Below are 72,089 nucleotides of genomic sequence, written 5' to 3'. Positions count from 1 at the left end.
GGAAATGCATATCCTCCTATTTCCATCTATTGTACTGTAAATTTTTTTCTTATATTGTTACCTGAATATATGACATTTCTGTGCCTTTATATGTTGTAATTGTTTTACTATTTTTATATATATATATATATATATATATATATATATATATATATATATATATATATATATATATGCATTTATGTCGATGTATAATTGATTTGTTGTGTAAAGATTATTTGTATTTATCCGCTGGGTCTGGCCTAGGGAAAACTATACTATCGAACGAATACATCGATAGGTCGTGTGGAGAACGAAAGTGTTTAGGATCTTTGGTAGTGTTAACTCTGTCGCGTGGAGCGCGGGCAAAGCAGGGGAGTCGGGCTGGAGTAGCGAGTGGAGCAGGTGTGTTGTGTGACGCTCCCGCGAGTTGCCGCGCTTTCGGGGTTTGGCAGCATGTAATTGCGCTCGACTTGCGATGATAGTTTCTGACATGGTGTCGCGGACGGGAAGCATTAGCTGGCGCACATCAAGAGCCCGTTTCGTCTGGTGACCGTGTCGAGAAGAAGGCGCGCCAGCATCCAGCTTCTGCAACAGCGACGGTCGACAATGAGTGACTGTCGCCACCTCCTCGATCCACGACTTCAAACCTTCAATCAACCAACAAGGAAGACTAAAAGCACGTAAAGTTTCAGAACTGTATGGCAGACCTCAGCTTTTCAAACTGTTCCATTTGCCTCGCAAAATTACAGCAACTTAGCATGAACCTTTGTTGCTCATTGTCCCAATTGCATTACCAAGCAGGGTCCCTTCCTTTTCCGAAATGAACCCGAGTGTCGTTGAAATTCAGACGCCAGCATTAAAGTACAATCATTCAATATCACTGCTTTCATTTCAAAGTTCAGTTTAAGTATTCATAGCTGGCTACAATATTTAGATTACACAAGCACAAATTAAGAGTGCGAGTTTTGTTACCGTATTTTAGCTTACCTGTGACTGCAGCTCAGCTTGGTACGTACTAAATTTTACTATTGTTAATTGTTCAGAATCATTTAATTCAAGTTCAAAGGTAAATCTCTTATTTCTAAATTGCGTAGATTCAAGTAGCTTTTGAAATGATTGTTGAGGTAGTCCAAGACTAACCGTATTTTACTGAATTTCGATGTGCTTCAGAAAGAAAGCTCACTATTAACTTCAGTCACTAAATTAACTTTCGATTTTCCGGTTTTATTAATTCTTTTGCTAAATTAAGTCAGAGCGTAGCGAAATTTATTACTTCTGACAAACTTTCAGTTTTCACACTACACTTGTCAACCTTCAGTTGCCACGCTTCTAGTGCTAATTATCTGTGTAATAATCTTTCTTTTTCAGTTACTATAGTAATTGTCCTTAGGACTGGCGACCGTAATTTCCCCCAAATCTCAAATATCTAATTACCGCTAGTTAATTGTTAACGTAACGGCCGCACATTTACTTTCTTTATTAACTTTACCACTTTTCAAAATTAATTTCCACCAGTTTCATTTGCATTTTTCCTTTCATTTAGATGTAACCCTTTCCTCCCTCTTTACCGACAGATTAACTTCGGTGACGATTGCTTTTCCCAAATTTCCATTAGGTACACACGATTTAATTTTTCACTGTTCAAAAAATGGTTCAAATGGCTCTGAACACTATGGGACTCAACATCTTAGGTCATAAGTCCCCTAGAACTTAGAACTACTTAAACCTAACTAACCTAAGGACATCACACACACCCATGCCCGAGGCAGGATTCGAACCTGCGACCGTAGCAGTCCCGCGGTTCCGGACTGCAGCGCCAGAACCGCTAGACCACCGCGGCCGGCAATTTTTCACTGTCATTAAGGTCGATAAGTGAGGGGGAGGTTACAAGACAAAGCCATTTGTCGCACACCTTGCTTGCAACAGCCGACCAGTCGTATGTACTAAGTACTTTTATGTGTTGAAATACTCTGAGGTGATAGAAGTCACGGGATACCTCCCAATATCGTGCCAGACCTCGTTCTGCCCAGCGTAGTGCAGCAGCACGGACCCAACAAGTCGTTGGAAGTCCCCTGCAGCAACATTGAGCCATGCTGCCTCTTTAGCCGTCCATAATTGCGCAGGTGTTGCTGGTGCGGGATTTTGTGCAGGAACTGACCTCTCGATTACTTCCAGTAGTTGTACTGTGGGATTCATCTCGGGCCATCTGGGTGGACAAATCATTCACTCGAATTCCACAGTAGTTCTTTAAACTACACTACTGGCCATTAAAATTGCTACACCAAGAAGAAATGCAGATGATAAACGGATGAACATTGGACAAATATACTAGAACTGACATGTGATTACATTTTCACGCAATTTGGCTGCATAGATCCTAAGAAATCAGTACCCAGAACAACTACCTCTGGCCGTAATAACGGCCTTGATACGCCTGGGAGGCGTGTACCGGTGCAGCTGCCCATGCAGCTTCAACACGATACCACAGTTCACAAGAGTAGTGACTGGCGTATTGTGATGAGCGAGTTGCTCGGCCACCATTCACCAGACGTTTTCAATTGGCGAGACATCTGGAGAATGTGCTGACCAGGGCAGCAGTCGAACATTTTCTGTATCCAGAAAGGCGCGTACAGGACCTCAACATGCGGTCGTGCATTATCCTGCTGAAATGTAGGGTTTCGCAGGGATCGAATGAAGGGTAGAGTCACGGGTCATGTTGTTGTTGTTGTGGTCTTCAGTCCTGAGACTGGTTTGATGCAGCTCTCCATGCTACTCTATCCTGTGCAAGCTTCTTCATCTCCCAGTACCTACTGCAGCCTACATCCTTCTGAATCTGCTTAGTGTATGCATCTCTTGGTCTCCCCCTACGATTTTTACCCTCCACGCTGCCCTCCAATACTAAATTGGTGATCCCTTGATGCCTCAGAACATGTCCTACCAACCGATCCCTTCTTCTGGTCAAGTTGTGCCACAAACTCCTCTTCTCCCCAATCCTATTCAGTACCTCCTCATTAGTTATGTGATCTACCCACCTAATCTTCAGCATTCTTCTGTAGCACCACATTTCGAAAGCTTCTATTCTCTTCTTGTCCAAACTATTTATCGTCCATGTTTCACTTCCATACATGGCTACACTCCATACAAATACTTTCAGAAAAGACTTCCTGACACTTAAATCTATACTCGATGTTAACAAATTTCTCTTCTTCAGAAACGCTTTCCTTGCCATTGCCAGTCTACATTTTATATCCTCTCTACTTCGACCATCATCGGTTATTTTACTCCCTAAATAGCAAAACTCCTTTACTACTTTAAGTGTCTCATTTCCTAATCTAATACCCTCAACATCACCCGACTTAATTCGACTACATTCCATTATCCTCGTTTTGCTTTTGTTGATGTTCATCTTATATCCTCCCTTCAAGACACCATCCATTCCATTCAACTGCTCTTCCAAGTCCTTTGCTGTCTCTGACAGAATTACAATGTCATCGGCGAATCTCAAAGTTTTTATTTCTTCTCCATGGATTTTAATACCTACTCCGAATTTTTCTTTTGTTTCCTTTACTGCTTGCTCAATATACAGATTGAATAACATCGGGGAGAGGCTACAACCCTGTCTTACTCCCTTCCCAACCACTGCTTCCCTTTCATGTCCCTCGACTCTTATAACTGCCCTCTGGTTTCTGTACAAATTGTAAATAGCCTTTCGCTCCCTGTATTTTACCCCTGCCACCTTTAGAATTTGAAAGAGAGTATTCCAGTGAACATTGTCAAAAGCTTTCTCTAAGTCTACAAATGCTAGAAACGTAGGTTTGCCTTTCCTTAATCTTTCTTCTAAGATAAGTCGTAAGGTCAGTATTGCCTCACGTGTCCCAGTATTTCTACGGAATCCAAACTGATCTTCCCCGAGGTCGGCTTCTACTAGTTTTTCCATTCGTCTGTAAAGAATTCGTGTTAGTATTTTGCAGCTGTGGCTTATTAAACTGATTGTTCGGTAATTTTCACATCTGTCAACACCTGCTTTCTTTGGGATTGGAATTATTATATTCTTCTTGAAGTCTGAGGGTATTTCGCCTGTTTCATACATCTTGCTCACCAGATGGTAGAGTTTTGTCAGGACTGGCTCTCCCAAGGCCGTCAGTAGTTCCAATGGAATGTTGTCTACTCCGGGGGCCTTGTTTCGACTCAGGTCTTTCAGTGCTCTGTCAAACTCTTCACGCAGTATCGTATCTCCCATTTCATCTTCATCTACATCCTCTTCCATTTCCATAATATTGTCCTCAAGTACATCGCCCTTGTATAGACCCTCTATATACTCCTTCCACCTTTCTGCTTTCCCTTCTTTGCTTAGAACTGGGTTTCCATCTGAGCTCTTTATGTTCATACAAGTGGTTCTCTTATCTCCAAAGGTCTCTTTAATTTTCCTGTAGGCAGTATCTATCTTACCCCTAGTAAGATAAGCCTCTACATCCTTACATTTGTCCTCTAGCCATCCCTGCTTAGCCATTTTGCACTTCCTGTCGATCTCATTTTTGAGACGTTTGTATTCCTTTTTGCCTGCTTCATTTACTGCATTTTTATATTTTCTCCTTTCATCAATTAAATTCAATATTTCTTCTGTTACCCAAGGATTTCTACTAGCCCTCGTCTTTTTACCTACTTGATCCTCTGCTGCCTTCACTACTTCATCCCTCAAAGCTACCCATTCTTCTTCTACTGTATTTCTTTCCCCCATTCCTGTCAATTGTTCCCTTATTCTCTCCCTGAAACTCTGTACAACCTCTGGTTCTTTCAGTTTATCCAGGTCCCATCTCCTTAAATTCCCACCTTTTTGCAGTTTCTTCAGTTTTAATCTACTCACGGGTCATAACACATCTGAAATGACACATCTGAAATGTAACGTCCACTGTTCAAAGTGCCGTCAATGCGAACAAGAGGTGACCGAGACGTGTAAGCAATGGCACCCCGTACAATCACGGCAGGTGATACGCTAGTATGGCGATGACGAATACACGCTTCCAATGTGCGTTGACCGCGATGTCGCCAAACACGGATGCGACCATCGTGATGCTGTAAACACAACATAGATTCATCTGAAAAAGTGACGTTTTGTCGTTCGTGCACCCAGATTCGTCGTTGAGTACACCATCGCAGGCGCTCCTGTCTGTGATGCAGCGTGAAGGGTTACTGCAGCCATGGCCTCCGAGCTGATAGCCATGCTGCTGCAAACGTCGTCGAACTGCTCGTGCAGATGGTAGTTGTCTTGCAAATGTCCCCATCTGTGGACTCAGGGATCGAGACGTGGCTGCACGATCCGTAACAGCCATGCGGATAAGATGCCTGTCATCTCGACTGCTTGTGATACGAGGCCGTTGGGATCCAACACGGCGTTCCGTATTACCCTCCAGAACCCACCGATTCCATATTCTGCTAACAGTCATTGGATCTCGACCAACGCGAGCAGGAATGTTGCGATACGATAAACCGCAATCGCGATAGCCTACAATCCGACCTTTATAAAAGTCGGAAACGTGATGGTACGCATTTCTCCTCCTTACACGAGGCATCACAACAACGTTTCACCAGGCAACGCCGGTCAACTGCTGCTTGTGTATGAGAAATTGGTTGGAAACTTTCCGCATGTCAGCACGTTGTAGGTGTCGCCGCTGGCGCCAACGTTGTGTGAATGCTCTGAAAAGCTAATCATTTGCATATCACAGCATCTTCTTCCCGTCGGTTAAATTTCGCGTCTGTAGCATGTCATCTTCGTGGTGTAGCAATTTTAATGGCCAGTAGTGTAATAGAGAACAGTTCTGGCCCGGTGACATGACATCGTTGTTTGGAAACATGAAGTCCATGAACGGCTGAAAAGAGTCCCCAAGTAGCCGAACATAACCATTTCCTGCCAGCGATCAGCTCAGTGGGGCCAGAGCACCTAGTCCATTCTATGTTAACACAGCCCACACCAGCCTGCATAGTTCTTTGTTGACAACTTGGGTCCACTGCTTCGTGGATGTCTGCGTTGCACTCGAACCCTGCCATCATCTCTTACCAACTGAAACTGGGACTTATCTGACGAGCCCACGGTTTTCCAGTCGTCTATGGTCCAACCGATATGGTCACGAGTGCAGGGAAGGCGCTAAAGACGATGTCGTGCTGTCAGCAAAGGCACCCGAGTCGGTCGTCTGCTGCCACAGCCTATTAACCCAGATTTCTTAGCACTGTCCTAAAGGATAAGATCGTCTTACATCGCACATTTATTTCTGCGATTATTTCACACAGTGTTGCTTGTCTGTTAGCTGTGACAATTCCACGCAAACAGCCCTGCTCTAAACTGAAAAATTATGGCAGATTAAACCTATGTGCCGGACCGAGGCTCGAACTCGGGAGAGCACTTTCCTGTGAAAGGCATCGGTCCGGCACACGATCTGTCATGAAGTTTCATATCAGCGCACACTCCACTGCAGAGTGAAAATCTCTGGAAACATCCCCCAGGCTGTGGCTAAGCCATGTCTCCGCAATATCCTTTCTTCCGGGAGTGCTAGTTTTGCAGGTTTGCAGTAGAGCTTCTGTGAAGTGTGGAAGGTAGGAAAGGAGGTACTGGCAGAATTGAAGCTGTGAGGACGGGTCGGGGGTCTTGCTTGGGTGGCTCAAGTGGTAGAGCACTTGCCCACGAAAGGCAAGATGCCGAGTTCGAGTCTCAGTCCGGCGCACAGTTTTAATCTGACAGGAAGTTTCATATCAGCGCACGCTCTGTTACAGAGTGAAAATCCCATTCTGGAGCCCTGCTCTAGGTCGTTAAGAGAAGGCTGGCGGGCGATGCCTTGTCCTTCGAGAGGGCTAAATTTGGTATTCACGGCACACTCTTGACGCTGTGAATCTCGGAATATCGGATTGTCTAACGATTTCGGAAGTGGAGTGTCCCATGCGTGTGGCTGCAACTGCCATTCCGCGATCAAAGTCTATTAATTGCCGTCGTGAGGCTATACCTTGTCACAGCCGGCCGCGGTGGCCGTGCGGTTCTAGACGCTCCAGTCCGGAGCCGCGCTGCTGCTACGGTCGCAGGTTCGAATCCTGCCTCGGGCATGGGTGTGTGTGTGATGTCCTTAGGTTAGTTAGGTTTAAGTAGTTCTAAGTTCCAGGGGACTGATGACCACAGCAGTTGAGTCCCATAGTGCTCAGAACCATTTGAACCATTTGAATCTTGTCACATGACTCATGTAAATACGAGTACAATTGACAGCTCCGCCAATGCAATGCCTTTTTGTGCCTTGAGTACGCGATACTACCGCCATATGTATATCTACATATCGCTATTCCATGACTTTTGTCAGCTGATTGTCTACAGAAATGGTTTTTTTTCCAATTTTCACGTAGCAGCTGCTTGCTGTGAGAGAGCGTGACATCTCTGAAGACGGGACCGTGATACAAAGCCCCTCAAAGAAGCGATCGCCTGTTGCCGAATTAACCTCTGAGTATCATCGCAGCACGAGAGTAGCTATTAATTTCTTGTCCTGGTTGGTATATTGGAAGGTTGCCTCATGTTTGTACAGAGTCTGTTTAACTACGGTGTGGAAAATTAGGCTGTTGCGTAACTTTTTCATGTTTTAGTTTTGAACGTTGGTATTCCTCTTGCTATAGGTTTATTTATCCATTGTCAAAATTTTTTTTAGTTCACTGTTCCTATTTGAGTTTAGATACTATTTTGTCATTTGGAGATAGTGTGTGGAGCTGTGGATGCTAGAAAATCAAGTGCCAAACTGATAAATCGGAACATTTCCGGCATATTCTTCTGTTTGACTTCATTAGATGGCTGATAGCGGGGGAGCCAGCCAGAAACATTTACACCTTATATTGGTCACAGGAGGGCAAAAAATGGTTTTCTCATCTTAAGGAGGATCATTTTCACATTAGTGATTCTCCACGTTAAGGAAGACTTTCGGGATTTGATGAAGATCGTTTAAATCTATTAATCAACAATGAACCACGTCATTGTACTCGAGAACTGGCTAATATGATGAACTGTGATTATTCCACCATGGCGCGACTTTTACACACAATGGGGAAGGTTTAAAAGTCGGGTGTGTGGGAAACGCATCCTTTAAGCGCGGCAAAATCACAAAAATCAGAGGGTGGCCATATGTCAATCTCTGCCTGCTCGTCATCAATCAAATGGCTCTGAGCACTATGGGACTTAACATCTGAGGTCATCAGTCCCCTAGATCTTAGAACTACTTAAACCTAACTAACCTAAGGACATCACACACGTCCATGCCCGAGGCAGGACTCGAACCTGCGACCGTAGCGGTCGCGTGGTTCCGGACTGAAGCGCCTAGAACCGCTCGGCCACAGCGGCTGGCATCATCAATCGACCCATGAATAACACTAACCATTCGTATCCTGTATCTTTACTGATGACGAGGAATTGTGTCTTTATGGTAACATAAGGAAAAGAAAAGAACGGTTCAGTCCAAAACAATGCAGCAAATCCCCGCACAAAAACCTGCGCGCATCCATGAAACATAATGTTACGCACCTGATGTAACAACGACAGTGTAGTGTACTACGAACTGCTTCTCCGACGTATAGCCTTCACCTCTGATATCTAATGTCAAGAACTGAGATATCTTACAGATGCAGTCCAAGAACAACGATCAGAAAGACTACGTGAAGTGATCCTACTCCCCGGCAACGCCCGCCCGCATTCTGCTAGTTTGACAAGAAACACTATACGGGAGTTAGTTTGCTAATTCACTCCTCGCCCACGTTATTCACCTGATCTAGCGCTCTTAGATTTTCACCTTTTCTGCTCTCTATTGAACAACCTTCAAGAAACTTCCCTTTCGGGTGAAAATGCACTCGGAACATTGCTCAAGGAGGTCTTTGCCTCAAAACCACGTCATGCCCACAGTCGCGGAATCGACAAGTTACGAGCGTTGGCAGACTATTATAAATAGTGAAGGAGTTTGTATTATTGATGACTTAAGCCTTTGTTATGTGTATCTGTTGTGAAACTTCGTGGCAGATTGAAACCGTGTGCCGGACCGAGACTCGAACTCGGGACATTTGTCTGTTCGACTCTCGATCCGCCACACAGTTTTAACCTGTCAAGAGGTTTCATATCAGTGCACACTCCGCTGCAGATTGAAAATTTCATTCTGCATCTGTTTGTTTATTAAACTTACGGAAAAGCGCTACGAACTGAGGCACCAAACTAATTTAGAGGGTGTCCCTTCTAAGAGTCGTAGCGGTGTTCTCTGGTGTTTCAACAGATAATTTCAATTTCGTTTTTCCAATGTGTAGCTGCTCATCACGTCTTTCATGCGACGCCCAGCAGTCGACGGAAAGTGTTTTAGCTTCTCGTTACAGAGAAAATAAATCGCTGGTGGGCTATTGGTTTTTCTTCGTCTTTTTCTATCCCTCTTAATACATATCGATAAAACGCATGTCGCTCTAGACTTATTTTGGACCGAAAAGGCACATGAAATTCTGGTTTAAGAATCATTTAGTTTGTAAGTGGAAACAAGTCGACTCTCTCAGTCGTCGCTGGGAGTCTCATGAAACAAGTGATGAGCACTCCTTGTTTAGGCAGACTCCAGCTACACACTGCAGCAACTAAATTGCAAATATCTGTCGAAACACCACAGGAAATGCGCCTGACAGCTCTTAGGAAGAACAGTCGGTTATATACGGCGCGTTAAAAAAAAAAAGTATTCCGTATTCTGAAAAGTGGCGGTATGGGCCAGAACAAGACATAAATGTCGAGTAAACATGGGATTCGAAGCGCATGCCTTAAGAGCTAGAAGCACTTGTTCATCTTCACTATTGTGAAACACATCTCATCTACTTCAGACCTCTCTGTACTCGTATCTTCTTTTTAATTTTATAACAAACCTCGCAAATTATTTCTTTGCATCTATTTGCGTGAAATGTTCTGCCATTTGCCGCTGAGAACGAATACGAGCAGAGGTTGAATTATTCATAAAAGAAAGATGGTGATTACAGTTAATTTAGTAAATTTCATTAACAACTATACGTGTATATCTGCTTGTAGGATATCCAGGTTTTCGTTGAAAACAAGTACGTTGAAATAAATTGTTGTAAACTCTTCATACTTCACAGCATTTTATCCTCTTCATTATGAGGCATTAAAGTTACAACGTTTCAGATGTGTCTGAATCTCAGCATACGGCAGCTACCTCTTGAAGACTTTCCAAGAAGAGTGAAGATCATATATGTATCACAGAAAGCGTCTCTGATTAGTAATCAGAACGTTCTCGGTCCCGGGTTCGAAACCAGCCACCGTTTACAATTTGATTAATAGCACTGATAAGAAGTGATACACACTTTGCCAACTGCCTTGTCAAACAGTGCTGAAGATCGGACAGAAGTTCAGAGCACTCTCTTGTCCTTCGTGTGGGAAACTGGCACTAAAGGCGGAAGAATCAGCAGTGATCAACGGCATGAGGATGCAGAAGGCAATGGACACCACTGCATTAAAGACACACAACTTGTATCCACAGGACATGTGGCCTGTAGCTGAAAAAGTGTCATCATGATCACTCCATTGGCAAAAGATTCCGGAGTAGTCTCCTATTCGGATCTCCGGGAGGGGACTGCCAAGGGGGAGCTGACCATGAGAAAAAGATTGAATAAGCAAAGAAAGGATACCGTTCTATGAGTCTGGGCATGGAATTTCAGAAGCTTGAATGTGGTTGGGAAACTAGAAAATATAGACTAGGACTTCTGGTGAGATGAGTGTAGGACAATATCAACCGCAGCAGAAAACGGTATAACGGGAGTAGGATTCGTTATGAATAGGAAGGTAGGGCAGAGAGTGTGTTACTGTGAACAGTTCAGTGATAGGACTGCTCTTATCAGAATCGACAGCAAACCAATACCAACAACGATAGCACAGGTATACATGCCGACGTCGCATGGTGAAGATGAAGAGACAGAGAATGTATATGAGGATAATACAGTACGTAAAGGGAGATGAAAATCCAATAGTCATGGCGGACTAGAATGCAGTTATAAGGGAAGAAATAGAAGAAACGTTTACAGGAGAATAAGGGCTTGGGACAAGGAAAGCGAGAGGAGAAGACTATTTGAGTTCTGCAATAAATTTCAGCTGGTAATAGCGAATACTCTGTTCAGGTGTTACAGGGGGAGGAGGAGTACTTGAAAACGGACGGGTGATACTGGAAGATTTCAATTAGAATACATCAGGGCGAGATAGAGATTTCGAAATCAGACACTCGATTGTAAAAATTGTGATGAAGAATAGGCTGAAGTTTAAGAGGTTAGTCAGGAAGAATCGATACGCAAAGAAGTGGATGGGAAAGCCCTCGAGAATGACGAGATACGCTTGAACTTCTCTGTGATAAAGCAGTGAGTAATAGTTCAGTAGACAGTATAATTGAAGAGGAATGAATATCTCTAAAAAGAACAATCACAGAATTTGGAAAGAAAAACATAGGCACAAAGAAGGTAACTGCGAAGAAACCATAGCTAACAGAAGAAATACTTCAGTTGAAGGATGAAAGAAGCAAGCACAAAAACATTAAGGGAAATTCAGGAATGCAGGAATACAATTCGCTGAGGAATGAAATAAATAGTACAGAGAAGTTAAGATGAAATGGCTGCATGAAAAATGTGAAGAAATCAAAAAAGAAATAGTTGTCGGAAGGACTGACTCCGCATATAGAAAAATCAAAACTATCTTCGATGAAATTAAAAGCAACTGTGATAACATTAAGAGTGCAACGGAAATTCCACCTTTAAATGCAGAGGAGAGAGCGGTAAGATGGAAAGGATACACTGAATGCCCCTGTGAAGGGGAAGATTTGTCTGATGTGATAGGAGAACAAAACCAGAAGTCGATTTAGAAGAGATAGGTGATCCAGTATTAGAATCAGAATTTTAAAGAGCATTGGAGGACTTAAGATCAAATAAGGCAGGAGGCGTAGATAACATTCCAGCAGAATTTCTAAAATCATTGTGGGAAGGGGCAACAAATCGCCTATTTACGTTGGTGTGTAGAATGAGTAAGTCTGTCGATGTACCTTCTGACTTTCGGAAAAATATCAACCACACAATTCCGAACACTGCAAGAGCTGACAAGTTCGAGAATTATCGCACAACCAGGTTAACAGCTCATGGGGCCAAGTTGCCGACAATAATAATGTACAGAAGCATGGAAAAGAAAATTGAGGGTGTGTTAGATGACGATCAGTTTGGTTTTAGGGAAGGTAAAGACATAAGAGAGGCAATTCTGATGTCGCGGTTAATAGTGGAAGCAAGACTATAGAAAAATCAAGACACGTTCACAGGATTTGTCTACCTGGAAAAAGCGTTCAACAATGTCAAATGGTGCAAGATGTTCAAAATTCTGAGAAAAATGGGGTAAGCTTTAGGGAGAGGTTTGTAATATACAATATGTGCAAGGGCCAAGAGGGAATAATGCGTGGACGACCAAGAAAGAAATGCTTGTATTGAAAAGGGTTTAAGACACTCTTACTGTTCATACTGTACATTGAAGAAGCGATGAAAGCAAGGTTCAGGAATGGAATTAAAATTCAAGCTGAAAGGATGTCAATGATATGATGTTGTCATTGCTATCCTGAATGAAAGGGAAGAAGAATTATATGATCTGCTGAATAGAATGAACAGACTAATGACTACAGAATATGGATTGAGAGTAAACTGAATACAGACGACAGTGGCGAGAAGTAGCAGAAATGAGAATAGCGAGGAACTTAAGATCAGGATTGATGCTCACGAAGTAGATGAAGTTAAGGAGTTCTGCTACCTAGGCAGTAAAATAACCAATGGAAGACGGAGCAAGGAGGACATCAAAAGAAGACTAACATTGGCATTCATGGCCAAGATAAATTCTACTAGTATCAAACACAGGCCTTAATTTAAGGAAGAAATTTCTGAGAATATACGATGGAGGCACAGCATTGTATGGTAGTGAAACATGGGATGTGGGAAAACCGGAACAGATGAGAATAGAAACATTTGAGATGTGGTTCTATAGACGAATGTTGAAAATTTGGTTGGCTGATACGGTAAGGGTTGAGGAGTTTATGCGCAGAATCGGAGAGGTAAGGAACATGTGGAAAACACTGACAACAATAAAGGTCAGGATGATAGAACATCTGTTAGGGCATCAGGCATTGACTTCCATGGTACTAGAGGGAGCTGTAGAGGGAAAAAACTATAGAGGAAGACAGAGACTGGAATACACCCAGCAAATAATTGAGGACGTAGGTTGCAAGTGCTACTCTGAGATGAAGAGGTTAGCACAGGAGAGGAGTTCGTGGCAAGCCGCAGCAACCCAGTCAGAAGACTAATCTTTCCCTTGTAATTAGTTTTTAGATGTTTATAATTAACAATTATAATGACGGTGAGTCCAAATGGAAATAAAATTAAAAAGCAAATTTTGAAATAAGTTCAATACTTGAAAAATAATTATATTTTTTTGAAAAATAGTAAAATTAATATTGTCTATGCTAGATCCATGTTTGAAAATTTTTCTGTATATGAGTGAAGAAAACTATCTTACGAATATCATTAAAATTATACGAAATGCGAAATTACAACTTTCAACTTGTCTGTATCGCATAGTGAAATTTTTGAGGTTATCGAATAATCCTTTTCTTTTGATGTATCGACAAGTGCTATACGTAGTGAAAGATGAGCTACTGTCCCATTCCATTACATATTGTAAGCTTTTTGCTATTATGTGCGATCTACGGAATGTAGTAAACAAATGAGGACACATCTCCCTGTTATTATCCATGAATACGGCATGCAGTGAATACCACTTAGTGCTGTTACTGTGAACAGTGTTCGCAGTTCTCAGTTAACTGCAGCGCATGCATTAGTTCTAATGGAACTAATTCATGTTTTGATAAGTTTGTGAAATGCTTTTACTTTGTAGTTTAATCTTTGCCCCTACCAGCGTTACGAAAGCCTATTATTCCACACGGGAAATGGCTGACATGATCTTCTGTTATGGCCTGGAAATGGAAGTAACTGTTGAGCCCTTGTTCTGAATATTGAAAAATATCCAGAACGCAGGGCGTCTGTTCCAGCGTCTAGCAGACTCTGGTTCAGAACCTCCAGTAACGTAGGATTGTGGCAGACACACTATTCCTAACCCTGTTGTGGAGGTGTGAGTATTGCGACGAGCGGAAGAAGACGCTGGGACTTGTGTACGTCACATTCTAGCGCCTGTATTATGTGTTCCACGATGGTGACAAGAGCGCGCTTGGATTTTGGCCTTTTATACAGGAACGCTTTACTCAGCTTCAGCTCAATCCGCTCTATCGACAATACTATGCCAACTTTTTGGGCAGCATTTTCTGGGACCGACCCGCCCACCTGTGGTGTGCTGGGCGTGAGTGTCAAATTCTGAGCACTGGAAGAGCGACAGGAACATACGGCATTTTTCTTCGAGACGAAGTTCCCCGTACCTCATCTGCAGAACAATGAGATCAACTTATGGATGTCTATCTTACTGAATGGACGAAGGACTTCAGCTGATGATACATATGAGAAAAAATACCACCACAGCTGTATCTTGAGAATGTCTGTATTCTATCACACGACTAGTTTCGGCGGCACATTACCGCCATCTTCAGGTCCCACCATTGCCAAAAGAGTATTTGATGTCCTTGACGCATTTACAGAGGGATCTCCTGATAACAGCTATCCCACGTGTGCTGTTAATAATGATCGCACAGTAAAGTGCACCAAGGAAATCAAATACTCTTTTGGCAATGGTGGGGTCTGAGGAAGGCGATAATGTGCCGCCGAAACTACTTGTGTGATAGAATACAGACGTTCTCAAGATACATCTGTGATGATACTTTTTCTCACAACGGGGTCAACTTTGAACCACTAGCATACGGCCGCGAATGTGCAGTCATAATGGGTATTCTGTCAGACAGCCTGTCTTTTTTTCTCTAGTTTTCATTATTCTACATTGTGTTGATATTGTTTTCTTCACAGAAGGAACTAACTGGGCGACAGAAAAATTGATGTGTTTCCATTTTTACCTGAAAAAAAAATAGTTGTGGGTGAGAGTCCTGTCACTCACATGTCAATCTTTTTTCAATCGTAACAGAAATTATTACCATCATCATTTTTGTTTCGTTAACTGTGGCTTTATCGGCTGATACCTCAGTCCATACAAAGAAAGGAAAACAGCGGTAAAGGCAGCCGCTTATGAGAAGTGGTAAATCCGGGTTCGGGTCCTGGTCTGGCATAAATTTTCAACTTCCACCATTGCACTAGCACAGTGCGCAGTACGGCTGAAAGTCACGAATTCCCACCCATCTCTTCCTTCTTCCCCATTTTGTGTTTCATAAAAGTGTATGCACTTGCCTCGTCATCATGTCCGACAGAACAGACACCAATTTAATATGTAGAAACATACTGTTCACAGACGAAGATGGTTTTACGCGGGATGCGGTTGTCAATTTTGATAATTATCCTCCGTGAGTCGATGCAAATCCATACACAGTTGAAGAAGCAAGGCAGTGGCGCCGGTTTTCAATTCATGTACGGACAGGAATTATTGAAGACAGACTCGTAGTATCTCACATACTACCCAACAGATTGATTGGAGCAAGGTATCGTCAGTTCCAATCAAACGAGTTGCCTGTTCTGCTACAGGAGGTGCCATGCTAGACGTGTGGTTCATGCATGATGGAGCACCAGCCCATTTTCTCCGGAATGTCCAAGAACACTTCACACGATATTTAATGGTAGATTGGACAAGGAAGGATCTTGTGCCAAAATAAGAAAAGAAAGTCCAGTAAACATGGGCTCTAAAGTGCATACCTCAAGACCTATGAGCATTTATTCATCTTCTCTAACGTGAAACACGTATCTTCCACTGCACGCTCTTTGCTATTCTGGATGGCCACAGAGTGCAGTAAACAAAAGAGAACACATTATTGCGTTTCTCTGAAACAGTGAAGGTTCTAATTTATAATTTAATTTGCTTACTGTTACAGACGACTTGCACTTGTCAGCCATCGCTTATGGCAGTGCTCAGTACAGTGCCACGCATAGTAAGGTATGCTTCTGTCCAAAGTCTTAGGAAATCACGCACTCTCAGAAAAACTTCAGATTTCTCACCGATGCGCTGGCAGGCATTGATGACGCGTTACTGTAGCTTTTTTACATCATTAATGGGGCTTGAACACACCAAAGATTTCAAGCGTCCTCACAACAAAGATTCCAAGGGCTTACGGACGGGGGGTGGGGGTGGGGGTGGGGGGGATGAGCTGGCGAAGGTACTGGACCTTCCTGACCAATTCATTGCAATTAATTCATTGCCCATTAAATATCTGTGTCAAGTGTTCTCGGACATTTCGGAGAAAATGGGTTGGTGCTCCATCATGCATGAAACACACCTCCAGCCGTTACTGGAATGGCACCTCCTGCAGCAGGACAGGCAACTTGTTTAACAGGAACTGACGTTACCTGGCTCCAATCAATCTGTTGGGTAGTATGTGAGGTACTACGAGTCTGTAGTTAATAATACTGTTAATTTAATAATTGGTTAGTACTACCACATATCAAAATGTGGAATATTTTTACCATTCTGTAGATTAACAAGGGACTGATACAATTGATACGCAAGGAAATGAAATACCTACAGCCATTCTCATGTTGGCATTTATTGAGTAACTACCAGTTTCGGCGCTTCAGTGTTCCAGCTTGAGACCTTAGCCAATTCAGTTGGCAGTTGATGGTTGGAGAAACGACATTACAGGTAAAGGTAGTCTGCGTAAACCAGTAGTTGGCCACTGATGCATTGTATACATGGTTTGTGATAACCCCTTCAGCATCAACTAAGGCCTGAAGAAGGTGCATCGAAGCGCTGAAACTGGTAGCTACACAATCAATGACAACATAAGGACGGCTGTAGGAGTTTCACTTTCTTACAATAGTGAACAGCCGTAGTCCTCCTGGCACAATGATGGACATACAAAAACTTGATACAGTTGATGGATGTCCTCCTGAAAGATACCGTGCCAAATTCTGTCCAATAGGCGCTTTTGATCGTCAAAAATCCGAGGTGATTGGCGGGCCCTGCCTGTAATACTCAAATTTTCTGAATTGGGGAGAGATCCGGCGACGTGATGCCCAAGGCAGTGTATGACAAGCACGAAGACATGTAGTAGAAACTCTCGCATTGTGTGGACGGACATTATCTTGTTGAGATATAAACCCTGGATGGTTTGTCACCAAGGGCGTTGAATATCGTCGTCTTACTACTGTGCTGTAAGGGTGGCGCGGAATACAACCAAAGGGGTCTTGCTATGAAATTAGATGAAATGGCACCGCATACTGTATCTCCTGATGGGCCGCATGGCAAGCGAGTCAGGTTGGTATCCCACTGCTGTCTGGGGCGGCCCCAGATACGTCTACAGTGGTCGTCGGGGCTCAATTCGAAGTGGGCTCATCACTGAACGAAGTTCTACTCCAGTCAGTGAGATTCCAGGCCGAAAGTGGCCGACACCATTGCAAACAGACTTCTTGGTATGCAGAGCTCAATGGCCCTACAACTAGGAGTCACGACCTAGGATGTCATCATTTAAAGTCTTCAGACGGATACTCCAGTTCTCTCCTGAAACGTAAGTATTCTTTTTAAACTGTCAGTGTTTCGACTGATTATATCCTGAACTCTGTTGACGAACCAAGATCACTAGAGTCCACAACAAACAAAACTCAGACATCGAAATAGTTATTTACGTCACTCATTCGCTTCTAAAATCTGCTTAAACAGTCTGTATAAACCGACCGGATAACCTATCTCTGTAGTCTTCATACACGTACGTCGATCACGGAATATACCCAATAGATATCGCTGTTAGGTACGATACTGCTACACACTGGGCAAGGAAAGGAAATACAGAAAATAAACAGAAGATACATGATGTTATTATTACCAGCAAACGACAGATAAAAACTGGAGGGCGTATGCGTGACAGAGTGAAAGGGGCAAACCTGATAAGGGCAGACGGGTTCACTCTCTCTTCCTCAACGTCAGAAACGGTTCAGAATTAATCATGTCATTTCAAGCAGGGTGACTGCGTCTGTTGATAGGTCACAGCCCTTATTCCACTCCTCTTGCCCGACCCAATCTCGGGCACGGAGGTCTCTATTAAAACGGAGACGAAGGAACTTAAAACGAAGCAGATTGAGTATCCAATGTCATGTGCTATGTGTCCCGTTCTCGCAAGATTTTCTAAATTTTTCGTAAACTATGATAATGACATTATGATAGTCTAGCGCACTGGACTGACGTTCTGGAGGACGACGCGACTGTTCAATCCCGCGTCCGGCCATCCTGATTTAGGTTTCCCGTGATTTCCCTAAATCGCTCCAGGCAAATGCCGGGATGGTTCCTTTGAAAGGGCACGGCCGACTTCCTTCCCCGTCCCTACCTAATCCGATGAGACCCAAGACAATATGATAGTGTACGTAGTACCCAGTAGGCGCATAATAATTTTAAGTTCATAAAGGAGCTTAGACCCATTGAATTCCATTGCTCATTACATACTGATTGTTAATATAGTTGCACTGATGTAATTTGTTAACTTAGAAACTTTGTTAATTGTGAAATATTGTTAACTGAAAAGGTTAGTACAGTACGACCTTACACATTTAGTGAGCGGTAGGAAACGTATTTCGGCATTTTAGCGTCTATCGTTTGAAAGCACATATATCCAACTTTTCCGTAAAGTATCTAAAATTATCTGAAATTAATTATCTTCCGAATTAATTAACATTCGGTCTTTAGACAATGCCAACTTCATTTACAAATTATGTCAAAATTACTCTTAGATTCTGAATTTCGGCGTTATAAGTCTGTTTCTATATTTTCTTTCGTTCCATTTGATGCGCAACATGTGTTAATTAACGCACAAATTAGATAGTTCAATATTTTAAGGTTCATAAAATATTTTATTTAAGATGGCTGCCGTCAATAATGAGTAGTTTAAAACATCCATAGGCAGAACTACATATAGACCTAGCACGTCTGAGGGCAGCCTGTCTGGGGCTGAGAGTCTCTTGTCGTGAGCAGTGTGCCATAGTACGGTACCTAATACTCTGTATCATTCCCATATATTGCGTACAGTTGGTTTTCTTCCCTCATAGGTTTAATTCATGTCTTCTGTGAGAGTAATTACTAATTAATTCCGAGTGAAAACTTATTAGAGGAACACAGTGATTATGGACTCCTATGAACAACGACTCGTTAGTGGGGCAGTGTTGACAGACTTACTGACTATTTAGGTGCATTGTTTTAATTGATGAGAGTTTCTTAAATGTGTATGAGGACAGTGATATGGTGGACTGATACGTTAAACTTTTGCCACATGTGAATCGTTTTGAACCACTGGAATGTGTTCTGTAATTACTAGACCAGGACGATTTAACAATCTACAAACTAGTGTAGTAGGTAGCGACCAGCTTTCCTTTAGTTCCAACTGATGTAAGACCCGAAACTGGACATATCAGTAACTACTTTACACCGAGAATTTAATGAAAGTGATTTAAATCTACCTCTATTGTCGACAACAATCTTGCTATAAACTGTTAGTACAACTAACATCTTTCAGCCCTTTTTGGAGCCAGTGCGGCTATCGAGAAGAACAGAAGAGGCTTACGCAGAAGGAAGCAGGTTTGTTCCAAACTCCAGAACACATTGTTTTCCATTGCGCATTACACTGACGGGACAAAAGTCATCGGATACCTCCTGATATCGTGTCGCACATCCTTTTGCCCGGCATAGCGCAGCATCTCGACAAGGCATGGAGTCAACCGGCCGCTGTGGCCGAGCAGTTCTACGCACTTCAGTTCGGAACCGCGCTGCTGCTACGGTCACAGGTTCGAACCCTGCCTGGGGCATGGATGTGTATGATGTCCTTAGGTTAGTTAGGTTTAAGTAGTTCTAAGTCTAGGGGACTGATGACCTCAGATGTTAAGTCCCATAATGCTTAGAGCCATTTGAACCAATTTTTTGCTTGGAGTCAGCAACTCGGTTAATGCCCCCTTATGAAATATTCAGCAGTGCTCTCACTATAGCCGTCCATAATTGCGAAAGTGCTGCCGGTGCAGGATTTTGTACGAGAACTGACCTCTGGATTATGTACCATAAATGTTCGATGGGATTCATGTCCGGCGGTCTGGGTGGACAAATCATTCGTTCGAGTTGACCAGCATGTTCTTCAAATCAATCGCGAATACTTGTTACCAGGTGATACGCGCATTGTCATCCATCGTTGTTTCAGAACATGAATACCATGAATAGCTGCAAATGGTTTCCAAGTAGCCGAACATAGCCATTTCGAGTCAATGGTCGGTCCAGTTGTATCAGAGGACCCAGTCCATTCCATGTAAGAGCGGTCAACACCATTATGGAGCCACCACCAGCTTGCACAGTGCCTTGTTGACAAGTTCTGTCCATGGCTTCGTCAGGGCTGCAACACACTCGAACCCTAGCATCAGCTCTTACCAACTGAAATCGGGACTCACCTGACCAGACCACCATCGTTTTCGAGTCGTATAGGATTCAGCTGACATGATGACGAGCCCTGGAGAGGCGCTGCAGGCGATGTCGTGCCGTTGGCAAGGGCTCTCGCGTCGGTCGTCTGCTGCCATAGTTCACTAACGCCAGAAATGGTTCAAATGGCTCTGAGCACTATGGGACTTAACACCTGAGGTCATCAGTCCCCTGTCCGCCCACGGTAGCTGAGTGGTCAGCGTGACGGAACGTCAATCCTAAGGGCCCAGGTTTGATTCCCGTCTGAGTCGGAGTTTTTCTCCGCTCATGGACTGGGTGTTCTGTTGTACTAATCATCATCATTTCATCCCCATCGACGCGCAAGTCGCCGAAGTGGCGTCAAATCGAAAGACTTGCACCAGGCGATCGGTCTACCCGACGGGATGCCCTCGTCACACGACATTCATTCATCAGTTCCCTAGAACTTAGAACTACTTAAACCTAACTAACCTAAGGACATCACACACATCCATGCACGAGGCAGGATTCGAACCTGCGACCGTAGCGGTCGCAGACTGAAGCTCCTAGAACCGCCGACTAGCGCCAGATTTCGCGGCACTGTCGTAACGGGTACGTTCGTCTTACGTCCCACATTGTTTTTCGTTGTTATTTCATGCAGTATTGGTTGTCTGCTGGCACTGACATCTCTACGCTGTCCGTGGCGAGGGGTAATGCCGGAAACTTGGTATTCTTCACACACCCTTGATACTGGGGATCTCGGAATATTGAATTCTCTAATGGTTTCCGAAATAGACTGTCCCATGCGTCTAGCTCCAGGAACAATTCCGCGTTCAGTGTCTGTTAATTCACATTTTGCGGCCTTAATCGCGATGACAGCTTTTTTGTAAGAATCACCTGAGTGCAAATGACAGCTCCACGAAAGCACTACCCTTTTATATCTCGTGTACGCGATACTACCGCCGTGTGTACACTGCACAGCCAGAACATTATGGTCACTGACCTAATATCGACACAAACCCATCCAGACGATAGCAGTGTCACCTGGCGACGAATGACTGCTACTCAGACATACGTACGGTACATACGAGGTGCGGCTGGAAAAAAACCGGACTGATGCTGGAAAAAACATTTATTTACAATTATTTACAATTTCATGTTATCTCCTTCAATGTACTCTCCTCCTCGGTCTCTACACCGCTCCATACGAATTTTCCACTGTTCATAGCAATGCTGCAGATCATTTTCGGTAAGTCCATACATTACTTCTGTCGCTTTTTCTTTTACTGCTTCAACAGTCTCAAATCTACAATCCTGGAAATTGAAATAAGAACACCGTGAATTCATTATCCCAGGAAGGGGAAACTTTATTGACACATTCCTGGGGTCAGATACATCACATGATCACACTGACAGAACCACAGGCACATAGACACAGGCAACAGAGCATGCACAATGTCGGCACTAGTACAGTGTATATCCACCTTTCGCAGCAATGCAGCCTGCTATTCTCCCATGGAGACGATCGTAGACATGCTGGATGTAGTCCTGTGGAACGGCTTGCCATGCCATTTCCACCTGGCGCCTCAGTTGGACCAGCGTTCGTGCTGGACGTGCAGACCGCGTGAGACGACGCTTCATCCAGTCCCAAACATGCTCAATGGGGGACAGATTCGGAGATCTTGCTGGCCAGGGTAGTTGACTTACACCTTCTAGAGCACGTTGGGTGGCACGGGATACATGCGGACGTGCATTGTCCTGTTGGAACAGCTAGTTCCCTTGCCGGTCTAGGAATGGTAGAACGATGGGTTCGATGACGGTTTGGATGTACCGTGCACTATTCAGTGTCCCCTCGACGATCACCAGTGGTGTACGGCCAGTGTAGGAGATCGCTCCCCACACCATGATGCCGGGTGTTGGCCCTGTGTGCCTCGGTCGTATGCAGTCCTGATTGTGGCGCTCACCTGCACGGCGCCAAACACGCATACGACCATCATTGGCACCAAGGCAGAAGCGACTCTCATCGCTGAAGACGACACGTCTCCATTCGTCCCTCCATTCACGCCTGTCGCGACACCACTGGAGGCGGGCTGCACGATGTTGGGGCGTGAGCGGAAGACGGCCTAACGGTGTGAGGGACCGTAGCCCAGCTTCATGGAGACGGTTGCGAATGGTCCTCGCCGATACCCCAGGAGCAACAGTGTCCCTAATTTGCTGGGAAGTGGCGGTGCGGTCCCCTACGGCACTGCGTAGGATCCTACGGTCTTGGCGTGCATCCGTGCGTCGCTGCGGTTCGGTCCCAGGTCGACGGGCAAGTGCACCTTCCGCCGACCACTGGCGACAACATCGATGTACTGTGGAGACCTCACGCCCCACGTGTTGAGCAATTCGGCGGTACGTCCACCCGGCCTCCCGCATGCCCACTATACGCCCTCGCTCAAAGTCCGTCAACTGCACATACGGTTCACGTCCACGCTGTCGCGGCATGCTACCAGTGTTAAAGACTGCGATGGAGCTCCGTATGCCACGGCAAACTGGCTGACAGTGACGGCGGCGGTGCACAAATGCTGCGCAGCTAGCGCCATTCGACGGCCAACACCGCGGTTCCTGGTGTGTCCGCTGTGCCGTGCGTGTGATCATTGCTTGTACAGCCCTCTCGCAGTGTCCGGAGCAAGTATGGTGGGTCTGACACACCGGTGTCAATGTGTTCTTTTTTCCATTTCCAGGAGTGTAGTTCCTTTCAAAGCTGACTTGACTTTAGGGAAAAGAAAAAAGTCACAGGGGGCCAAATCAGGTGAGTAGGGTGGATGATCTAAGATGGGAATGTTGTGTTATGCCAAAAACGTCTTCACTGAGAACGCACTGTGAGCTGGGGCATTGTCTTGGTGAAGGATCCATGACTTTTTTCTCCACAAATCGTTCCGTTTTCTCCGTACTCGCTCACGTAGGGTAGCCAGGACGCTAATGTAGTAATGCTGATTCACTGTTTGTCCCTCTGGTACCCAATCAATGTGCACAATCCCTTTGATGTCAAAAAAAACAATCATCATTGCCTTGAATTTCGATTTTGACATTCGTGCTTTTTTTTGTCGTGGAGAACCAGGAGTTTTCCAATGCATCGATTGGCGTTTAGTTTCGGGATCGTAAGTAAAAAACCACGATTCATCGCAAGTAATAACATTTTGTAAGAAGGTGGGATCACTTTCAATGTTTTCCAGGATGTCAGAACAAATCATTCTTCGGCGTTCCTTCTGTTCAATTGTGAGACACTTTGGAACCATTTTTGAACACACTTTGTTCATGTTGAAACTTTCATGAAGAATCTGCCTAACACTTTCCTTGTCAACTCCTGTTAACTCAGACACTGCTCTGATTGTTAAACGGCGATCTTGTCGAACAAGTTTACCGATTTTTTCAATGTTTGCATCAATTTTTGCTGACAATGGTCTGCCAGTGCGAGTGTCATCACTGGTGTCTTCGCGGCCATCTTTAAATCGTTTAAACCTCTCAAACACTTGTGTTCGCGATAAACAAACATCGCCGTACACTTGTTGTAACATTACAAACGTTTCACTTGCAGATTTTCCTAGTTTGAAACAAAATTTGATGTTAACACGCTGTTCTTTCTGTACACTCAACATTTTCCGACGCACAGACAAAGCGTCAACTACTTAAAACAGACGCCACGGGCAGACTGAGTGCAGGAGGCAGATGAAACTCGAGCAGTAGGCGGAGCGAGAGTCACGTGACAGGCCACGCGACTTTCAGCCTTATTGGATTCGTTTTATTGTTTCACCAGTACTAGTCCGGTTTTTTTCTAGCCACACCTCGTATAGTATCAGCGAGGGTGCTGTCCATATGTAGAATGGGAAAGGAGCGCGATCTATCTGAGTTTGACCGAGGGCGCATTGTGATGGCCTGGAGGTTCGGCACGAGCATTTTGGGAACTGCACTTTGGGTGTTCGAGGAGTGCTGTGGTTAGTGTCTCCAACACGAGGCGACACCAACCAGAAATCACATACAGAAGTCTTGGGGTTGGGCACCCACCCCTCATCAGAGATATGAAACGTCGTAGGCAGGGCAGTCTGGTAAAACACTGACAGATGGCGAGCTGCGACGCAGCTGACATCAGACTTTAGTGCTGGGGAGAGTACAGGTGTGTCTGAACACACAGTGCACCGAACACTCCTAAAGACGACCCTCCACAGCCGATGACCCATGTATGTGCCAATGCTAACATCGGCACTGGAAGAGGGCGCTGTGGCAGACCGTTCCATGGTCTGATGAATCCCGATACCTTCATCATCATGCCGATGGGAGGACACGAATCCGTCGTCTTCCAGGGGAACAGCTCCTTGACACATGTACTATAGGACGGAGACAAGCTGGCGGCGTCTCCATTATGCTCTGGGGAACATTCACGTGGCGTCTATTGCTCCAGTGGAGATCGTGCACGGCACCATGACGGCCAAGGAGTGTCCTACACTGGTTGCAGACCACGCACACGCCTTCATGACGATCACGTTTCCCAATGGCAGTGGGATTTTTCAACAAGATAATGCACAATGTCACAAGGCCAAGAGTGTGATGGAGTGCTTCGAGGAACACACTTTCGAGTTCCAATTGGTGTGCTGGCCCCCCAGCTCGACTGATCTGAACCGGATCCACGACACCTGGGATGTGACTGAACGTGAGTTAGAGCTCATCGCAACCCTCCCCAAAATTTACGGGGATTATGTGACTTGTGTGTGAAGATGTGGTGCAAGCTCCCTTCTGCGATCTACCAAGGCCTCATTGCTTATGCCACTACGCGTCGCCTGTTATCCGTGCCGAAGGTGGACATAACCGACTATTAGGTAGGCGGTCATAATGTTCCGGATGGTCAGTGTATTTGTGCATATCGCTATCCCATGACTTTTGTCACCTCAGTTTATTTAACGCCTCTAATAGAACATCCTATTCACATCCGACATGTAACGGCTGTAAGAGACCCTGGAACAAATCCGCGACAGACCGCTAATAGAACGCTGGACAAGGCGTTGCTGCCGACGTGCCTTGTGTAGAGAATAGGAGCAGGATCCTTCAGAGTGTATGGGGTAGCGACAGTGAAGCGTCAGTGGCGGCTTTAAGTGAGTGGAGTTCACAGCTTATCGTTACTTTCCTGCATCTTCGCTGTTGCTTACACATACAACGCTACCTGCTCACACTCTTCGAGTAGGTCTAACATGTATGTTTAGGTAACTGTGGACTCGAGCTATACTTGTATAGTATTCAAGAGATTTGGGAAAGTGGGAAGGTTCCAAGGTGATGTACCTCTGCCGATGTTCATCCACTACATCAGAAGGGGCAGAACATATATGAACACCTGCCATGGTATCTCTCTCCTACTCACAACATACAACATCCTCTCAAAACCTTTACAGAATAAAGCGAAAGCACAAATCAGTCCAAAAGTGAAGGAATACAAAGGGGGTTTCAGGAAGAGAGAATCATGTGCGAAGCGGATTATGAATCTGAAATTTATCCCTTCACCCCTGAAAGCCATTTACAGGTAACTCATCGAATCACCTACTTCAAATTCGTGAAGAGTTGGCTTGGATAACAACACGAAACCTATTATACAGAAATCTCTGAGCAATTTTGTCTTCAGAAGGCGAATACATTTTTTGACGGCGACCTAAATAGGGAGAAAAGATCATCATAATAAAATAAGGGAAATCAGAGCTCGCACGGAAAGATATAGATGTTGGTTTTTCCGCGAGCTGTTCGAGAGTGGAATAATAGAGATTTATTGTGAAGGTGGTTCGATTAACTCTCTGCCAGGCACTTCAGTGTAGTTTGCAGAGTATCCATGTAGATGTACATATAGAACAGAGGTTGCTGATGCACAGGGTAGGAGTGAGGAAGCGAGATGGACTATCGGCTTCGCTCTTCAACTGTTTTTAGAAAAGATTGTCCGAGAATGACAGAAAGAAATGAAAAACTCAGGGGTAGAAAACGATGTAAGGCCGGGCTACAAGTAATGAACTGTCCAGATACGTTAATGAGACCATCTGTCAGAAGCCTGAGTAACCACATATTGCAGCACGGACATGCAGTCAGTGAGGTTCTGGAAATTACTGACTGGAATGTGAGAAGTGCTAATTCTAGTGTCGTGCCCACCTGCGCTACGTTCAACGGTTGAGAATCGAGGTGGTCCCTTTGATTCCCGACTGGATTTGCATCTGAGGAGTTTGGTGGCCAGGGGAGTTCGGTAAACTCAGCCTGGTGAACTTCCAACGACGCTTGCACACTGCAAGCTGTTTGACGCAATGCATTGTCATGCTGGCAGATGCCGTCGTGCCAAGGAGAAACAAACTGCATATAGGGTTGGAAGAGCCAGCCGGTGTGGCCGTGCGGTTCTAGGCGCTTAAGTTTGGAACCGCGTGACCACTACGGTCGCAGGATCGAATCCTGCCTCGGGCATGGATGTGTGTGATGTCCTTAGGTTAGTTAGGTTTAAGTAGTTCTAAGTCTAGGGGACTGATGACCTCAGATGTTAAGTCCCATAGTGGGTTGGGCTCAGTTGTTTCGGGGAAGAGACCAAACAGCGAGGTCATCGGTCTCATCGGATTATGGAAGGACGGGGAAGGAAGTCGGCCGTGCCCTTTCAAAGGAACCATCCCGGCATTTGCCTGGGGGACTGATGACCTCAGATGTTAAGTCCCATAGTGGGTTGGGCTGAGTTGTTTTGGGGGAAGAGACCAAACAGTTAGGTCATCGGTCTCATCGGATTATGGAAGGACGGGGAAGGAAGTCGGCCGTGCCCTTTCAAAGGAACCATCCCGGTATTTGCCTGGAGCGATTTAGGGAAAACCTAAATCAGGATGGCCGAACGCGGGATGTCCCATAGTGCTTAGAGACATTGGAACCATTTGAACCACTTGGTGTAGTTTCAATACGGTGGCACGCGAACAATTTACAAATTTAGCCGTTTCGGAAATGCATCCGCCGTTGGCCCGAAAGCTAATGATCATGTTCTTTTCGATGTGAGATAAATAGCTCCGGTTCCGTATTGAGACAACATTTGCACTGTTTTCCGTGTTCTCTCCGACACCTTTTATGTTCACTACACTGGTAGTGCTACCATCTGCCGTCTGTTAGTCGTTATTGTAGGTAGACATCGAACATAGGCGGTGATCATGTTAATTCCACCCTGACACAGTTGGAGAAACTACTGTTTTGTGCAAGGTTTTGTCTTTGGCATGACGCGTCCACGGTCTCAATAGGTTGAAGCTTGCTTGGTTTTTTTTTTTTCATGTTGCTGAGCGACAGTCGTATAATAATTTTTAAATGACCAAACTCCATTTGACTCTACTGTTGTTAATTTAATTATGACCCAGGTTTCGGCCTTTATGCCATTCTCAAGTGATTGAGTGTATATGGTATTTAACACATATTGTAGAACATCAAGCTCAAAATTGGCCGTAAATTAGGAAAAACATATAGGCTCCCCACGAAATATTGCATCTGGCATTTCCTGGGGAGCGAATATTTTTCATTGCTTCCTTTGTTTGGAAAATTGAAATTAAAACATTGTAATGTTTTCCTTTACAACGGTGGTCTTTACATCGCTTTCCCTCTCAATGGAATATTTTGGAGATTGTGCCTAGTTGCCTAGTGAGCTGTACGATCTTTGTATACGTCCGGTGACAGGTTTTGACTCATAGTCTGGAACCGCGTGACTGCTACGGTCGCAGGTTCGAATACTGCCTCGGGCATGGATGTGTGTGATGTCCTTAGGTTAGTTAGGTTTAAGTAGTTCTAAGTTCTAGGGGACTGATGACCACAGCAGTTATGTCCCATAGTGCTCAGAGCCATTTGAACCATTTTTTTTACTCATAATGTGTTCTGTGTTTTATTTTTTCATTGATGATATGGCAGTTATTGTAAAAAAGAAGATGTAATGTAGTAGGAGTATTAACGTTGTTTTATGCGTTATAAGTATTATAAAAACTATGTCTTGGTTTGTCTCCATCTTCGATTTCAACGCCACATGGCGCCAAGTCGATACAGTACGGTCCTCGAGTTCGCAGTCTTCAGTCTGGCATGCGAAGTCTCCAAGTAACATCTTTTGCAAATACGCCTAACGGCAATTGCACATGAGATTGTACGTTTTCTTATACTGCTCACTTGCATGAGCTTTTCTAACCATATTGTGCTTAGTGTGTACTTCCGTTCCTGATATTACATTGGCCTTGACATTATCATGTATTAGAAACTTCCTGGCAAATTAAAATTGTGTGCCTGACTGACATTCGAACTCGGGACCTTTGCCTTCCGCATGGTCCCGCTTTCTAGTCTCGATCCGGCACACAGTTTTAATTGGACTGGAAGTTTCATTACGGCGCACACTCCGCTGCAGAGTGAAAAAAATTCATTCTGGTTTATGTATTAGCTTTTCTAATTTGACTTTTATGTAAATTTTTGCCACAGTTATCTGACGATGAAGACGACTGGAAACGCGTCATAAATAAAATTTTTAGAGATCAAGACGTTTCCATGGAATTACTACATGCCACATTAATTATTATTACAGATACAAAGCATTAACAGCCTCAAGTCTTCCAGTTTCTGCCAGTTCAGAAATAAGCTGTCTAGCAGTTACATGATTTGCAGACTAGGAGACCACATTTTAATTCGGTTGATTTTAAATGGGGCTGCAAAGTGTGATGAAGCAAGAGTCGCTAGGGAGACGAGCGGCGCAGGGGAAGCCTGTCATGTAACAAGCGTCTACCCCTGATGTGGATAGTCAGCTTTCTTTTCTGTGGAGGAGTTGTAGGTAGCACTCGCGATGCACTAATAACTGCTTCATCAGTTTACAAAAAAAGTTATTAGATATAAGCAGTACAAATTGTGTCATTGACTGAGCCCCTGGTTTAGTAAAATATCTACAGGGTGTTTCACAATGTTTTCACGATTGAAATTTGAATAACGCGAGTTAAAAACAAGATACAGTTGTAACGCCGGAAATGCATATCCCCCTATTTCCATCTATGGTACTATAAATTTTTTTCCTTATTTTGTTACCTGAAGATGTGACATTTCTGTGTCTTTATATATTGTAATTGTTTTACTGTTTATATATATATATATATATATATATATATATATATATATATATATATATATATATGCATTTATGTTGGTTTGTTTTGTGAATATTACTTGTATTTATACGCTGGGTCCGGCCTAGGGAAAACTATGCTATCGAACGAATACATCGATAGGTCGTGTGGAGAACCAAAGTGTTTAGGATCTTTGGTAGTGTTAACTCTGTCGCGTGGAACGCGGGCAGAGGGGGAGTCTGGCTGGAGTAGTGCAGTGGAGCAGGTGTGTTGTGTGACGCTCCCGCGAGTTGCCGCGCTTTCGGGGTTTGGCAGCATGTAATTGCGCTCGACTTGCGATGATAGTTTCTGACATGGTGTCGCGGACGGGAAGCGTAAGCTGGCACACATCAAGAGCCCGTTTCGGCTGGAGACCGTGTCGAGAAGAAGGCGCGCCAACACCCAGCTTCTGCAACAGCGACGGCCGACAATGAGTGACTGTCGCCATCTCCTCGATCGAGGGCTTCAAACCTTCAATCAACCAACAAGGAAGACTGGAAGCACGTAAAGTTTTAGAACTGTATGGCAGACCTCAGCTTTTCAAACTTTTAAAATTGTTGCATCACAAAATTACAGCAACTTAGCATGAACCTTTGTTGCTCATTGTCCCAATTGCATTGCCAAGCAGGGTCCCTTCCTTTTCCGAAATGAGCCCGAGTGTCGTTGAAATTCAAACGCCAGCATCATTCGATTTCACTGCTTTAATTTCAAAGTTCAGTTAAGGTATTCATAGCTGGCTACAATATTTAGATTGCACAAGCACAAATTAAGAGTGCGAGTTTTGTTACCGTATTTTAGTTACCTGCGACTGCAGCTCAGCTTGGTACGTACTAAATTTTACTATTGTTAATTGTTCAGAATCATTTAATTCAAGTTCAAAGATAAATCTCTTATTTCTAAATTGCGTAGATTCAAGTAGCTTTTGAAATGATTGTTGAGGTAGTCCAAGACTAACCGTATTTTACTGAATTTCGATGTGCTTCAGAAAGAAAGCTCACTATTAACTTCAGTCACTAAATTAACTTTAGATTTTCCGGTTTTATTAATTCTTTTGCTAAATTAAGTCAGAGTGTAGCTAAATTTATTACTTCTGACAAACTTTCAGTTTTCACACTACACGTGTCAACCTTCAGTTGCCACGCTTCTAGTGCTAATTATATGTGTAATAACCTTTCTTTTTCAGTTACTATAGTAATTGTCCTTAGGACTGGCGACCGTAATTTCCCCCAAATCTCAAATATCTAATTACCGCTAGTTAAATGTTAACGTAACGACCGCACATTTACTTTCTTTATTAACTTTACCCCTTTTCAAAATTAATTTCCACCAGTTTCATTTGCATTTTTCCTTTCATTTAGATGTAACCCTTTCCTCTCTCTTTACCGAAAGATTAACTTCGGTGACGATTGCTTTTCCCAAATTTCCATTAGGTACACGCGGTTTGATTTTTACTGTCATTAAGGTCGATAAGTGAGGGGGATTAGCAGTGCGGAGCGTCAATTTATATTCCATATACAGGTCAGTAATATTTCCATACTGGTCGAAGCAACATGGTGCTTTCACGGTGGAGTGCTATTTCCGCTGCAGCGGATGTATCGTACCCATACAACTTGCCTTCCGTAAGCATTTCGGGATTCAGCGGCTGTATCCAATTCCTCCTCGTGGAACAACAGTAAACTGGGTCAGAAACTTCTGTGTAACTGCCAGTGCATTGAATCGAAAGTCAACGGGCACTCGGAAAACCGCCCGAACTCCCGAGAACATCGAACGCGTGCGTAGCAGTTTACACACAAGCCCTCGTCGTTCGTTACGGAAACGTGCACAAATGCTGAACATTTACCTGGCGTCCGCTCATCACATACCACGGTGTGATCTGCATTATCATCCGTACAAATTATGTGTTGAATTACCGCCTCGATCGCCTGATTTAACTGTGCCAGACTTTTATCTGTGGGGTTATTTCAAGTCTAGAATGTACTCAGGTCGGCCGTGAAGATAGAACAGTTACAAGATCGAATTCACGATGCAGCAGCTACTAAAGATGTGTTCAAAATTTTGGTGAGACGCCCCGTGTATTGTGCAGCCGCGAATTGTCACAATTTGTCCGATGTAGTGCGTCACAAGTAAACTTGAATAAATGCTGTACTTCGTGTAAAATGTTCACTTTTGATTCGCGATTAGTTTGTGTGTTATTCAAATTTGAAATCGTGAAAACATTGTGAAGAATCTTGTATAAAAATCAACTATAATTTATCTCTCGTCATTTTAGGAAAAAAAGTTTTCAGAGGAAATACTTTTTCGTTTTAAAGTTTAGTTTGGCGCTAATGATGTTGATGGTGAGCCGGCCGCTGGTGGCCGAGCGGTTCTAGGCACTTCAGTCTGGAACCGCGCGACCACTACGGTCGCAGGTTCGAATCCTGCCTCGAGCATGGATGTTTGTGATGTCCTTAGGTCCGTTAGGTTTAAGTAGTTCTAAGTTCTAGGGGACTGATCACCTGAGATGTTAAGTCCCATAGTGCTCAGAGCCATTTGAACCATTTGTTGATGGTGAAAGGAAGGGGGCAGGGGTACTAGCGAATACCCGATTGCACTCAGCAATAAGGGTCTCAGAAAGATTGGAAACCGCTGCTCTAGGGGATGGGTACAAGTGTTTTACAAGTCACATTTCTCTCTTTCCTAATTTGGTGTAGCAATAATCAACCTTGGTCCGCGTTCCATTAAGCTAGTTTATGCCAGAGATATGGAGGTAAAAAGACAATGTTTTGGCTCTGAAATATGAATACCTCCAGGGGCAGTAAGCAAGAGGTGGCAGCGCGGAGGAATGTAATTTCGCCTGCCGCTGGCGGGGCGCTGCTCACAGCTCACAGCTGCGGCCGGCATGCAAAGTGGTTGGATGGGTGGGGAGGGGGGAGTGCGGGGGGAAGGGGTAACTCGCGCTGGCTACACCGGCGCCACGCCAAATGAATGGCCCGAGAGCGACGCGCGAAGAATTTTTGCGCCCCGGGGAAATCTTCCGGCTGTCTCGCCATTGTCTAGAGAAACGCAGGTTCATGCCTTCATGGAGCGTCGGAGAAACTGCCAATGGATGGTAATTCGCCGACCACATTTTCAGTGTGGCTTGTTCTGCCGTTCGAATCAATATACACTACTGGCCATTAAAATTGCTACGCCACGAAGATGACGTGCTACTTACGCGAAGTGTAACCGACAGGAAGAAGATGCTGTGATATGCAAACGATTAACTTTTCAGAGCATTCACACACCGTTGGCGCCTGTGGCGACACCTACACCGTGCTGACATGAGGTCGAGCAATTGGCTCGTCACAATACGCCAGTCACTACTCTTGATGAACTGTGGTATCGTGTTGAAGCTGCATACACAAACAGCAGTTCACCGGCGTTGCCTGGTGAAACGTTGTTGTGATGCCTCGTGTAAGGAGGAGAAATGTGTACCATCACGTTTCCGACTTTGGTAAAGGTCGGGTTGTAGCCTATCGCGATTGCGGTTTATAGTATCGCGGCATTGCTGCTCGCGTTGGTCGAGATCCAATGACTGTTAGCGGAATATGGAATCTGTGGGTTCAGGAGGGTAATACGGAACGCCGTGCTGGATCTCAACGGCCTCGTATCACTAGCAATCGAGATGACAGGCATTTTATCCGCATGGCTGTAACGGATCGTGCAGCCACGTGCCGATCCCTGAGTCAACAGATGGGGACGTTTGCAAGACAACAACCATCTGCACGAACAGTTCGACGATGTTTGCAGCAGCATGGACTACCAGCTCGGAGACCATGGCTGCGGTTACCCTTGACGCAGCATCACAGACAGGAGCAACTGCGATGGTGTACTCAACGACGTACGTGGGTGCACGAATGGCAAAACGTCAGTCTGTAGGATGAATCCAGGTTCTGTTTACAGCATCATGATGGTCGCATCCGTGTTTGGTGACATCGCAGTGAACGCACATTGGAAACGTGTATTCGTCATCGCCATACTGGCGTATCACCCGGTGTGATGGTATGGGGTGCCATTGGTTACACGTCTCGGTCACCTCTTGTTCGTATTGACGGTAATTTGAACAGTGGACATTGCATTTCAGATTTGTTACGACCCGTTGCTCTACCTTTCATTCGATCCCGGCGAAACCCTACGTTTCAGCAGGATAATGCACGACAACACGTTGCAGGTCCTGTATGGGCCTTTCTGGATAGAGAAAATGTTCGACTGCTGCCCTGGCCAGCACATTCTCCAGATCTCTCACCAACTGAAAACGTCTAGTGGCCGAGCAATTGGCTCGTCTCAATACGCCAGTCACTACTCTTGATGAACTGTGGTATCGTGTTGAAGCTGCATGGGCTGCTGTACCTGTACAGGCCATCCGAGCTCTGTTTGACTCAATGCCCAGGCGTATCAAGGCCGTTATTACGGCCAGAGGTGGTTGTTGTGGGTACTGATTTCTCAGGATCTATGCACACAAATTGACTGAAAATGTAATCACATGTCAGTTCTAGTATACTATATTTGTCCAATGAATACCCGTTTATCATCTGCATTTCTTCTTGGTGTAGCAATTTTAATGGCCAGTAGCGTAAAAAAGTTATGAGCCTTTATTGATACCTGCAACAAATCCAGAATGTGGATTTCATCAATGTCTTTTGGCGAATATCAGCGGCTGCAGTCAAATTCCAAGTTTCTATATCAATATTGGTATATATTGTGGTATCACGTTTTTCCATGTGCCATACAAGGACGGGGGGCGTTCAATGAGTAATGCAACACATATTTTTTCCGGCTTATCTCGGCCGAAAAAATTTGTTGTTGGAATATTCCCGTTTCAAACTCTAAGTTCCGCGCTATGCGTAGCCTTCAAAAAGAGGTCTGTAACGGAGGTGCGATCCAAGCAGAAAACTGCCACTGAATTTCTTTTGCGGAAAACCAGAGCATCGCAGATATTCCTAGGCACTTGCAAATGTCTACGGAGATCTGGTGAGGAACAAAAGCATGGTGAGTCGTTGCGCGAGGCGTCTGTCATCATCGCAACAAGGTCGTGTGCAAACCTCTCCCATCTCCTGCGTGCCGCCCGGCCGCACACACCTGTGACTGCTACAATGTAGCAACGTGCGGACACTCTCATTCGAGGCGATCGACGGGTCGTAGTCAGACACCTCGCTGCACAACTGGACGTCTCTTTTGGTAGTGCTGAAACACTTGACCACCAGTTAGGGTATTCAAAGGTGTGTGCCAGCTGGCTTCCCAGCCGTCTAACAGAAGGCCATAAAGAGCAACGAAGAACCATCTGTGCGGAATTGCTTACGCGTTACGAGGCTGACCGTGACAATTTTTTTGTCGAACATCGTCACAGGCGATGAAACGTGGGTTCTTGACTTGGAACCGGAAACAAAACGGCAATCCAAGGAGCGGCGCCACACCATCTTCCGTCCGATGACAGAGTTCAAAGCCCTCAGCCCGTAAAGTCATGACGACGATCTTCTAGAACTTTCAAGGAGTTATTCTGTGTGATGTCCTCCCTCATGCTGCAACGATCAAATCTGAAAAGTATCGCACTGCTCTCATTAAACTGAAGACACGATTTCAGTGTTGTTCGTCGCCACAAAAATGCAAACTTACTTCTCCTTCTCAGTGACAACGCAAGACCTCACACGTGCCTGCACATCCGAGTGGACCTTACAAAACTTCATTGAACTGTTCTTCGTTATCCACTCTACAGCCCAGATCTCGCACGTTTCGATTTCCATTTGGTTGGACCAATGGAGGATGCTGAAGGATACACTCTGCAGGAAGCAGTACTTGGTTGACGGGGAGGTCATTGATTTAGGAAGACGTTCGCTCCGACGTGGTACCATGCGGGAATACAGGCCATCAAAGTAAGGGGGCGTAAGGCCCTCGCATTAGACAGAGGTTACTTGTACGTCTAAAAATACGCTTTTTAAACAAAAGAGTGGGGATAACGTGGTGTATTCGAATCCTGTATAAAACCAACCTTCTTTTTGGAAAAGAAAAACTTGAAAGGGTCCTGTAGCCACCTTTCATTGCCAACTCTCGTAGTGGTCAAGTCGGCAAAGAGGTTTCCGCTACTTGTGAGAAATCCACCTGCGTTAGGTTGGTGGCGGAAATGGCATCCTAGGGTTTTCCGGTCCACGCGGAGCGTGGAAGAGGCTGGAGAAGCGGGAGGCAGTCTGCCGCCGGTACGGGAAGCGTACACAGCTGTGCTCCAATCGAAGAAGGGTGAGTTGGACTGACCGCGTGGTGCGTTGTCACATAGAGAGGGGAGCTTTTAGCTTTTGGTCTCGAATTTCGTCTTATAAAGATTTATTTGCTGGGTTGCAGCAGGGAATGCAAGGCTTTTGTAGACTTTCAGTTTGATTCCCAATGCAGTCTTGACATTGATCCGTGAGAGGAACGCAGCACAAAGGAGTTGCATATGTTGAAGTGCCCTCGGTTCAGTGTGAATGTTTATGTGCCTACAACTGTGTATGTATGTTTCTAATCTTTCCCGGATCTTGGTAATTTTTGTGTATTTGTGAATTTTCTTTGTCTCATGTGATTAAAATTTGGCCACGGTCCATAGAAATTGTCTCCGCGGACCGAGTGGGCACGCGAGTCTGTTATGAAACGTATAGTATTTCACAAGCAGTTGTACATAGTTAGCATGCAATAGCAGTCTATAGATGCACTACATCAATGTTTTAAGGAATAAATAATTTTGCCTTCAATCTTATCTTGTGTACCGGTGTTACGTCGCCGTTACCTTCGCCATTTTACCTTGTAGTTTTCCTTGTCGGCCCACCTATAGCGTTTCCATGTGCACAGGTGTAGTGATTAGTGTCCCTTTTTTTATCTGAAACAAATGCTCTGGAATAGATCGTGTTTTCACGAATCTTGCTGTAGGCTGCACTTACGCATGGTGTTCACGCCCTATTTACTTTACTCAATATTTGATTCACGGAAAGAATGCCTGGATCATATTAATAACTACATCCCATTCTTTATCAATGACTTTACAATGAATGTTCTTTTGTGAGTTTTTCTTATTAATAAATTAAGTAATTTTCCGACTCAGTGCTACCTCTTCTTTGTCGTGTGGCTAGAGTTGGTGGCGACCCTATCTTTTATATTGATTTCAGTGTCAAATAGCATTTTCTTATTCAAAGTGCGCGTGGCTCTTTTTGCTATCAGGATACATTCAAAGGGCGCTTCATGCTTCTTGCACATAGCGTCCTTTTATTCACGCTACGTACAAACTGTTGCATCACGTATTGAACGCGCTTCGTATTGATAAGTCAAAACATGTCTCCATAGGACGATATTTATTACATAAACAAAATTCACTAAAAATATCACAGTAGCAACAGATATCGGACATATTTTGGCACTATTGCCGAATTACATTTGGACAGAAGTTTTAGATGTTGTGGATTGCAATGAGAGAAGCGAGGAGCCTCCCACTGTTTCCTCAACTATCAGATTAAAACGATCTCACCCGACAATTTTCTGTCCCCTGGACTGTGGAGACATCGGACAACTTTTCTTACAACAGTGAATGTATTAGCTGAGGTAATTAACTGGATTAATGAAGAAGAATTCCGAAGAATGTTGAAATAGGTAAGGATCGAGGGGGTTCTCCGTAGAATCGGTGAGGAAAAAAATATATGGAAAACGCTGACAAGAAACACGGATAGGATATCTACTAGGACATCAGGGAATAACTTTCATGTTACTAGAGGGAGCTGCATAGGACTTAAACTGCAGAGGAAGACAGAGACTGGAATACATCCAGCAAATAACTGAGGACGTAGGTTGCAAGTGCTACTCTGAGATGAAGAGGTTGGCACAGGAGAGGAATTCGTGGTGGGCCGCATCAAACCAGTCTTCTACAGACCAGTAACAGACACAAAACTTAATTAAACTGGTTACATTCTTGATAAAACACAGATACGGGAAGCAATCAAGTCACAGAAGGTGAGAATTTGCCAGATCACAATTTTGAACTATACAGTGATCCCCAAGCTTTTCGTGGAGCGGGGCAAATGTGCATACACTACTGGCCATTAAAATTTCTACACCAAGAAGAAATGCAGATGATAAACGGGTATTCGTTGGACAAATACATTATACTAGAACAGATATGTGATTACATTTTCACGCTGATTGGGTGCATAGCTCCTGAGAAATCAGTACCCAGAATAACCACCTCTGGCCGTAATAGCGGCTTTGATACACCTGGGCGTTGAGTCAAACAGAGCTTGGATGGCGTGTACAGGTACACATGCCCATGCAGCTTCAACGCGATACCACAGTTCATCAAGAGTACTGACTGGCGTATTGTGATGAGCCAGTTGCTCGGCCACCATTGACCAGACGATTTCAATTGTTGAGAGATATGGAGAATGTGCTGGCCAGGGCAGCAGTAGAACTTTTTCTGTATCCAGAAAGGCCTGTACAGGACCTGCAACATGAGATCGTGCATTATCCTGCTGAAATGTATGGTTTCGCAGGGATCGAATGAAGGGTAGAGGCACGGGTCGTGATACATCTGAAATATAACGTCCACTGTTCAAAGTGCCGTCAATGCGAACAAGAGGTGACCGAGACGTGTAACCAATGGCACCCCATACCATCACATCGGGTGATACGCCAGTATGGCGATGACGAATACACGCTTACAATGTGCGTTCACCGCGATGTCGCCAAACACGGATGCGACCATCACGATGCTGTAAACAGAACCTGGATTCATCCGAAAAAATGACGTTTTGCCATTCGTGCACCCAGTTTCGTCGTTTAGTACACCATCGGAGGCGCTCTTATCTGTGATGCAGCGTCAAGGGTAACCGCAGCCATGGTCTTCGAGCTGATAGTCCATGCTGCTGCAAACGTCGTCGAACTGTTCGTGCAGATGGTTATTGCCTTGCTAATGTCCCCATCTGGTGACTCAGAGATCAAGACGTAGCTGCACGATCCGTTACAGCCATGCGGATAAGATGCCTGTCATTTCGACTGCTAGTGATACGAGGCCGTTGGGATCCAGCACGGCGTTCCGTATTACCCTCCTGAGCCCACCGATCCAATATTCTGCTAACAGTCATTGGATCTCGACCAACGCGAGCAGTAGTGTCGCGATACGATAAACCGCAATCGCGATAGGCTACAATCCGACCTTTATCAAAGTCAGAAACATGATGGTACGCATTTCTCCTCCTTACACGAGGCATCGCAACAACATTTCACCAGGCAACGCCGGTCAACTGCTGTTTGTGTGTGAGAAATCGGTTGGAAACTTTCCTCATGTCAGCACGGTGAAGGTGTCGCCGCTGGCGTCAACGGTGTGTGAATGCTCTGAAAAGCTAATCATTTGCATATCACAGCATCTTCTCCCTGTCGGTTAAATTTCGCGTCTGTAGCACGTCGTCTTCGTGGTGTAGCAATTTTAATGGCCAGTAGTGTATAAAGATATACAGTCTCATGACAATCAATGATAACTGGTCTGATCCCTATCGAGAACGTTGAAGAGAAAAGGAGAGATGAGTATTGGGAATTTACAATTATTTGTACGAAGCAAAAATATTAAACGTCAGTGATCACGTAATGCGAATACACAGACAAGTGCATCATGACAAAACTTACTGCTCTAACATTGGCGGAATCGTAATACTGACTGATCGACACGCAAATCACGCTGGTCTACATTTACATGGATATTCCGCAAATCACATTTAAGTGCCTGGCAGAGGATTCATCGAACCACTTCCACAATTCTCTATTATTCCAATCTCGTATAGCGCGCGGAAAGAACGAACACCTATATCATTCCGGACGACGTCTGATTTCCCTTATTTTATCTTGGTAATCGTTTCTCCCTCTAAATGTCGGCGTCTACAAAATATTTTCGCAATCGAAGGAGAAAGTTGATGTTTGGAATTTCTGGAGAAGATTGCTCCGCAACGAAAAACACATTTCTTTTAATGATTTCCAGCCCAAATCCTTTATTATTTCTGTGACACTCTCTCCCATATTTCGCGATAATACAAAACGTGCTGCCTTTCTGTGAACTTTTTCGATGCACTCAGTCAGTCCTATCTGGTAAGGATCCCACACCGCGCAGCAGTATTCCGTGTTACTTTGTGTCAAGACTGATTTCCTCGAGGCAGTTCATAACGATCGAACGCAAAATATGTTCCAAAATCCTGCTGCATATCGACGTTAATGATACGGGCCTGTAATTTAATGGATTACTCTTACTACTTTTCTTGAATATTGGTGTGACCTGTGCAAATTTCCAGTCGTTGGGTACGGATCTTTCGTAGAGAGAACGGTTGTATGTGGTTGTTAAGCATGGGACTATTGCATCAGCATACTCTGAAAGGAACCTGGTCTGGACCAGAAGACTTCCTTTTATTAAGTGATTTAAGTTGCTTCACTACTCCGGGGATATGTAGTTCTACGTTACTCACGTTGGGAACTGTGCTTGATTCGAATTCTGGAATATTTACTTCGCCTTCTTTTGTGAAGGCATTTCGGAAGGCTGTGTTTAGTAACTCTACTTTGGCAGCCCTGTATTTTATAGAATCTCCATTGCTATCGCCGAAAGAAAGCATTGATTGTGTCTTGCCGCTAACATACTTCACATACGACCACAGTCTCTTTGGATTTTCTGGCAGGTTTGGAGACAAAATTTCACTGTGGAAACTATTATAAGCATCTCGCATTGAAGTCAGCACTAAATTTCGAGCTTCTGTAAAATATCGCAATCTTGGAGATTTTGCATTCGTTTAAATCTGTCATATTTGTTTCGTTTTTCTGCAATAGTGTTCTGACCCGTTTTGTGTATCAAGGTGGATCACCTCCGTCGTTTGTTAATTTATTTGGTACAGATCTCTCAACTGCTGCCGATACTATTTCTTTGAATTCAAGCTACATCTGGTCTACACTTATATTAATTTGGAAGGGCTGGATATTGTCTCTCAGGACGACGTCAAGTGAATTTTTATCTACTTTTATGAATAGGTATATTTTTCGTTGATTTTTAGAGGATTTGGGGGTTACAATATTCAATCTTGCTACGACAAACCTGTGTTCACTAATCCCTGTATCCATTTTGATGTTGGTTACTAACTCAGGATTATTTGTTGCTAAGAAAAATGTTCAAATGTGTGTGAAATCTTATGGGACTTAACTGCTAAGGTCATCCGTCCCTAAGCTTACACACTACTTAACCTAAATTATCCTAAGGACAAACACACACACCCATGCCCGACGGAGGACTCGAACCTCCGCCGGGACCATGTTGCTAAGAAATCAAGTGTCTTTTCACAACCGTTTAGTATTCGTGTGGGCTCATGAACTAACTGCTCGAAATAATTTTTCAGAGAATGCGTTTAGCACAATTTTTGTATACCTCTGGAATTAAACGTGTATTTTCACCAACATGTTGTTGTTGTGGTCTTCAGTCCTGAGACTGGTTTGATGCAGCTCTCCATGCTACTCTATCCTGTGCAAGCTTCTTCATCTCCCAGTACCTACTGCAACCTACATCCTTCTGAATCTGCTTAGTGTATTGATCTCTTGGTCTCCCTCTACGATTTTTACCCTCCACGCTGCTCTCCAATGCTAAATTTGTGATCCCTTGATGCCTCAAAACATGTCCTACCAACCGATCCCTTCATCTAGTCACGTTGTGCCACAAACTTCTCTTCTCCCCAATCCTATTCAATACCTCCTCATTAGTTACGTGATCTACCCACCTTATCCTCAGCATTCTTCTGTAGCACCACATTTCGAAAGCTTCTATTCTCTTCTTGTCCAAACTGGTTATCGTCCATGTTTCACTTCCATACATGGCTACACTCCATATAAATACTTTCAGAAACGACTTCCTGACACTTAAATCTATACTCGATGTTAACAAGTTTATCTTCTTCAGAAACGCTTTCCTTGCCATTGCCAGTCTACATTTTAAATCCTTTCTACTTCGACCATCATCAGTTATTTTGCTCCCCAAGTAGCAAAACTCCTTTACTACTTTAAGTGTCTCATTTCCTAATCTAATCCCCTCAGCATCACCCGATTTAATTTGACTACATTCCATTATCCTCGTTTTGCTTTTGTTGATGTTCATCTTATATCCTCCTTTCAAGACACTGTCCATTCCGTTCAACTGCTCTTCCAAGTCCTTTGCTGTCTCTGACAGAATTACAATGTCATCGGCGAACCTCAAAGTTTTTACTTCTTCTCCATGAATTTAATACCTACTCCGAATTTTTCTTTTGTTTCCTTTACTGCTTGCTCAATATACAGATTGAATAACATCGGGGAGAGGCTACAACCCTGTCTCACTCCTTTCCCAACCACTGCTTCCCTTTCATGCCCCTCGACTCTTATAACTGCCATCTGGTTTCTGTACAAATTGTAAATAGCCTTTCGCTCCCTGTATTTTACACCTGCCACCTTCAGAATTTGAAAGAGAGTATTCCAGTTAACGTTGTCAAAAGCTTTCTCTAAGTCTACAAATGCTAGAAACGTAGGTTTGCCTTTTCTTAATCTTTCTTCTAAGATAAGTCGTAAGGTTAGTATTGCCTCACGTGTTCCAACATTTTTACGGAATCCAAACTGATCTTCCCCGAGGTCCGCTTCTACCAGTTTTTCCATTCGTCTGTAAAGAATTCGCGTTAGTATTTTGCAGCTGTGACTTATTAAACTGATAGTTCGGTAATTTTCACATCTGTCAACACCTGCTTTCTTTGGGATTGGAATTATTATATTCTTCTTGAAGTCTGTGGGTATTTCGCCTGTCTCATACATCTTGCTCACCAGATGGTAGAGTTTTGTCATGACTGGCTCTCCCAAGGCCATCAGTAGTTCTAATGGAATGTTGTCTACCCCAGGGCCTTGTTTCGACTCAGGTCTTTCAGTGCTCTGTCAAACTCTTCACGCAGTATCTTATCTCCCATTTCATCTTCATCTACATCCTCTTCCATTTCCATAATACTGTCCTCAAGTACATCGCCCTTGTATAAACCCTCTAAATACTCCTTCCACCTTTCTGCCTTCCCTTCTTTGCTTAGAACTGGGTTTCCATCTGAGCTCTTGATATTCATACAATTGGTTCTCTTCTCTCCAAAGGTCTCTTTAATTTTCCTGTAGGCAGTATCTATCTTACCCCTAGTGAGACAAGCCTCTACATCCTTACATTTGTCCTCTAGCCATCCCTGCTTAGCCATTTTGCACTTTCTGTCGATCTCATTTTTGAGACGTTTGTATTCCCTTTTGCCTGCTTCATTTACTGCATTTTTATATTTTCTCCTTTCATCAATTAAATTCAATATTTCTTCTGTTACCCAAGGATTTCTATTAGCCCTCGTCTTTTTACCTACTTGATCCTCTGCTGCCTTCACTACTTCATCCCTCAGAGCTACCCATTCTTCTTCTACTGTATTTCTTTCCCCCATTCCTGTCAATTGTTCCCTTATGCTCTCCCTGAAACTCTCTACAACCTCTGGTTCTTTCAGTTTATCCAGGTCCCATCTCCTTAAATTCCAACCTTTTTGCACTTTCTTCAGTTCATAACCAATATATTGTGGTCAGAATCCACATCTGCCCCTGGAGATGTCTTACAATTTAAAACCTGGTTCCTAAATCTCTATCTTACCATTATATAATCTATCTGATACCTATTAGTATCTCCAGGATTCTTCCAGGTATACAACCTTCTTTTATGATTCTTCAACCAAGTGTTAGCTATGATTAAGTTATGCTCTGTGCAAAATTCTACAAGGCGGCTTCCTCTTTCATTTCTTCCCCCAAATCCATATTCACCTACTATGTTTCCTTCTCTCCCTTTTCCTACTGACGAATTCCAGTCACCCATGACTATTAAATTTTCGTCTCCCTTCACTATCTGAATAATTTCTTTTATTTCATCATACATTTCATCAATTTCTTCATCATCTGCAGAGCTAGTTGGCATATAAACTTGTACTACTGTAGTAGGCATGGGCTTTGTGTCTATCTTGGCCACAATAATGCGTTCACTATGCTGTTTGTAGTAGCTAACCCGCACTCCTATTTTTTTATTCATTATTAAACCTTCTTCTGCATTACCCCTATTTGATTTTGTATTTATAACCCTGTAATCACCTGACCAAAAGTCTTATTCCTCCTGCCACCGAACTTCACTAATTCCCACTATATCTAACTTTAACCTATCCATTTCCCTTTTTAAATTTTCTAACCTACCTGCCCGATTAAGGGATCTGACATTCCACGCTCCGATCCGTAGAATGCCAGTTTTCTTTCTCCTGATAACGACGTCCTCTTGATTAGTCCCTGCCCGGAGATCCGAATGGGGGACTATTTTACCTCCGGAATATTTTACCCAAGAGGACGCCATCATCATTTAATCATACAGTAAAGCTGCATGTCCTCGGGAAAAATTACGACTGTAGTTTCCCCTTGCTTTCAGCCGTTCGCAGTACCAGCACAGCAAGGCCGTTTTGGTTAATGTTACAAGGCCAGATCAGTCAATCATCCAGACTGTTGCCCCTGCAACTACTGAAAAGGCTGCTGCCCCTCTTCAGGAACCACATGTTTGTCTGGCCTCTCAACAGATACTCCTCCGTTGTGGTTGCACCTACGGTACGGCCATCTGTATCGCTGAGGCACGCAAGCCTCCCCACCAACGGCAAGGTCCATGGTTCATGGGGGAAGTTCACCAACATATCGAGGATAAATTAAAGTCACCACCAACAGTAATTGTGTGAGTCGGATACGTGTTTGAAATCCAACTGAAGTTTTCTTTGAACCTTTCAGCAATTGTATCATCTGAATTTGGAGGTCGGTAAAATGATCCAATTATTATTTTATTCCGGTTTCCAACAATGACTGCTCATAGTAAGTCACAGGAAATACCTACTTCATTTTCGCTACTTGTAACAGCAACAAACAAGCCACCGCCATCCGTGTTCGGGCTATCCTTTCGGAACAGCATTAGGTTCTTCGCAAAAATTTCGGCTGAGCTTGTCTCCGGCTTCATCCAGCTTTCAGTCCTTGAGCGTTTTGAGCACCAGTGCTTTCTATTAGCGCTTGGAACTCTGGTACTTTTCCAACGCAGCTACGACAATTTACAACTGTTATACCGATGGTTCCTGTACCTTTTTTCTTCCTGTGTGCGGCCTGCATCCTTTGTGACTGAAGCCCTTTTTGTGTTTTCCTGCGACCCTCTAACCTAAGAAACCGCCCAGTCAATTCCTCACACCCCCTGCTACCCGTGTAGCCGCCTCCTTCGTATAGTGGACACCTGACCTATTCAGCGGAATCCGAAACCAAACCACCCTATGGCGCAAGTCCAGGTATCACAGAACTATCTGAGCCTCAGATTCAGACCCTCCACTCGGCTCTGTACCAGAGGTCCGCAATCGGTACTGTCGACTATGCTGAAAATGGTCAGCTGTACTATCATCTCACAAGCAAGACTGGCAGCCTTTACAACTTGTGTTAGCCGCTCGAAATCTCTTCAGATCCAAAGTGATACACATCATTGGTACCGACGTGAGCCACCACCTGCCGTTGGCTGCACCCTGTACTCTTCATGGCATCCGGGAGGACCTGATCCACGTCTGGAATGACTCCACCCGATATGCACACAGAGTGTACATTGGCTTTCTTCCAGTTCTTGGCAGCCATGTCCCTAAGGGGCCTCATAACGCGCCTAATGTTGGAGCTCCCAACTATCAATAATCCCACCCTCTGTGATTGCCCAGATCTTGCAGGCTCGGAGGTTTCCTCTGAAACAGGACAGGCGATGGCATCTGGCTCAGCGACAGTGTCAGCCACAGACAGCGCCTGGAATCTGTTTGTCGGACTACGCCCTTACATGCGGCCCTCTGGAAAGTATTTCATCGCATGCTACGCCCTGGGGCGACTTCCCACTCGACCGCAGGTGAGGGTCAACCTCAGTGTGAGCAATAACTGGGCTGCCAACCAGTGAGGAGCGATCGGAGGTCTCGGAAGTGCTGGACGTCCGTTGGATCCCCACGACCGTCCCCAACACTGGTACCCATCTATTGCAGCCTCAAGCTGTGTAACCGAGGCCATCACAGCCTGGAGATGAGAGCGAAGTGTCACCAACTCGGCTCGCATCTGCACACAACAATCGCAGTCCCTGTACGTACTGAAGACCGTGGAAAATTAAACTATCCAGATAATCGGGCTATCGGTAGGTGCTGCGGGAACTCTATTGCAGACGTTGACTAAAACGCAGGAACTGTGTCTAATAAATTAGATTAACACACAGAGATTCAAAAACCTAGCTACTGAAGCACACAGGTGAAACTATATAATTTGCCCCTGATTACGAACTTGTAATATATCAGAAAATTGGTTTACTTTCCAACGCAAACGAAAACGTGAGAACTGTGTCTATTAGATGTTGAATTGACATGCAGAAACTCAAGAAACTAAAATATTAAAGCACACAGATGAAATTAACAAATCGCTCCTGGTTAGGAGCTCATAACAGTCACAAAATCGGTTACTTCGCTGTTGCTGTGTGTGTCTCGGCCGGCTATTGCGGCGTGACTGGCTGACTAACGCCAAGAAGTTGTCACTAGTTTTCAGAACAAGCAAACGACTGTGACAGACGAAATTAACATGAGCACACTACCACGACTGTCTTGATTAAAGCTGAATGTAACTGTGCATGGTAGCTTCCACGATGTTCGAGGGAACGGATGTTCTCATAAATGGCGGCAAATACCACACTACTACTAGTCGTGAAGTGAAGACTACAACCAACTGGGGTTGGGAAAGCGTCTGTTCAAAATGGTTCAAATGGCTCTGAGCACTATGGGACTTAACTTCTGTGGTCATCAGTCCCCTAGAACTTAGAACTACTTAAACCTAACTAACCTAAGGACATCACAAACATCCATGCCCGAGGCAGGATTCGAACCTGCGACCGTAGCAGTCACGCGGTTCCGGACTGAGTGCCTTAACCGCGAGACCACCGCGGCCGGCGGAAAGCGTCTGTCAGTAGCATTGTCTTCATATAAAATCCCCAGGCCACCCTTCGTGAATAGTGGAGGGTACCTTCTACCACTACTCCTCGTTCCGTTTCCTCTTCCACAAGCAAATAGAGTGAGAAAAAACTATTATCTAAAAGCCTCCGTATGAGCCGTAATTTCTATCAGCTTATTTTTTCAGTTCTTACGCGAAAGGAACGTTGTCGGCAGTAGAATCGTTATGCTGTCGGTCTCCGATGCTGGTTCTCTAATTTTCCGCAGTAGTCCCTCCAAGGAATTCCCGTAGTAGTGGAGCCTCCGAGGAATTCCCATTTGACATCACGATGCATCTCTGCAACATTTGCGTGCTGATCGAACCTACCAGTAACAAACATAGCAGGTCGCCTCCAAATTGCTTCGAAGTCCTTCTTTAATCTGATCTGATCCCAAGCACTCGAGCACTATTCAAGAATGGGTTGCACTAGCGTTCTATACGCCGTCTCTTTTATATACAAGCTACACTTCCCCAAAATTCTCCCAATAAAACAAAGTCGAGAATTCACCTTTCCTACCATATCACTTTGCAACGTTACGCCTTCATATTTAATCACTGTTACTGTGTCAAGCAGCATCCTGTTGATGCTGCATTACAACGTTACAGGATTCTTTTTTCCTTACTCGCCTGTTGTAACGTCCAATTTTTCTACATTCAGAGCAAGCTGCCATTCATCATACCAAACAGGAATTCTAACTCATCTCGTATCTTCTTACAGTCAGTCAACGACTACACATTCCCTTACATCACAGTGTCATCTGCAAAGACACGAAAATTTCTGCTCACCTTATCAGAACATTTATGTACGAGGGCAGTTCAATAAGTAATGCAACACATTTTTTTTCTGAAACAGGGGTTGTTTTATTCAGCATTGAAATACACCAGGTTATTCCCCAATCTTTTAGCTACACAACACTATTTTTCAACGTAATATCCATTCAATGCTACGGCCTTACGCCACCTTGAAATGAGGGCCTGTATGCCTGCACGGTACCATTCCACTGGTCGATGTCGGAGCCAACGTCGTACTGCATCAATAACTTCTTCATCATCTGCGTAGTGCCTCCTACGGATTGCGTCCTTCATTGGGCCAAACATATGGAAATCCGACGGTGCGAGATCGGGGCTGCAGGGTGCATGAGGAAGAACAGTCCACTGAAGTTTTGTGAGCTCCTCTCGTGTGCGAAGACTTGTGTGAGGTCTTGCGTTGTCATGAAGAAGGAGAAGTTCGTTCAGATTTTTGTGCCTACGAACACGCTGAAGTCGTTTCTTCAATTTCTGAAGAGTAGCACAATACACTTCAGAGTTGATTGTTTGACCATGGGGAAGGACATCGAACAGAATAACCCCTTCAGCGTCCCAGAAGACTGTAACCATGACTTTACCGGCTGAGGGTATGGCTTTAAACTTTTTCTTGGTAGGGGAGTGGGGGAGTGGGTGTGGCGCCACTCCATTGATTGCCGTTTTGTTTCAGGTTCGAAGTGATGAACCCATGTTTCATCGCCTGTAACAATCTTTGACAAGGAATTGTCACCCTCAGCCACATGACGAGCAAGCAATTCCGCACAGATGGTTCTCCTTTGCTCTTTATGGTGTTCCGTTAGACAACGAGGGACCCAGCGGGAACAAACCTTTGAATATCCCAACTGGTGAACAATTGTGACAGCACTACCAACAGAGATGTCAAGTTGAGCACTGAGTTGTTTGATGGTGATCCGTCGATCATCTCGAACGAGTGTGTTCGCACGCTCCGCCATTGCAGGAGTCACAGCTGTGCACGGCCGGCCCGCACGCGGGAGATCAGACAGTCTTGCTTGACCTTGCGGCGATGATGACACACGCTTTGCCCAACGACTCACCGTGCTTTTGTCCACTGCTATATCACCGTAGACATTCTGCAAGCGCCTATGAACATCTGAGATGCCCTGGTTTTCCGCCAAAAGAAACTCGATCACTGCCTGTTGTTTGCAACGCACATCCGTTACAGACGCCATTTTAACAGCTCCGTACAGCGCTGCCACCTGTCGGAAGTCAATGAAACTATACGAGACGAAGCGGGAATGTTTGAAAATATTCCACAAGAAATTTCCGGTTTTTTCAACCAAAATTGGCCGAGAAAAAAAATGTGTTGCATTTCTTATTGAACTGCCCTCGTATATTAAGGATAAGGGCTGTCCCATCACATTTCCCTGCGGCACTCTTGACGATACCCTTATCTCTGATCAACACTCGCCGTCGAAGACAACGTCCTGCGTTCCATTACTTGAAAAATATTCGCCTCACTCTATCTGGAAACCTAATCCTATGCACAGACCTTCGTTAATAGTCTGCAGTGGGGCAACGTGTCAAAAGCTTTCCGGAAATCTAGGAATATGGAGTCTGCCTGCTGCCATTCATCCATAGTTCACAGAATATCGTGTGAAGAAAGACAAGCTGAGTTTTACATGAGCGATGTTTTTTAAATCCGTGTTGATTTCTGGACGGAAGCTTTTCTGCCTCAAGGAAGTTGATTATTCCTGAATTCAGAATGTATTCAAAATTTCTGCAGCACATCAGTGTTAAGGATACTGATCTCTAATTATACGGTACCCTCCTTTTACCTTTCTTATACAGTATAAAGGCTTACCTGCACTTTTTTTTCCAATCGCTTGAGACACTGCACCGGGCGACAGATTCGTGATAAAAGCAAGCTAAGGGCCAATGTCGCAGAGTTCTCTTTGTAAAACCGGTTTGGGATTCCATCTGGACCAGTGACTTATTTATTTCCAACTCCTTCAGTTGCTTGTCTACGTCATGGGTGCCTATTTCTATGCCCTCCATAAGGGAGTCTGTGCGACTGTCAAATGATGGTATGTTTGTACCACCCTCGTATCTCAATGATTTCTTCAACGTGGAAGTTGTTGTACGCTTCGTGAATTAATCTTCCTACCGACTAATGTATTTCTACTAACTTTTGCCTGTCGACATTTGAGCGTCCTTTTTCGTGTGGAGAGTGCAACAATCTTTATTTCCTCAGCATTTTCCTAATTATATTATTAAACCACGGAGGATCCTTTCCAATCTTAATCCACTTCCTTGGCACATACGTCTCTGGAGTGCGATTTACAATCAGTTTAAACGTTGCCCTTAATTCCTCTATCACAGCCACGTGCTTCCTCCCACAAAAAAGCGTTCCTTTAGCGAACTTGACTGCAGGTGGAAATCCAGACGGTTGCTACGCCTTATGGACGAGAGGCCAGTTCGGCCTCCCAATGCAAAGGTTTGTGGAAGTGTGGCAGCACCGGTTCTCCGACCACGCGTGGTGTCATTGTCCCCACGCGCCGTCATTGTGGTGGCTTGAATTTGAAAGTAACGGCCCCTTGAATATTTGCCGAACTTCACCATATTATGTATTTTATGAATTTAATGACTCAACGATACAGATAGCCGTACCGTAGGTGCAACCACAACGGAGGGGTATCTGTCGAGAGGCCAGAGAGACGTGTGGTTCCTGAAGAGGGGGAGCAGCCTTTTCAGTAGTTGCAGGGGCAACAGTCTGGATGATTGACTGATCTGGCCCTGTAACACTAACCAAAACGGCCTTGCTGTTTTGGTACTGCGAACGGCTGAAAGCAAGGTGAAGCTACAGCCGTAATTTTCCCGAGGGCATGCAGCTTTACTGTATGGTTAAATGATGATGGCGTCCTCTTGGGTAAAATATTCCGGAGGTAAAATAGTCCCCCATTCGGATCTCCGGGCGGGGACTACTCAAGAGGACATCGTTATCAGGAGAAAGAAAACTGGCATTCTACGGATTGGAGCGTGGAATGTCAGATTCCTTAATCGGGCAGGTAGGTTAGAAAATTTAAAAAGGGAAACAGATAGGTTAAAGTTAGATATAGTGGGAATAACTGAAGTTCGGTGGCAGGAGGAACAAGACTTCTGGTCAGGTGAATACAGGGTTACAAATACAAAATCAAATAGGGGTAATGCAGAAGAAGGTTTAATAATGAATAAAAAAAATAGAAGTGCGGGTAAGCTACTACAAACAGCATAGTGAACCCATTATTGTGGCCAAGATAGACACGAAGCCCACGCCTACTACAGTAGTACAAGTTTATATGCCAACTAGCTCTGCAGATGATGAAGAAGTTGATGAAATGTATGATGAGATAAAAGAAATTATTCAGATAGTGAAGAGAGATGAAAATTTAATAGTCATGGGTGACTGGAATTCGACAGTAGGAAAAGGAAGAGAATGAAACGTAGTAGGTGAATATGGATTGGGGCTAAGAAATGACAGAGGAAGCCGCCTGGTAGAATTTTACACAGAGCATAGCTTAATCATAGCTAACACTTGGTTTAAGAATCAAGAAAGAAGGTTGTATACATGGAAGAATCCTGGTGATACTAAAAGGTTTCAGATAGATTATATAATGGTAAGACAGAGATTTGCCGGCCGCGGTGGCCGTGCGGTTCTGGCGCTGCAGTCCGGAACCGCGGGACTTCTACGGTCGCAGGTTCGAATCCTGCCTCGGGCATGGGTGTGTGTGATGTCCTTGGGTTAGTTAGGTTTAAGTAGTTCTACGTTCTAGGGGACTTATGACCTAAGATGTTGAGTCCCATAGTGCTCAGAGCCATTTGAACCAAGACAGAGATTTAGGAACCAGATTTTAAATTGTAAGACATTTCTAGGGGCAGATGTGGACTCTGACCACAATCTATTGGTTAAAACTGAAGAAACTGAAAAAAGGTGGGAATTTAAGGAGATGGGACCTGGATAAAGTGAAAGAACCAGAGGTTGTACAGAGTTTCAGGGAGAGCATAAGGGAACAATTGACAGGAATGGGGGAAAGAAATACAGTAGAAGAGGAATGGGTAGCTTTGAGGAATGAAATAGTGAAGGCAGCAGAGGATCAAGTAGGTAAAAAGACGAGGACTAGTAGAAATTCTTGGGTAACAGAAGAGATACTGAATTTAATTGATGAAAGGAGAAATTACAAAAATACAGCAAGTGAAGCTTACCCCTCATGAGATAAGCCTCTACATCCTTACATTTGTCCTCTACCCATCCCTGCTTAGCCATTTTGCACAAAAGATGCTACTGGGCGGGGGACGATGGGGGGGGGGGGGGGATTGAAGACAGGCTCGTATCTGCTGTCATGCTTCCGTCGTGCTGGCGCTGGAAACTGACGTCGGAATGCACGGGCCATGGACAAGATGCTTTCTGCAGCTCGATCCGGGCTGTACGAGAAGGTGACAGATGATAGACTTCGGTACTGTCCTATAAAACTCCGCACCCATCATGAGTGCGGAACAGCACCGATACCGCGACATCGTCATGGAATCCACATAATTTCCCGTGAGCAGAATGACAATGAAAACTTGCAAGACATGTACTGATAACTTAAGTCGTAGTACCCCAGTATCGTGTTTGGCATTGTTCGACCTGCAGTTCAGTATAGTCACAATCCTTGCCAGGAATTCGCGAGAATAGTGTTATAAATGGAAGAACCTTTACCCAGGATCCAAGGGGGAACCCTTCTGGATGCCTATGACTCTAGTTAACATACAGACAAATTATCCATGGACGTTACAAAGCTGATTGCTATTTTTTCATACAAACTTTTAAATAATACCTTTATTACAACCAAATAGCCGTACAACTTCAAAGTACGATAATAATAACAGACGAAATTAGAAATTTTACGTATAGTGGTTTGCGTAGTCACTTGTTGACCCTGTCTTTTTGGTACAGAGTTCTATAAGGTAACGTTTGCAGATTCGATGACACAGTTTAGAGTCACACATTCCCTTTGGTTCACGATATGACATGCCGCTGCAAATATGGTGGTGGAAACCATGGACTACCATTTTATCTCACCTCGAAGTTTCCCTTCGTCCGTGTTCAGTCAATCATGTCGCCTGTGCTGTAAAATTCTGGAGGTATGCCTTCCCTTCTTTCCTTCAATGTTTTTAATAGACTTTCCGAAGCGCCGGTGCTGGGCAGCATCAGATTTGTCAGTAGATCTTCACTGAGCAAAGATTCCGTCGCCAGCAGGTATAAGAGTATGGACCGTGTTGTTTTGGACACTCCGATTGCTTCCTTTATGAAGAGTTTCACAAAAATGTACGGCACAAATTATAGGACACATTTCCTCAGACATATACGACCAAATTATGTTATAAGGACATGGGCCTGGAAACGCTTCGTTTCCGTGTTACAGCTCATTTTCTCTAACTCATTAATCATCCAAAACACATATGACCAGAACGCACCACCATACCATATGGAACTTTTTGTCACAGCAGATATTACATAAGCCCTCCTTGGGCATTGATAAGTGCATCAGCCCGCCCTCATAGTGAATCTTGGATGCGCTGGCGATACCTGGAGTATTACGTATGGTTTCGCACCCTTCCATAATATGGACTCGGAGACTCTGAACGTCTTGTACTGGGGTTCCACACACAAGAGCTTTCAAATGCCCCCACAAATAAAAGTCCAGTAAGTTTGGGTTCGGAGAGGGTGGAGGCCAGGCAATTGGTCCATCTTTACCTATCCAACCATCACCGAATCTGTCATTTAGAAGCTGACGGACATTAACACTAAAAATGAGGAGATATTGCGGGTTGCATCATGTTTCAGCGCCCACGCAGGACATATTGAACATCTCCTGTGAGAAAGAGTTGCATGTGTATGGTGGTGCGGTCTGGTCGTGTGTGTTCCTCATGATTTATGAGTTGGAGGAAATGAGATGTGGCCGGCCAGTGTGGCCGTGCGGTTCTAGGCGCTTCAGTCTGGAACCGCGTGACCGCTACGGTCGCAGGTTTGAATCCTGCCTGGGGCATGGATGTGTGTGATGTCCTTAGGTTAGTTATGTTTAAGTAGTTCTAAGTTCTAGGTGACTGATAACCTGAGATGTTCAGTCCCATAGTGCTCAGAGCCATTTGAACCATTTCAAATGAGATGTAACATGGAAACAAAGCGTTTCCAGACCCATGTTCATACAACATAATTTCTTCGTCTATGTATGAGGAATGTGGGCAACGGCCTTGCCGCAGTGGATGCACCGACTCCTGTGAGATAACCGAAGTTAAGCGTTGTCGGGCGTGGTCGGCACTTGGATGGGTGACCATCCAGGCCGCCATACGCTGTTGCCATTTTTCGGGCTGCACTCAGCCTCGTGATGCCAATTAAGGAGCTTCGGTCAAGAATACCATCATAACCACCGGGAGAGCGGTGTGCTGACCCCACGCCCCTCCTACCCGCATCCTCCACTGAGGATGACACGGCGGTCGGATGGTCCCGGTAGGCCACTCTTGGCCCGAAGACGGAGTGTTTTTTTCTATGTATGAGGAATGTGTCCTTAAAATTGTGGCGTACGTTTTTGTTACATCCTGTATACGTGGTCTTTGCGCTTTCCAGTGTCCTCAGGGAATTCACAGTGAGATGTGGTCAGGTAATTTATATGATGGACGTGAATATTGGCAAGATTTTGGCTCTGGATAGTCCCACTGCTGTAGGCTGAGGGATTTCATGTGATCTATTTTATGGGTAGCCATTATTCCTTGGACTGTTTTCTTTGTTGTATGTTTTGCGAAACATTTTACACTTGTTTGTAGGTACTTGGAGTCTGGTACGATTTTCAGTTTTATCTCCCTTATGAATATGCAAGCCGATTTTTTAAAGGAACGAGTTTACTAAGCTTTTTATCAAATACATCAAATCTTCTGCCATAAGGGAAGATGAGGAGTTGTGGCAAATTTTTAAATATACCGAAACCACTATACTGCTAAGAGAAGGGAAACGTCCAGGGTGTAATATGGTTAGCTGTCCTTGAGGGTACTGTCACCGTAGGAGAGCAACGTATTTTGTCTCAGTAGCCCTCTTCACGTCTGTTGGCGACCCCCAAGGGTCGCCGTCTGAGAGGAATGAGAGACCAAAGGACGGCCTAAGACGCAGATGAACAAGTGAGTCGCGCCGGCCTAGTGAGAGCCTTTGTCTGGCCTCGCGCCGACACAATGCTGCGTCCGGCGTCTCGCGGAGGGGGTGAGGGGATGAGGGGATGGGCCACCAGAGAGAGACTTGTAACGGCTAATGGCCGAGACACGGGCAGGGCGCGAGAGCAGACAGCAACAAGTAGCGGCGCGGTCGATGACAGCCGGGCAGAGCTCCGCTGGTCCCAGACACCGGGCGGCAGGTGCCAGCCAGCTGAGGCCGCGTCTGCACGCTCCGCCACCTGCGCTGGAGTGTAGCATAACGGCAATAATGGTGACTCCGAGACGCAGTGTTTCACGATCATTACTGTGAACGGTATTTACGTAGATACTACATATGATAACAAAAGATGGAGGTATATGGAAACTGTGGTGTCACCGCCAGACACCGCACTTGCTAGGTGGTAGCCTTCAAATCGGCCGCGGTCCGTTACTATACGTCGGACCCGCGTGTCGCCACTATCAGTGATTGCAGACCGAGCGCCGCCACACGGCAGGTCTAGTCTAGAGAGACTCCCTAGCACTCGCCCCAGTTGGACAGCCGACTTTGTTAGCGATGGTTCACTGTCTACCTACGCTCTCATTTGCGGGGACGACAGTTTAGCATAGCCTTCAGCTACGTCAATTGCTACGACCTAGCAAGGCGCCATATTCAGTTACCTTATGTCTTCTGAACAGATAATATTGTGAATCATGTACCGTCAAGAGCGACGATCATCATTAATGGATTAAAGTTAAGTATCAAACTAATTTCGTCTGCTTTCTGAATTCTAATTGCTTGTCATGTTCCAGGCCTCACGTCAGTATAGTTCTTCCCTCCTCACGCCAGCCTGCGTGAGCTAAAACGCGTGCATTTCGGCCTCCACTAGTAACACGGTGTTGGCTCTTCTGCCAACACAACAGAAACAAAGCTCGGCACATTAGAAGACACCGGGTGAAGTAATGCCGATACAACGATCAGGCAGAACGTTATGACCACGTACCTAAAGCTGGTATGTAAACATATGGCACTGATAACAGAGGTGACGCGTCGTGGCAACGGAAGCAGTGAGCTCTTGGTAGCTCGCTGTAGGGAGCTGACACCACATCTGCACACACAAGTCACCTAATTCCCGTAAATTCCTGGGAGGGAGGCGGTGAGCTCTGGCGTCACGTTTAATCACATCCCAGATGTGTTCGATCGGGTTCAGATCTGGTTAGTTGGAGGACCAGCACACCAATTGAAACTCGCCTCTGTGTTCCTCGATCCACTCCATCTCACTCCTGGCATTATCTTGCTGAAAAATGCCACTGGCGTCGGGAGACATGATCGACCTTAAAAGGTATGGGGAGTCTGCAGCCAGTGTACGATACTCCTTGGCCGTCATGGTGTCTTGCATGGGCTCCACTGGACCCATGATTGCCCACATGAATGTTCCCCAGAGATGTCCCGCAGAACAGGTGTCAAGGATCTGTTTCGCTGGAAGACGACGGATTCGCACTCTCCCATCGGCATGATGAAGAAGGTGCTCTGCCGCTACGCCAACGTCCGGTGCCGATGGTCACGTGCTCATTTCAGTCGTAGTTGTCGGTGTCGTGGTGTTAACATTGGCACATGTATGGGTCGTCGGCTGCGGAGGCCCATAGTCAGGAGTGTTCAGTGCACTGTGTATTCAGAAACACTTGTACTCTGCCCAGCATTAAAGTCTGGCGCTAGCCCCGCCACAGTTCGCCGTCTGGCAATTTTACCAGTCAGCCCAGCCTACGACGTCTGACATCCCTGACGAGGGGTGGCCGCCCTACCCCACGACTCCTGGACGAGGTTTCATCTTGGTTTCGCCACGTGTTGAAGACACTCGCCACAGCACACTCAAAAAGTGCAGTTTCCGAAATGCTCGTGCCCAGCCTTTGGGCCATCAAAATCTGACCTCAGTCAGGCTCAGATACGTCGCGCGCCTTCCCCATCCTACACCTGGACACCACGCTCACTGATACTATATGCACCGTGTCTGTGTTCGACAGCAGCCATTCCTCGTCAGGTGACGGTACTATCGCCTGGACACGTTTATGTCGATTGTAGGTCGGTGCCCATAATGTTCTGGCTGACTGGTGTAATCAGACATTTGATTGTAACGCATACATAGCAGCAGTTATAAACTCAGATCATAATTTTACGGGTGGCGAAGAGTGGGCTGAAGTTTAATGGAATCATTAGAAAGAATTAACTACGAGGGCAGTTCAATAAGTAATGCAACACATTTTTTTATGAAACAGGGGTTGTTTTATTCAGCATTGAAATACACCAGGTTATTCCCCAATCTTTTAGCTACACAACACTATTTTTCAACGTAATCTCCATTCAATGCTACGGCCTTGCGCCACCTTGAAATGAGGGCCTGTATGCCTGCACGGTACCATTTCACTGGTCGATGTCGGAGCCAACGTCGTACTGCATCAATAACTTCTTCATCATCCGCGTAGTGCCTCCCACGGATTGCGTCCTTCATTGGGCCAAACATACGGAAATCCGACGGTGCGAGATCGGGGCTGTAGGTTGCATGAGGAAGAACAGTCCACTGAAGTTTTGTGAGCTCCTCTCGGATGCGAAGACTTGTGTGAGGTCTTGCGTTGTCATGAAGAAGGAGAAGTTCGTTCAGATTTTTGTGCCTACGAACACGCTGAAGTCGTTTCTTCAATTTCTGAAGAGTAGCACAATACACTTCAGAGTTGATCGTTTGACCATGGGGAAGGACATCGAACAGAATAACCCCTTCAGCGTCCCACAAGACTGTAACGATGACTTTACCGGCTGAGGGTATGGCTTTAAACTTTTTCTTGGTGGGGGAGTGGGTGTGGCGCCACTCCATTGATTGCCGTTTTGTTTCAGGTTCGAAGTGATGAACCCATGTTTCATCACCTGTAACAATCTTTTACAAGAAATTGTCACCCTCAGCCACATGACGAGCAAGCAATTCCGCACAGATGGTTCTCCTTTGCTCTTTATGGTGTTCGGTTAGACAACGAGGGACCCAGCGGGAAAAAACCTTTGAATATCCCAACTGGTGAACAATTGTGACAGCACTACCAACAGAGATGTCAAGTTGAGCACTGAGTTGTTTGATGGTGATCCGTCGATCATCTCGAACGAGTGTGTTCGCACGCTCCGCCATTGCAGGAGTCACAGCTGTGCACGGCCGGCCCGCACGCGGGAGATCAGACAGTCTTGCTTGACCTTGCGGCGATGATGACACACGCTTTGCCCAACGACTCACCGTGCTTTTGTCCACTGCCAGATCACCGTAGACATTCTGCAAGCGCCTATGAATATCTGAGATGCCCTGGTTTTCCGCCAAAAGAAACTCGATCACTGCCCGTTGTTTGCAACGCACATCCGTTACAGACGCCATTTTAACAGCTCCGTACAGCGCTGCCACCTGTCGGAAGTCAATGAAACTATACGAGACGAAGCGGGAATGTTTGAAAATATTCCACAAGAAATTTCCGGTTTTTTCAACCAAAATTGGCCGAGAAAAAAAATGTGTTGCATTACTTATTGAACTGCCCTCGTAGTAATAATGTGTGATACTTAACTACTGAGGAATCGTGACATGAGCTTAAAGGTCTCTGACGTTGTGGATACAGCGCTAATAAATTGCACGGTAAACTGTTCATTTAAAGGAAAACGAGCATCCATAAGAGGTCAACCGTAGCAACCGGAAACTCCGGAAAAAACCGACAACGCACCACGAAGGACTGATGGGACAGAAATCGGTAGACGTGATGTACATGTTATTAGGCTTGGCACTGATTGATAGAGTTGTCTCCCTGAGGCATATCGTACCACGTTCTGTCCAATAGGAGCGTTAGATCATGAAAATCCTGGGCTGGGTGGAGGACATTGGCCATAATGCTCCAAACGTTCTCGATAGGGGAGAGATTCAGAGACCCTGCTGGCCAAACTAGTGTGTGGTAGTCACGAAGACAAGCAGTAGAACCTTGTCTTTTCTGGTCATCGTGGCTCATTTCAAAGTGGGACTCATCACGGAAGTCAGCTCTACTCCTGTTGATGAGATTCCAGGCGGAAGACATATCTGGAGACGCCCCTGTCAGCAGTGGGATACCTACCTGACTGTCGCCAGCCCTACAGCCCGATAACCAGGAGTGATGGTCTAGGGTGTCATTTGTTTTTCATGGCAGGACAAATTTGGTTGGCACCGGCCGAAGTGGCCGAGCGGTTCTAGGCGCTACAGTCTGGTACCACGCGACCGCTACGGTTGCAGGTTCGAATCCTGCCTCGGGCATGGATGTGTGTGATGACCTTAGGTTAGTTAGGTTTAAGTAGTTCTAAGTTCTAGGGGACTGATGACCTCAGACGTTAAGTCCCATAGTGCTCACAGCCATTTGAACCGTTGTTTTGAATTTTGGTTGGCATCTGCGAAACGCGTGCAGCACAGCGATACATCGACGATATTTTACGCCCCGTTTAGTTGCCCTTCATGGCAAGTCTTGCTAGGATTACATTTCACCAAGACAATGACCAACCGCAAATGGCGAGAGTTTCTATGGCAAAACCATACCTTGGCCAGTGACGTGGTCGGATCTCTCCCCAAGTGAGAACGCTTATAGCAGTTCTCGCGTTTTAGTTTGCGTCGGAAAGTAAACCGATTTTGTGACATATTACAAGTTCCTAATCAGAGGCGAATTATTTAGTTTCGCCTGAGTGCTTCGGTAGTTAGGGTTTTGAATCTCTGCGTATTAATCTAATTTATTAGACATAGTTCCTGCGTTTCCACCAGTGTCTATAGTAGAGTTGCGCAGCACATGCAGATAGTCCGTTTATCTGCATAGTTTAGTTTTCCAAGGTCTTTAGTATGGACAGGGACTGTGATTGTTGTGTGCGGATACGAGCCGAGTTGGTGACACTTTGCTCTCAGCTCCAGGCTGTGGTGACCTCGGTTACACAGCTTGAGGCTGCAGTGGATTAGCACCACTGTTGTGGGCCGCCCGTGGGGATCCAACGGACGTAGAGCATGTCTCAGTCCTCAGATCGGTCCTCACTGGTGGCCAGCTCAATTACTGCTCGCACTGAGGTTGACCCCTCACCTGCGTGCAGCAACTGTTGAAAAACTTCCCAGGGGGCCACACATAAGGCCTCCCTGGTTGGTATGACAAACAGGTTCCAGGTGCTGTCTGTCACTGACACTGTTGCTGAGCCAGATGACATCTCCTGTCCTGCTTCAGAGGAAACCTCTCAGCCTGCAACATCCGGGCAATCCCAGAGGGTGAGATTATTGACAGACGGGAGCTCCAACTTAGGCGCGTTATGGGGCCCCTTAGGGATATGGCTGCCAAGAATAGGAAGAAAGCCAAGGTGCTATCTTTCTGGATACCGGCTGGAGTCATTCCATACATGGAACGGGTCTGTCCGGATGCCATGAAGAACACAGAGTGGAGCCAGCTTCAGGTGGTGGCTCACGTCGGTACCAATAATATATGTATCACTTTGGATCAGAAGAGATCCTCTCTGGTTTCGAGCGGCTTACAGAAGTGGTAAAGGCTGCCAGTCTTACTTGCAAGATGAAACCAGAGCTGACTATTTGCAGCACAGTTGACAGGACGGATTGCGGATTACTGGTACAGTGCCGAAAGAAGGGTTGATGTTAGAAGTAGTTTATCTTGTTGCGAAATTGAAGTAGATAGTTCCTGTGTGTTAGTATGGACAGAAGTTATTGTTGTCAACCGGAATAAAAGAATAATTGGATCCTTTTACCGACCTCCCAACTCAGATGATACAGTTGGTGAAAGGTTCAAAGAAAACTTGAGTTAGATTTCAAACATGTACCCGACTCATACAATTATAGTTGGTGGTGACTTTAATTTAGTCTCGATATGATGAAGAAAACACATGTTTAATTCTGGAGGTACGCATACAACATCATCCGAAATTGTGCTAAACGCATTCTCTGAAAAAATATTTCGAGCAGTTAGTTCATGAGCCCACGCGAGTAGTAAACGGTTGTGAAAACACACTTGACCTCTTAGCAAAAAATAATCCTGAGTTAACAACCAGCATCAGAACGGATACAGGGATTAGTGAACACGGGGTTGTCGTTGAGAGATTGAATTTTGTAGCCCCCAAATCCTCCAAAAATCAACGAAAAATATACCTATTTAAAAAAGCAGTTAAAAATTCACTTGACGTCTTTCTGAGAGACGATTGCCACCCCTTACAAATTAATATATATGTAGACCAGATGTGGCATGAATTCACGGAAATCGGCAGCAATTGCGAGATTTATACCAAATAAATTAACAGACGACCGAGTTGATCCCCATTGGTACACAAAACGGGTCAGAAGACTGTTACAAAAACAACGAAACAAACATGCCAAATTTAAACAGACACAAAATCCCCAAGATTGGCGATCTTTTACACAAGCTCGAAATTTAACCAGACTTCAATGCGAGATGCTTTTAATAGTTTCCACAACGAAACTTTGTCTCAAAAACTGACAGAAAATCCAAAGAGATTCTGGTCGTATGTGCAGTATGTTAGAGCCAAGAAACAATCAATGCCTTATCTGCGCGATAGCAATGGAGATACTATCGAAGACAGTGCTGCCAAAGAAGAGTTACTACACACAGCCTTCAGAAATGCCTTCACAAAAGAAAATGAAGTAAATGTTCCAGAATTGAAACCAAGAAAAGCTGTCAACATGAGTAACGTAGAAGTAAATATCCTCAGAGTAGTGAAGCAACTGAAATCACTTAATAAAAGCAAGCCTTCCGGTCCAGACTGTATACCAATTAGGTTCCTCTCAGACTATGCTGATGCAATAGCTCCATGCTTAACAACCATATATAACCGTTGGCTCTACGGTAGATCCGTAGCCAAGATTGGAAATTTACACAGGTCACGCCAATATTCAAGAAAGGTAACAGGAGTAATTCTCTAAATTACAGGCCCATATCATTAAAGTCTATATGCAGCAAGATTTTGGAACATATTATATTGTGAAACTTCCTGGCAGATTAAAACTGTGTGCCCGACCGAGACTCGAACTCGGGACCTTTGCCTTTCGCGGGCAAGTGCTCTACTAACTGAGCTACCGAAGCACGACTCACGCCCGGTACTCACAGCTTTACTTCTGCCAGTACCTCGTCTCCTACCTTCCAAACTTTACAGAAGCTCTCCTGCGAACCCTGCAGAACTAGCACTCCTGAAAGAAAGGATATTGCGGAGACATGGCTTAGCCACAGCCTGGGGGATGTTTCCAGAATGAGATTTTCACTCTGCAGCGGAGTGTGCGCTGATATGAAACTTCCTGGCAGATTAAAACTGTGTGCCCGACCGAGACTCGAACTCGGGACCTTTGCCTTTCGCGGGCAAGTGCTCTACCAACTGAGCTACCGAAGCACGACTCACGCCCGGTACTCACAGCTTTACTTCTGCCAGTACCTCGTCTCCTACCTTCCAAACTTTACAGAAGCTCTCCTGCGAACCCTGCAGAACTAGCACTCCTGAAAGAAAGGATATTGCGGAGACATGGCTTAGCCACAGCCTGGGGGATGTTTCCAGAATGAGATTTTCACTCTGCAGCGGAGTGTGCGCTGATATGAAACTTCCTGGCAGATTAAAACTGTGTGCCCGACCGAGACTCGAACTCGGGACCTTTGCCTTTCGCGGGCAAGTGCTCTACCAACTGAGCTACCGAAGCACGACTCACGCCCGGTACTCACAGCTTTACTTCTGCCAGTACCTCGTCTCCTACCTTCCAAGGTACTGGCAGAAGTAAAGCTGTGAGTACCGGGCGTGAGTCGTGCTTCGGTAGCTCAGTTGGTAGAGCACTTGCCCGCGAAAGGCAAAGGTCCCGAGTTCGAGTCTCGGTCGGGCACACAGTTTTAATCTGCCAGGAAGTTTCATATCAGCGCACACTCCGCTGCAGAGTGAAAATCTCATTCTGGATATTATATTGTGGTTGAACATTATGAATTACCTCGAAGGAAATAGTCTATTGACACACAGTCAACATGGATTTAGAAAACATGGTTCTTGTGAAACACAACTAGTTCTTTATTTGCATGAGGTGTTGAGTGCTATTGACAAGGGATTTCAGATTGATTCCGTACTTCTGGATTTCTGGAAGGCTTTTGACACTGCACAACACAAGCGGCTTGTAGTGAAATAGCGCGCCGTTTATGGAATATCGTCTCAGTTATGTGACTGGATTTGTGATTTCCTGTCAGAGAGATCACAGTTCCTAGTAATTGACGGAAAGTCATCGAGTAAAACAAAAGTGGTTTTTGGCGTTCCCCAAGGTAGTGTTATAGGCCCTTTGCTGTTAGTAATGATTTGGGAGACAATCTGAGCAGCCGTCTTAGGTTGTTTGCAGATGACGCTGTCGTATATCAACTAATAAAGTCACCAGAAGATCGAAACAAATTGCAAAACATAGAGAAGATATCTGAATGGTGCGAAAATTGGCAATTCACCCTAAATAAATAAAAGTGTGAGGTGATCCACAAGAGTGCTAAAAGGAATCCGTTAAAATTCGGTTACATGATAAATCAGTCAAATCTAAAGGCCTTAAATTCAACTAAATACCTAGGAATTACAATTACGAACAACTTAAATTGGAAGGAACACAGAAAATGTTGTGGGGAAGGCCAATCGAAGACTGCGTTTAATTAGCAGGACACTTAGAAAATGCAACAGATCTACTACGGAGACTGTCTACACTACGCTTGTCCGTCCTCTTTTAGAACACTGCCGCGCGGTGTGGGATCCTTACCACATAGGACTGACGGAGTACATCGAAAAAGTTCGAAGAAGGGCAGCACGTTTCGTATTATCGCGAAATATGGGAGAGAGTGTCACTGAAATGATACAAAATTTGGGCTGGACATCATTATAACAAAGGCGCTACTCGTTGCGACGGAATCTTCTTACGGCCGAGCGGTTCTAGGCGCTACAGTCTGGAACCGCTCGACCGCTACGGTCGCAGGTTCGAATCCTGCCTCGGGCATGGGTGTGTGTGATGTCCATAGGTTAGTTAGGTTTAAGTAGTTCTAAGTTCTAAGGGACTGATGACCTCAGAAGTTAAGTCCCATAGTGCTCAGAGCCATTTGAACCATTTGAATCTTCTCACGAGATACCAATCACCAACTTTCTTCTCCGAATAGGAAAATATTTTGTTGACACCGACCTACATAGGGAGAAACGATCACCATGATAAAATAAGGGAAATCAGAGCTCGTACCGTGGTCGCTCTTTCCGCGCGCTATACCAGATTGGAATAATAGAGAATTGTGAAGGTGGTTCGATGAACCCTCTGCCAGGCACTTAAATGTGATTTGCGGAGTATCTGCGTAGATGTAGACGTTGATGTATAAGTAAGGGGCTGAAACCAGTTCGGGATTTTGACTATGCGACATTCTAAGACGGCAGAATTTGGCACGATATCCCTCTAGAATACAACCAACAACTCTATCAATCAACGTCAAGCCGAATACCTGCTCACATAAGGCCGTAGGTGGACCAATGCATAACTGACATGCTCAGTTTGTGAAGCTCTTTCTCTTGAATGCATCATCCAGTTTTTCTGACACTGTAATCATTTGTTTGTCTGTACATGTACATCACATTTATCGATTTCCATCCTACTCCCCCTTTCGGATGATTCCTTCGTGGTGCGTCTTTTTTTTCCTTAGAGTGTATAAGCGCAAGAAAGGTAATCCTGAAGAACGTGAAGAGAACACTGACGACAAATCCTGGTTCTCCAGGTTAGAGGTTGTGTGATGAGCCAACTGCCCATCCACAAACAACACAGCCAGCTAAAATATCCAGTAATACGACTCGGTTTTTCGGATGGTTGTAATGGAATTCGTTAACGGGAAGGAAATTGGCATTTTTCATTTGTGTGTCTGGAATGAACAGGGCATCCGGAATAGAAAAGAAGAAGTTTCAATTGATATAATACAGCAGAAGTAGTTGCGAATATCTCCAGGAGATCTTCCATTATTTTAGTGGAGTGGACGTAAGCGGTGGGTCGAGAGCAGGAGTATGTTCAAATGTTCAAATGTGTGTGAAATCTTATGGGACTTAACTGCTAAGGTCATCAGTCCCTAAGCTTACACACTACTTAAGGGGCTCCGGAAAGGCTCAAAATCATGAAAAGTTCAATTTTTACTTTTTTGCGTTTTCTGAATCTGCAGACTATTACCTTTTAATAGATATATAATTTATTCAATTCCGAAGACTACAACTATTTTTAATTTTTTTTTGAAATGTGTTCTACATGGGCGTGACCCACTGTGGCGCTGTAAAAACTGCTGTGAAATGGTGTTATTATTAACGTCCGTGTTCATCAGGTACATTTTAGTGATGTGAGATAAAGTATGTGTTGTGGCTAACCTGTGATGGTTCAATATATATCGCTGGTGTGATTGTCGATTGTTTCATGTTTATTTACTCTGTCGTTATCTCGAAAATATTCGTAATTAATTCTGTTTCTTGAGTCTCTGTTTTGTTGAAGTATAATAATGAGTAAAAGTAAAGTTATTAGAAATCCTCTGAAGGCTTTTAAGAAAAGGAGAAATGTTGGAAAGCCAAAGGTATTTAGAAATATGGGAATGAAGATAGGTTCTAACATGGTACGAGCGATGCTTGCTTTAGACAAGGAACGCCTTCGGGCTGCAGACAGGGCTGTAAAGAGTCTAGAAATACAAGCAAGAGTAAACAGGAGGAGGAACAAGAGGAAGCTGGAGGAGGAGTTTGCAGAGGATGAAGATAATCCATCCTATGGACCTGGAATGCACTAAAAAGTTAATCCAATCTTTGTCGCTCGATTCCCAAAACTTTTATTTTCTCATACTAATTACATGTTTTCTAAGGATCTTCCAAACATATTTGTTTCAAACTTTCAGTAAATGTTACACAGTACCTTCTGCATAATTTAACACAGCCTTTTTCCAAAAAACTGTATATTTTTGAATATATAAATAAAAAATTGCAAAAAAAATGTTGTGAATTTTCATTACAATTGAAAAAAAATCATCTTTAATAACTGAACTAAAATTTTGTAAAATCCCTGTGTTAAGTTGTAGTCCATATTCCAATAAATAATCTGTAAAAAGTTCAACTTCCTACCTCAAATACTTTGTGAGGAAAGATGTAATTTATAAGCGTTATTTTAACATTGCAAGTATAGGGCGTTCCGGAGCCCCTTAACCTAAATTATCCTAAGGACAAACACACACACCCATGCCCGAGGGAGGACTCGAACCTCCGCCGGGACCAGCCGCACAGTCCATGACTGCAGCGCTTGAGACAGCTCGGCTAATCCCGCGCGTCTAGAGGAGGAGTATCCATCATTCTCAATAAGCAGTATCCAAATTATGTATCCTCGTGGGAAGTACTTAATGAAAACCTGATAAGGCTCAATCTGAGAGCCAGAGCTATGAGTACAGTGACAGTGGGAGTCTATGCCCCAACTGAAAGTGCACTTTTGAAGGGAAAAGCAAATTTTAAATGGATGCTGATAGAGAATATAGCAGCCGTTTCAAGTGACCATGAACCGGCAGGAGATTTTAATACTTGAGTACCTAAAGAGAGGAATGGTAAGGCTATTGGTATGTACTTGGAGGATATCAGGAATGAGAATGGGGAAGTTCGTGGATTTATTGGGTTACTATGAATTGCGAGTGGAAAATATATTATTGGTTCCCAAGGATGAACACAAGTTTACTTGGTATATTCATACAAGAGGGATGAAATCAATTATTATCGGATCTTGAGGCAAAAGGCCGGTTTAAAAATTGAGGATGTCACAATTAAAAGACGAGCTGTTTGTGGAAGTGACCATAATATGGCAAAATGTAAAATTTATATCCCTCTACTTTCTAAAAAAAAACATGTAACAGCCTAGATCGAATTAAGTATTTCATTATTTAAGATAACTGGTTTCTACAGGCCTTGATGTCACCTAGGTCTTTTTGTTGTGAAACTGTTCATATTACGTTGAACCTCACGAAAAGATGTCATGTGGATAAAAATCAGAACATTATAAATGGTTTGTCATAACTAGAATATTTAAAAACGTGAAGCACCTTCTTCAAAAGGAGATATATTTAGATACTGATCAGATTGAGACAGTCTAAGGGAAGATAGTACTAAATACTTATTCCAACAGCCATCATCAAAAAATTGGAGAGGGCAGAAAGAACAGCAGAAGAGAAATATGAGCAAATAAAGAAGGCCACAGACGAAGCAGCAAGAGAAGCACATGAAGAATATGAAAATAAAATGATACCAGTAGTCTGAGATGCAGAACTAACAGAAATGAATAATGGTAAGAAAAGTATATCATCTGACTTTCCTGATTGTGAGTGACAATCAAAGTAGTTGCAGATATGGGACTCTAAACAGAGAAGTGCAAAGAGAAGTGTTAAAAAGGGAAAACAAGGCGTGGAAGGAAATGTGTGAATATGTAGAGAGGACGACTGGTCGAGCTCGAAGAGCTGAGGTATGGAGAAAAATGAAAATGGTTCAAATGGCTCTGAGCACTATGGGACTTAACTGCTGAGGACATCAGTCCCCTTGAACTTAGAAGTAGTTAAACCTAACTAACCTAAGGACAACACACACATCCATGCCCGAGGCAGGATTCGAACCTGCGATCGTAGTGGTCGCGCGGCTCCAGACTGTAGCGCTTAGAACCGCTCGGCCACTCCGGCCGGCTAGAAAAATCAAGTCAATGCGAGAGTCTTCTAGTGATAAGTTCCATCGTAATATAAGATTTTGATTTTAGCCATGGTGTTCCATGGTGTATATGAGGTCGTTGTAAAAATTAATGTGAAAACACGTACAAAAGCACTAGAATTTCAAGCGTTTCGAAGGTGGAGCCTTGATCATCAGGATTACTGTGCAGGAACCTCTAAAGCGACCAGTATACAGGGTGACTATAATTAAAGTTAAACATTAAAAACGCTGAAGAAATAACAACATTAGTCAGAATGACGTCGAACTGCAACGGAATATTATCGGAGAAGGGGGAAAACTTATAACAGAAGAAAAAAAAAACAGTGTGAAAATTGATCAATAAATGGCGCTATATGTGTCACAATACGTAAATGAAAACACCTGTCATGCGAATGGCCCATTGAAGTTGGTATAAACACATCGGGTACACGGCTTTTCCTCCTTTCGCGTCTGCCACGTTTGCCATAACTGTCTCAATGCAGGATCGCGCTCTGCTTGTAAAGCTGTATTTCAAGAATGATGACTGTGCACATGTCACTCTGCAGAAGTTCCGGACTCTGAAGGGTTAGAAAAAATGCGATGGTCCAATGACTGCCGTGGGTCTGGACAAACTGATTCGGAAATTCGGGTTCTTTTGGTGTGCAACCTGGTAGAGGGAGGAAACGAATTGATTCGACGTTAGTGAAAGCAGTGGCTACAGCAGTGCAGGAAAAGACGAGTGGTGGTGTGCAAACGTTCAGTGCACTGAGAATTACCCGAACATTAGACATATACCTGAGACGGTGCGTAAAATCCTACGAAACATCCTTCTTTGCTATACACTCAAAATTACCCATGTGCACGGATTGCTTCCTGTTGACCTGCCAGCAAGAGAGACCTTTGCTTTAGAATTTCTTGTTCGCTTGGAACTGGACAATGATTGGTTGTGGAAGATTTTGTGGATAGAAGAAGCCCACTTCCATCTGACAGGATATGTCAATACACAGAACTGTCGAATATGGGCAACGGAAAATCCACACGCAAATCAACCAGTACCACTTCATCCTGAAAAGATCCCTGTGTGGTGCGGGTTTGCGGCATCATTTATCATGGGGCCATACTTTTTCGAAAAGACAGGTGCTTCTGGTCCTGTTACTTGTACCGTCACTGGTAAGCGCCATGAGTGTCTTTTGCGCAACCACGTCATTTTAGCTCTCCAACAGCGTGGATGTGTGGATGGGATCATAATTTATAGAAAATGGCGCACCTCCGCTTATTGCAAATCCAGTTGAAGCAGCTGCTGAAGCGCCATTTCAGAAATGCTAGAATTATCAGCCGCCATTTCCCTACATTTCCCAACACCTGATTTTAATCCGTGTGACTTCTGGCTGTGGGCTATCTGAGAGATGTTGTGTTCAGTGTTCCGATTTCAAACTCAGCTGCATTGAAGGCACGCACTGCGCAACACATTCTGAACGTGACCCCGGAAACACTTCGATCAGTTGTGCAACATTCTGTTTTTCGATTTCAACTTGTTGCAGAAAACGGTGGACAGCATATTGAACATGTTTTGCGTCAGTCACACGGATATTAATAATCCGATTTGATTTTGGTTGATGCTTTTTCTACAGTCTTTGGTCTCAGGACAAGTAAAAATGGATGTGATTAGTGCTTTTTATGCGGTTTTAGGCATAAGGACAATTAAAAACCGATTTTTCCCATCCGATGTGATATGGCCTTGCCGTGGTGGATGGGCTTACGTAACTAACAGTATCACACCTGTACATACACTCCTGGAAATGGAAAAAAGAACACATTGACACCGGTGTGTCAGACCCACCATACTTGCTCCGGACACTGCGAGAGGGCTGTACAAGCAATGATCACACGCACGGCACAGCGGACACACCAGGAACCGCGGTGTTGGCCGTCGAATGGCGCTAGCTGCGCAGCATTTGTGCACCGCCGCCGTCAGTGTCAGCCAGTTTGCCGTGGTATACGGAGCTCCATCGCAGTCCTTAACACTGGTAGCATGCCGCGACAGCGTGGACGTGAGCCGTATGTGCAGTTGACGGACTTTGAGCGAGGGCGTATAGTGGGCATGCGGGAGGCCGGGTGGACGTACCGCCGAATTGCTCAACACGTGGGGCGTGAGGTCTCCACAGTACATCGATGTTGTCGCCAGTGGTCGGCGGAAGGTGCACGTGCCCGTCGACCTGGGACCGGGCCGCAGCGACGCACGGATGCACGCCAAGACCGTAGGATCCTACGCAGTGCCGTAGGGGACCGCACCGCCACTTCCCAGCAAATTAGGGACACTGTTGCTCCTGGGGTATCGGCGAGGACCATTCGCAACCGTCTCCATGAAGCTGGGCTACGGTCCCGCACACCGTTAGGCCGTCTTCCGCTCACGCCCCAACATCGTGCAGCCCGCCTCCAGTGGTGTCGCGACAGGCGTGAATGGAGGGACGAATGGGGACGTGTCGTCTTCAGCGATGAGAGTCGCTTCTGCCTCGGTGCCAATGATGGTCGTATGCGTGTTTGGCGCCGTGCAGGTGAGCGCCACAATCAGGACTGCATACGACCGAGGCACACAGGGCCAACACCCGGAATCATGGTGTGGGGAGCGATCTCCTACACTGGCCGTACACCACTGGTGATCGTCGAGGGGACACTGAATAGTGCACGGTACATCCAAACCGTCATCGAACCCATCGTTCTACCATTCCTAGACCGGCAAGGGAACTTGCTGTTCCAACAGGACAATGCACGTCCGCATGTATCCCGTGCCACCCAACGTGCTCTAGAAGGTGTAAGTCAACTACCCTGGCCAGCAAGATCTCCGGATCTGTCCCCCATTGAGCATGTTTGGGACTGGATGAAGCGTCGTCTCACGCGGTCTGCACGTCCAGCACGAACGCTGGTCCAACTGAGGCGCCAGGTGGAAATGGCATGGCAAGCCGTTCCACAGGACTACATCCAGCATCTCTACGATCGTCTCCATGGGAGAATAGCAGCGTGCATTGCTGCGAAAGGTGGATATACACTGTACTAGTGCCGACATTGTGCATGCTCTGTTGCCTGTGTCTATGTGCCTGTGGTTCTGTCAGTGTGATCATGTGATGTATCTGACCCCAGGAATGTGTCAATAAAGTTTCCCCTTCCTGGGACAATGAATTCACGGTGTTCTCATTTCAATTTCCAGGAGTGTAGATGCACAATGAGTAGTACAGTTTGTTTAACATCAAACGTGCACCTTTGACATTGTTGTATGATTCATTTGTCATTTGCAGTCGACCACTGTTAAATTATGATGCTTACAGCGCCATCTATCGCTGCATTTTGTAACTATTTATTTTTTTCTTCCCCCTTCTCCGATAATATTCCGTTGCAATTTGACGTCATTCTGACCAGTTTTGTTATTTCTATAGCGGTTTAAAAGTTTAACTTCAATTATAATCACCCTGTAAAATTTAAACAAGAACAATAAAAAAAATATGGCTACTTCCTTTGTAGCTGTGTCTTCTTGAGCTGTAAGTCCACATCACCGTCAACTGCTAATATAGGTTATAATGGAATGGCACATCTGTACACGGGTATTGGCAACATCACAATTACAACCATATATGCGGTCACGGCTGTGTATCTTCCGAAAAGCCACATCCCGTAGAAAAATAGAGCAATAACGCGAATGAGCCCTATGTTAATGTAGGTGCGGAATCAAAGAGATGCCGATGAAAACAAATATGATGTATAATTATGGTGGATAGCCTGCAAATTCAAATCCCGCCGTGAACATAAAGCTAATGGTTTACTGTTAAGTCACTAAATAATTACAGATATTAAAGAATATCCGAAAAGTTTATGAAAAAATTACTTGTGCCACCTGTAAGCTGTTCATTTAATGTATTATGATTTCCCACGCAGTGTATGATAATCACTAATTGTTGCAGTAGAGCCGGTTTCTTGCCGTTAAGTTGTATATGCAAAACTACGAGAGATACTCATCAATTCCCAACATGACTTGGCCAGTTTCATGAATATGCATGGCTGCAGCTGCCATCTCGATGTTTTAAACCGAGAAAGGGTCCCTATGTCCTTTCTCGCTTAAAGGACCTACCAGTTTGGTCTATGTGGTTCGCATTGCAGGCATTATTACATTGAATTTTGTGGATCGCAGCTCTCTCGTATTTGTCGATTTTATGTTGTAAACTGTTTTTTAGCTTGAATTTCAGAGTATTGTTGATCTCAAATATGGCATCGACTTTAACAGATTTGAAAATATTAGCCACTTTCTGAGAAAATTTACAGAAGTTTGGAATTTTGACTCTTAGTATTTCATGTGGCATTTTCCTTCACATTCATTCGCTGATCACGGCGTATTAATTTATTCAATATGTTTTCGTGGTACCCTTTAGCTCTGTCTGCCTGTTTTATAATGTTTTACCTCAGTCATTGTGTCATAATTATTCATCAGGACTTTAAAATTCTATGCACGAGTGTTAGACAGTGAAATGCAGAAAACTCGAGAAATTACAGTTCATCATTTTTCTCCCGTTCTTCAGCGAATCCAGTTTTATCATGTAATTCATTAAATTTATATGCAATTTCGGTAACTTTTTCCCCTTCCGTT

This window comes from Schistocerca nitens, chromosome 1 (genome assembly GCF_023898315.1).
Source record: "Schistocerca nitens isolate TAMUIC-IGC-003100 chromosome 1, iqSchNite1.1, whole genome shotgun sequence".
Taxonomy (NCBI): domain Eukaryota; kingdom Metazoa; phylum Arthropoda; class Insecta; order Orthoptera; family Acrididae; genus Schistocerca; species Schistocerca nitens.
The sequence above is the reverse complement of the archived record's forward strand: the minus strand, read 5'-3'. Positions refer to the sequence as shown.